This window comes from Narcine bancroftii, chromosome 6 (assembly GCF_036971445.1).
Source record: "Narcine bancroftii isolate sNarBan1 chromosome 6, sNarBan1.hap1, whole genome shotgun sequence".
NCBI lineage: Eukaryota > Metazoa > Chordata > Chondrichthyes > Torpediniformes > Narcinidae > Narcine > Narcine bancroftii.
The window spans coordinates 8639239-8711327 of NC_091474.1; the positions used below are offsets into that span (position 1 = coordinate 8639239).

The 72089-nt window shown below is 38.9% G+C and overlaps 1 long non-coding RNA gene across 1 annotated transcript; it reads right to left on the reverse strand.

The window, feature by feature from the left end:
- Nucleotides 1-9227: 9227 nt before the first annotated feature.
- LOC138737418 (uncharacterized) lies at nucleotides 9228-17976 on the reverse strand. The gene is made up of 3 exons (XR_011340896.1): nucleotides 17891-17976; nucleotides 15787-15879; nucleotides 9228-9652 (listed from the first exon to the last, which is right to left on the reverse strand). It is a non-coding gene; the product is annotated as an uncharacterized lncRNA (long non-coding RNA).
- Nucleotides 17977-72089: the final 54113 nt, after the last annotated feature.

Below are 72089 nucleotides of genomic sequence, written 5' to 3' on the forward strand. Positions count from 1 at the left end.
TCCAAGCTTTTCCACACCTTCCACAGAATTGGCTGAACTTTACAGTGCACTGTATGTGATAATCTCTCATCAGCCGGGCTCTTTCCAATAGTTACTTTGCAGACCCAATAATTTCTGAGATGAACACCACCATGTGAAATGAACCCAAGCCACATTAATACACACTATCATTTTTCTACTGAAATTCAATGATCAACATCAAAATCAGAATTTATTGTCATGAACAGGCCACAAATTTGTTGTTTTGCTGCAAGAATCAAGAGTGCAACCATTGCTATAAAATTCAATTTCAAAAATAAATACATAGTGCAAGAAAATCAGATAAATTGAGGTGCTATGATTCTATAAGGTGAGGGGAAGAAGTTGTCCCTGTGTTGCTGGGTGTTCATCTTCGCGCTTCTTGTACTTTTCTCCTGAAGGTAGCAGTGTGAAGAGGGCATGGCCTGGGTGGTAGGGGTCCTTGAGGATAAAGGTTGCTTTCTTAAGACACCCACTCTTGTAGATTTCCTCAATGGAGTGAAGACTGGTGCCCATGATGTCTCTGGTCAAGTTAACAACTCTCTGCAGCTTTTTCCTGTCCTATTCATTAGCACGTCCAACCAGACAGAATGTTCTCCATGGTACAACTGTAGAAATTTTCAAGAGTCTTTGGTGACATACCAAATCTCCTCAAACTCCTCATGATGTATAGCCGCTGGCGAGCCTTCTTCATGATTGTATCAACGTGGAGGCCCCAGGACAGATCCTTAGAGATGTTGACACCCAGGAATTTGAAGTTCTTGACCATCTCCACTGCTGACCCCTAGACGAGGACTGGGTTCGTGTTCTCCTGATTTCCTCCTGAAGTCCACAATCAACTCTTTTGAATTTGTCAATGTTGAGTGCAAGGATGTTGTTGTGACACCATTCAATGAGCTGAACGATCTCCCTCCTGTACATTTCTTCATTGCCATCTCTGATTCTGCCAACAACCGTGGTCTCATTGGAAAATTTGTAGATAGATTGTGCCAAGCCACACAGTCACGGGTGCATAATGAGTAGAGCAGTGGGCTAAGCATGCATCCTTGAAGTGTGACTGTGTTGATCATCAGTGAGGAGGAGACATTGTTTCCAGTTCATACTGACCTTAGTTTTCCAATGAGCAACTCAAGGATCCATTTGCAGAGGGAGGTGCAGAGGTCCAAGGTTTGGAGCTTGTTGACCAGCATTGAGGTAATGATGAAGTTGGAAGCTGAGCTGTAGTCAATGAAGAGTAGCCAGAAGTATGAGTTGTTGTTGTCTGGGTGATCCAGAGCTGAGTGGAGAGCCAGTGATATTGCATCTGCTGTGGTACATATTAATTCTGGCCATGACCAACCTCTCAAAGCACGTAATCACAGTGGATGTGAGTGCTATTGGGCGATAGTCATTGAGGCAGCTCACTCAGCTCTTCTTGGCCACTGGGATGATTGATACCCATTTGAAGCTGAGGGCAACCTCACCTGCACAGCAATGAGAGATTGAAATGAAAAGCAGATTTTAAAATAAAATTCGAAACTAATCTACAATGTGTGACCTCCTGTCAGGCAGTCAGCTGAAGATCTAATTTCAGTATGGCTGAATGGCTTCCAGTTGTGTAAGTGTTTTTTTTAACAATATGTTTTGTTTTTGACACGGCTGCACAGATGAGGACAAGTTGCCCAGAGTTAACCAAGTCTAAATGCTTCTTAACCAAGCTTACATTTTTTTACTGAAAGTTGGGATCTGCAGAACAGGAATGTATTCCTCCATCTTCATAACAGATTGCAGACTGGGTCAGAACCTTTGGCTTCGTTGTTTGCCATTACTTCCACTCACTGCCATCTTGGTTCCCAACTATAATGCCACCCTCCCCCTTCCCCCAAGACTTTCATGGGAACTGGTCCCAGCCCAGGACCTAAAATATAAAGCAACTTCCTCCACTGGGGGGACCCAGGCAATTTCATCTTCCTGATCTAATTTAACCGAGACACAATACTCAATGGCTACCGTTGCTCTTTCTGGCGCAGAGATCGTTGCCCAGTTCACACCAGTAGGCTGGCACTGCCATTTCACCGCCATTATTACTTATATGGCAGAAAATGCAAGTTCATTTGATCAGAACACAGTTGTATTTTGTGGAAATAACAATGTATTTATAGCAAATGACTGGAGCACACCATATCAATTATCACTATGTCAGTGCCAATGTACAGACAATTAGACTATTTTGTTCCTGTAAAATTATACCTTATTAAGCTTTTTGTGGTGATCAAAAATACACAACAGGATTTTGGTTTTATTTCACATGCTGTTCTCGCAGACGGAAGAGACATCTGTTTTCTAAGAATTAAAATAGTTCAACCATAGCATTATGTTCTCTGTTTAAAAAATCATCAACCTTACATATTTTCCACTTGGTCCTCAATTTTGTGCTAACTCAGACAAAAGTAATAATAAAAAAGAGAAACATCCATTTGTATCGGGCTGCAAAATAGTAAAAGAAGCCGCAGAGATCTTCACAACAGCTTTGTCATACAAAAACTGTCATCCACCAACATGATGAGGTGTCAGAGCTGATGAGCAGAAGCCTTGACCACAAGTTCCAAGGACTATCTTAAAGGAGGAAGACGTGTAGATAACCATAGAGGTTAACAAAGGAATTCCAGAGTTTGAGCCCTGCCAAATGAGGGCACAAAATCAGGAGTGAGGTCATTGAATTGAAGATGGATCCAAAGGAGCGGTGTTGCTGGAACAGCCTGAGCCGCTGTTATGGCATCGACGTCACTGGTGCAGACGCTTGGAGGGCAGGGAGCAAAATCTCAATGCTCCCTGCGTGGTCCAATCGTCCTGTCCGAACTGCCATCAGCTCTGCACAGGCTTTAAGCAGCCGGTTAAAGGAGCTGACAGTAGCTTATTTTAAAATCTCGTAACTGCGAGTTCTGACTCAAAATGGCAGCGCCTGTGTTCAACTCTTTCATTGCCTCCTTTACCGTGTCTTCTGCCTTCACCCTAATCAAGGCCTTCTTTGAGGCTTTTTAAAAAATTATTCCTCCCTGTTTATGACAGGCATTGGCCATTTGTTTCATGGTTTAAGTTGGCTCTCAGAAATCCTATTAGGCCCATGCCTCCACCCATTTCTCTGTAATCCAATTTCTCTCACTTGAACATCACACACTGATTCTCCTGCCAACCAGCTGAACTAGGGGTAGCTTACAGTACTCTATGAACCTACCAACCAGCATATTTTTGTGCTGCGGGAGAAATCAAAGCACCAACAGGATCCCCAATGAGTGGCAGAGAGAAAGTGCAAAGACCACTCAAGGTTAGACACCAAGGTTAGAATCAATCCTGGGCTGCTGACGGAGCAATGGCGTGGTTTTTTGCATTTTGTAACTTCCATCTTGAAAATTTAACTCCTGAGATACTAGATGAGCATTTGCACCATATTATGTGTTACTGATAACTGTCTTTTTCATAAGAATCTTCTGCATTTTTAATACCATGATGAAACCAAATATTTAAAAAAAATTGTCTTTTGTGGTTTGCTATTCCCTTGAGATAAAGACCAACATTCAATTAGCATATTTGATTGTGTTTTTTTCTGTCTTCTGGCATTGAAATATTATGTTCTTTGATTATGCAATCTGAATAGTTTTGACTCTCTCCAAGTTCAGGTCGAACATTTTAAATTACATAGAAGTTCGAGAATCATTTGTCAATGAATAGATTTCTCATTAAGGGTGCTCTATTTCAAGAAGATATTTGATTACATATTAATGTACCCAAGTTATAAGGATTAATGGCACAATTTAATGGGGATGAATATTTTATTTACCGGACAGTAGGTTCATGTAAAAAAAAACTGTGATTGGTGCACTCCTGTTCAAAATATCATGCTATGGTTCTACTTTTTTAATTCGAAGAATTCGGTAGACCAGGGATTCACATAAAACAAATGGATGTTGCTTTTTTTTTTGAATAAAGATTTGCAAATATCCTTCAATTTCTTTCCTCTTTCCACTTGGTCATTTCTTCCTGTTATGGTGCTGGGAATAGAAAGAGGCTAGATTTCAATTCAATTTTCATATTTGCTGATAATTCCAGTGGATCACTTCCACAGGGACGCTTCACATGTTGTTGCCTCAAAACAATTTAATTTTGACTTTGAATAGATTGTATTATATATTCTGAATTGCCATTTTGTGTCACCTGCATGCACTAAATAGGCCACTTAAGGCTTAGTGGAGGATCCAATAACATTCAATAATAACGACAGGAGTAAGAATTATATATATTATTTGGTCCGTGATGGGGTATCGTGCTTTCCTTGCTTCTTAAAGCTTCTCATCTTGGTGACTTTGTGATCAGACTTGCTGATGGTGCAGCTTGTCTCACCGTAGACCCCAGATCATTCTTCTTTCCAGCTGTCATTTTTGAGGTCACCTCTTCCACATCATGGGCAAGGTTGTCAACTCAGAGAAGATTGTTTTCAGTCTGTCTTGCTGCACTCTGGCTATTGGGCATATGTTGATAAATCCCTGTCGGCCATAACATACTTCAGAGGTCCCCTAGAGCAATTGAATTGCTTCCACACTGCATTGCAGTCCTCTCTCACAGTATCCCACTCAATCTGTGCTTTGTTCAGTCTTTTCAGCAACTCTATAGAGAACGAGTCCTGTAGATACTGAGCTCTTCCCTAGAACTCAGTCTCAATTTTTCTGTCTGCATTGCTCAACCCAATCGATTTCTTTTCACTGCAGCTCCTCATGCTGAGCCTGTTGTCCCTCTTTTATGGCCTCCTGTAGGAACACAGCTGTTTTCCTAAAATAGCTATGAATTGACTTTCACTACACTTCCTTTGAATGACTTGATTTTGTGGAATCTGAGTCCTGTTGCGGTGAAACTACCAAGACACTGTCAAATAATACTTTTGAGATAGGCTACTTGTAATGGATGGCCTTGCATCCTTTCCATTGGAATTCTACACCCTGGCCCAGTTCTCTCTCCTGTAGGTTATTTGATTCTGTGGATCTCGTTCTAAACCTTTGACTGCCTTTTCAGGTAATTCTGCAATCAGTATTGTTTATCCTAATATTTTGGTGCTTTCGTGCTTCACTTGTGGCCACAAGCAATGGTTAGTCCATCCTCTGTTCTTGTCAGTTCACATACGATATCATGCTCTCATTCAATGCCTTACTTCCTTTACCAATTTGCTTAATGCCTCTTGCTGTGCTCCAAATGAAAGAATTACTTCTTTCGACTGGTATCGTCTTCTTTGTCTTTCTCCCTTTCTTCATCAGTTGGTCTGCTCTGCAATCCTCTCCACCATTTTCCTCATCATTTTGGGGAAGCTGCCACAAAAGTTCTCACCTCTTGGAGCAACAGGGTTCTGTTTATCCCCAAATCATCAAACACTATCACTTCTTCCTATAAGGTCAGCCACTATGGAGTATCAAAGGTGCTGCAAGATCTAGCAAATCAAACAACCAACACTCCAGAAGTCAATCAACAACAATCAATGATCTCTTTAAATAGGCAGACACAGGTGCATCCACCTGAATTTTCATTCATGGAGCCTTGGGTTCTTCCCTGAAGGCCAATATCTAATCAGTGTTGCACAATAATTCGTATATAGATCTGACCGTACCACATAGCTCCAGACAGCGACAATGCCTCATGTGAGAAGGTTGACTTTGCTCAATACCACCCATGGGGTTTAAACAAATGGCACCATGGAAACAAATGTTGTTATTTTTATCTCTCTTAGTGTATGTTAGTGGTAGGAAGTATCAAGTACAGAAGACAATGACATTGATGGAAATTAGTTTAATTTATAATTGTTCTTGAGACATCCACGGGTGATAATTATATGGATCATCTTAGAGAAAGTGTATTTTTTTATTTTGATAATATTTTTAAAAATTGGTAATCATCAGAACAGGGTTGGCAAAGAAATAATTGTAAATTTAAAATTTACTGTTCAAATTATCTTCACATGAGTAATGCATGAGCAAAGATGAAACTGCCCTCCAAATTATCCTTTACTGAAAGGAATTATGAATATATAAATATAAAATAAACATTGTATTGAACTTTTGCATAAAGAAGCATTTGCCTGAAGAAATCAAATTTGAATATTAGTGTTAGTTTTAACCCTTCTTTTTCCAAATCAATAACATAAAAATGAGTATTCAACCAAAATCTGTAATTAAACATTCTAAATGATCCAAAACCCCAGAAATTAAAATGTAGACTTCTCATAAAGGAAACCAGGCAAAGCGTGCCACACCTCAAAATACATTCACCCAATAGACCGAGAAATAAGAATGGAATTTATTGTCATAAACATAAGTACAAAAGAATCATAAGGACAGCATGGTTGGCATAGCAGTTAGGGCCACGCCTTTACAGCGCCAGTGATCTTTACTGCACTGTCTGTAAGGAGTTTGTACGCTCTTCCCATGTCTGCATGGGTCTTTCACAGGGGGTTCCGGTTTCCTCCCACTGTTCAAAACGTACCAGGGCGGAGGTTAATTGGGTATAAATTGGGTGGCATGGACTTATGGATCAAAATGGCCTGTTACCATGCTGCATGTCTAAATTAAAAACATAATTACAATGTAGAGATTGGCTGAAATTCTTGCTTGCTTCAACTTCACAGGAATGTAAAATACACAAATGCATGAACAAAATATATGATACAGCATCACACTGTCCCTCTAACACATGGTACAGCTATTACAGGAACAAACCCACAAAAATGGATGCAAAACATGCAGCACGAAATCTGGAAAACCACTGCAAAATTCACTTTGGAGTTTTTAAAGCAATGAAGTGTGTGCAAGAAAATTGTAACACTCCATGCCTATTTGGTCAAAATGAAAGATAAGGCTGGAATCTGAACCACAAACAGAAAGGCTGGAAGAAATAAGTCAGCCAACAGCAGCCACTGACTTGCATTTTTTCCAATCTAGTCTATTGCATTTGGCTTTTCCAATGTGATCTCCTCTACAAGGGAGAAACCAAGTTTAATTTGCTTTCTGGATCAGATGCATTCAGTCCAAAAGAGTGCACTGGAGTTTCTGGTTGCCCTACTACTTTAATTTACCATTCCATTCCCCTCTGACTTTTCTGACTGTGGCCTCCTTCACTTTTACAATGAGGTTCAATGTAAGCTCAAGAAAAAAAAACCTATTTATTTCCTCTGCACACATTGTAGCCTGCAAGAATCAATATTGAATGTTCCAACTGCAGATAACTTGCTCCTTATTACTGTGTTTATCAGGACTGGCTCTATGTGCCTGTCATTCCTCTCTCCATCCCTTACCTTCTAAAAAAAATAATTTGTATATTCTCGTCTGCTCAGGCCGTTGTTACCTCAAACAGATCACAATGTGTCTGGCACCTATGAAGGGTTGGTAGATGGTGGCTAAGTGAATTTTCTGGTTGCTTGAGACTGGGTGTTGTGTGATTAGTGAACCAATGGTGAGGCCAACCAATTTCAAACTTCCATATTTTTAAATGTAATTTAGAGATATGGCAACGTAACAGGCCATTTTGTAACGGAAATATTATTCCACTCTTCAGGACTGATGTGGAAGCAAATAATCTTTTAGCCTGACAGTCTGCTAAAGAAAAAGGTTGTCACTTTGCAATAACTGTGAAGTCAGTGGAAAGAAATTTTGAAGCATTTTATGGTATACTAACACAATGATATTGAGTGCTTTGCATCAAAAATTAGGAATGAATTATTCAGTGAGCCTAATTGGAAATATTTCTGTCACCTACGCAAGGACTGGATTCCCCTTGCCTTCACCTATTGCTCCACCAGCCTCCATATCCAACATGCACCTCTGCAGTTTCTGTCACCTGTAACATGATTACATCACAAGGGACACCTTGCCCTTTCCGCCTCCCGTAGTGGACCACTCCCTCCTTGACTCCCTCGTCTACTCATCCCCTTGCACTAATCGCTTCCTTGGCACCTTCCCGTGACTGCAGGATGTGCCGCACTTGCGCCCACACTTCCTCCCTCGCCACCATTTGGAGTCCTAGACAGTCCTTCCAACTGAAGCAACACTTCACTTGTGAATCTGCAATCGTCGTCCACTACTGCATCCGGTGCTCCTGTTGTGCTCGCCTCTACATTGGAGAGACTGGACGCAGACTGGGAGATCGCTTTGCCGAGCACATTTGCACCATTGACAGGGATCTCCCAGTGGCCAATCATTTCAATTCCATGGCTCACTTCCACCCCTACCTGTCTGTATATGGCATCATGTGTTGCAAAACCAAAGTCACTGTAAATTGGAGGAGTAACACCTCGCATTCCGTCTGGGAACTCTACGTCTGGATGGAATTATCATTGAGTTCTCCAGCTTCCAGTAGGGCACTCCCCTGTCTCCCTCATCCCTCTGTCTCCTTTCCTCCAGCTCTTCACCCCCATCCCTCTCCATTCATGTCTAACCTTCATGATCGCATTTTCATAGATGTTTAAACATTTCCCAAAAAAGATCTTATTTTAATGTTTATAGTTTCTTTTTAGCATTTATATTATACTTTTTTTAAAATGGACATGTGGATGTGAATTTCCTTATCTACATTTTGTTTTCTTTGCAGAAAATTATTTTTTCCAACCTCTGACAACGTTTTACAACTATGTAAACAACAAAATTCATAGCTGAGAAAACAATGTTTAACCTTTTCCCAAAAATGCATTTATTTCAATGTTTGCAGCTTCATTTTAGCATTTATTTATCCATGATGAAAATGAAATTTAAATGCAAATTTCCTTAAATACATTTTGTTTTCTGGTTGTAAAGCATCCCCATCAGCTTTTTTCTTGTTCCCCCTCCCACCCATATCCACCAATGACCTCTTGCATGTGACCTAGTGCTCCTCCCCTTGTCCCTCCCACTATTTTATTCAGGAGCCTGTCTGCTTTTTGCTCATACCTTGATGAAGGGCTCAGGACTGAAATGTTGGTGATGAATTTTTATCTTTGCTACAGATAGAACGTTGCATCACTTTGCCGAGTTTCTTCAGCATTTTTTAAGTAAACAGCAATCATAAGTGTCTGTAGGTTTTCTTGTTGAACTGGAAATAGCAGTTAACAAATAAACAAGCCAGAGACCTACCAGATAAAGCAACACACTGAAGCAAATTTCTTTCATTGGATTTACAGTTAAGATTAAATTACATGTCAGTTTAAATTTGTTTATTCATGCTCAGCTTAATACAATTCACAACATACTTTTCTAACTTGTTTGTCACGCAAATTTCCTGGGAAGGAACACCAAGTAAAAACTACAGACTTTCTTGTTTCATCCCACAAATAAAACTTTTTGTTGTTTCAATCCAGTTTGTCCGTACATGTGGACGAGTAAATGTGGGAAAATAAAATTGGTTCCATTAGTTGTTTGGTTCTCCTCCAGTTGCTCGGATCGGTCCTGACAAAGTCTATTTGCACCTTTTGACTGAGCTGACAGGATGTCAATGTGTACTTTTGAAAGCTTGCAATAGAGTTGATTTTTCTAGTGAATCACTGGCAAGTGTGGAGAAGCTGGTCATCTGCTTAAAACACTAATGGTTGGCATTCATGTCTTGTGCACACACTAAAGCAGAAGGCTGGGAGATCTCAGTGGGTTTGCATCTGTGGGGGCAAAAGGTGCGAATTGTCATTTAGGGTCAAGGCCCTGCACCAGAAACTACCTTGTCATTGAAGAGCTCCCATGACCATTGGTCTATTGAGCTCGCTTCTAACAGAGCAAACCCATTCGTTCCTCCCACCCCCCCCCCCCACCTTATTTTGGCATTCACTCCATCTCACATGCTTTTGAAATCCCCTTTAGTTCTTTGGATCCTTTCTGATTTTGGGTCCATTTATGACCAGCAATGAAACTGCCAGCACTCCCTGGAGATGTGGGAGAAAGTCAGAACACCCTGGTGGAAACTTGTGCATGCAAAGAACATGCAAATTCACACAGAGTCATGTGTGCCTCATCGAGCAAGAGTAGAGCCTCAATGATTGTAGGTTCATATGGGACAGGGTGCTGCCATTACTTCACCTGTAATGGGAAACACACCAGGTTGCCAATCAATTTGGGAAATCTTATGTGGTAATTCTTCTGTGTTTAGAGGAGCAACTATAAATTATCTATGTCTCTGACACATGCAAGAAGAAGAGCATCATTTCTGCTAAATCGCTGGTGTTGAGCTCTGGATTCCTGAACACCTATCACATTATTTGGCCAAAGGCTATGCTGGCACGTGAAAACAGAGGCAAATTGCCTCATTAGTATCTAATTTTGCTAATGGGCTAAATTTCAAGATTTTGTAGTGGGTAGCTTGAATGGAAATATGCAGGTTAGTTGAGGACCTTTGTTTTCCAGATGTTTAGTGTGAGGTCATTCCCACTTCAGTCAAAATATCATAAAATCTATGTGATTATTTGTTGTTGAATTGGGAGGTCATTGAAGCTTTTGGTTGCTGCCTAAGGGTTCAGCCCCCAAACATTGGCTACCCTGCTGAGTTTCTCCAGCCTGTTTGTGTTTGAACTTGACCCCAGTATCTACAGACTTTCTTGTTTAAAAAATACAACAGCTACCGTGTTATTCTTTTTATTTTGAATTCTAATTAATTAAAAGGCTTCAGAAACAATTATATTTTGTAATACATTAACTTACAAGCCCCAGGTGTACAGAAGGTAGAAAAGAAGGTTATTGAAATTTAAAGCTTCACTAAAAATGGAACAATCATATCCCAAGTGAATTGGGAAATTAGGACATAACAAACATTTGGTGCCAGATTGTCTCACTAATTGGATTTCTATCAGCTCTGTATATGTTGGCTGATACAGCATTTGCATTGACCAGGCATCATTCTAAAAGCACCCCTTGAAAATCAAACCCATTTTTAGGTCTGTATGGTGGTTGTATCACGTAGGAGATTATTTGTTTTTGATTGAGCTAAAATGAAATTAGTAACTATTATAAGGGGAGTTGTGTAATGACCAGATGGCAATTTGACTAATTGATACACAAAATGTGAACAAGGCTACAGCTTAATACAGCAAACAATCGATTCCTCAGATAAAACAATTCTGCCATCAGTGAAGTTTAAGACAAAGCTTTCAAAACAATAAATACAATTGCTTCTCAAGAAATCACGTGTTAAGCTTTAAAGTTCCACTTTCTTTTGTCTAATCCTAAATAAAGGAATCTTTTCTTGAACTAACCTTTACATATTCCACCCTCAGTTTTAACATCCTTTTATAAATGGACTAAGAATGATCTAAACAAAGCTGAATATATTTCATTGGTAATAACCTGTGCACTACGTTTAGTATATTTCAAGATGCCTGTGATTAGTTTTCAATGTTGTGGAAGGTTTTATTTATCTTTTCAATACAAAAGCCAGTGCTAGAGAATCTGTCAACCTTTCCTTCGACTCCAACAAGGCTTCTTATTCGTTCTTTGGTTTCATCTGCCATCATTTATTTATTATCTTTCTGCCTTGTTGAATATACTAAATAGGAATACACTTCCTATTTCCAAAATTTCTGAAAGGTTCTAAACTATGAAACCTTGGTTTCTATCTTGAAATGTATTATTCTCTCCTTCACTGACGTACGGATCCCATCAAGAACCTTTTTCCATGACATTATAAAACCTGACTGTGTAAGTTACACATGTGAAAACTTGTTCAACTATTTCAGGAATTTTTTCCATGGATTTTAAATGTATACATTATATTTTTTAATTTTATATAACATAATTCAAATTCACAGATAAGCTGCAGGAAGGAAAAAAAAAACAATTCTACCACGCACAAGATCCAAGGTTTTGGGCATGGTGGAAAAAAAAACCTACCTTGTACAAAGTGGGTGGCAGACAGCAGAGGAAACATATTATGGCCTGGAGAAGGGTTGGAGATAGATGATCAGTGGAAAAGAGTGAGTTTGGTAAAGGACTGATGTATAACAAGACAAACTAGGAGAAGGGGGCTGGTGGAGATAATGTGGAGGGTCCGTTTGTTGAGATAATCAAATGGGGAGATTAGGGAGGGCATAAGAGCAGGAGTAGGTCATCCAAACCATCGAGCCTGTTCTGCCATTCTATGTGATCATGGCTGATCTGATGATAGGCTCACCTCCACCTAGGTGCCTTTTCCCCATATCCCTTAATTCCCTTACTATGTAGAAATCTATCCATCCTTGACTTAAATACATTTACGGAGGTCATCTCCATTGCTTCAATGGGCAGAAAATTCCATAGATTCCATAGAAAAGCAGTTCCTCCTCATCTCCATCCTAAATCTACTACCCTGAATCTTAGGAAGTAAAGGTACTGGTGTGCTTTCTTGGACATCATGAAAATATGGCTGGAGCAGGATAGATTCTGGAAATGCTTACACCTTGGAACGTGAAGCTGTCTACTATTTCGAACTCGGCATCACTGATGCAGATGGGACAGTGAGCTCCACCTCTCTTTTTTTAAGTCCATGACAGCGCCTTGGTCTTGGAGAAATTGAGGATGAGCTTGTTATCCTGGTACCACGCCAGTGGTCTGGGATTCAGGAGCTCATCCAGTCTGTCACACAGTGTGGATGAGGAGCAGATCCCTCCATCGTTTGCTGTTCCGAGGACTCTGTGCAGTCCATCTGGTGGATTGAGAAGCTCTCCAGTTGTATGGCACAATCTGGAGTGGAAGGTACGAGTCATGTCTTAGTGAAGCACAGCAAACAATAGTCCTTCAGCTCTCTTTGAAAGGTAAGTTTCAATGGTTTGGACATCTGCCAGCTGGGCAAGGGGGACTTGAAACTGTGCTGTTTCAATTTCCCCTGTAGCTCAACATATCTATCCCATTTTATTGATGGATGGCTGCTTCAGTAACTAGTCAGTTCTTGTTGGTAGGTCAAAATGTCCGTGGGGTTGATGGGTCAGGTCTAAGGGTTGGGTGCTGAGGTGGACACTGCAGTTTGGTCATGGTGTTCATTGCTCTGTGGGATCTAGAAGGTGTGCATCATCGGTGGGCGATCTGTATCTACACCCATGGAAGCTCCGTTGGGAGTCTGGAATGCTGCCAATGGTGGGTGGTTGATCTGCACCAATGGATCCTCTGGTGGGGTCAGAAACATTGGTGTTAGTGGACAATCTGGATCTATGGTCTGCATTTGATCTACTGGGACTTGGTAAGCTGGCATCAGCAGGTGATTGGAGTGTGTGGACCATGAGTTGTACTTGAAAATAGATACAAGGCCTGGGTTAGATTATGAAACCTCAAGAGTCGGGTTCCTGTTCTGATTGAGCCTTGTTGGCAGGCTGCAATACCTTGCACTCCACATGGTCAGCAGTTTTGACTGGTCGGGACTGAGTGTTCAGTCAGGAGTTCGGTTGCTCCCGGAGGGTGTTGGATTCCCAAATGTGGACCATGTTAGAAATCTAGAAAATGTGAAAGTGGAAACAGAAGAGTAGGGTGGTTGAAATGCATGTGGGGGGATCTGCTGGAAGCAGTTCACAGTCTTGCACCATCATGTTGGTCATGTGTCACAAAAACTGCCATCTGTCAGGTTTTTTTTTAACCATACGTCGCATTACTAAGATTTATGTTGTTTTCATTTAATCTACTGTTGGATTATTTGCTTCTCCAGGTTTTGAGCCTCTTGCTCTTGGTGCTCCTGGGAAGTCTTCCCTCCAACGACTGGCCAGGTCCATAACTGGATTCTCACATGGATGAACATAAGAACCGTTGTTCATCTTTCCCTCAATAAGTGCAAATTTTGAATAAATAATAAGAAGCAATCAGAAATGTCAACGATTTAAATGTGGGGCTACATTTCTCATATTTGCCATGTACATCTGACAATATTTTTCATTATATTTCAAACAGTGTATAATTACAAACCAGTGCTGCATGTTTGAAACGTTGGCCCGATATGGGCCACTCCGGAATTCATTATTCCCTCACGCAATCACAATCTTTCACATCTGTTTCTTGAAATTACTCTGTGTGATGTAAGTATATAAAAACGCTTAACGCTTTCATCTAAATTCACCCTCTACAATCTTATGAGTTAACACCGTTGCTGCAATATCAGAGGAAGGATTTTCAGATCAACTCAATAAACATTTATATGTTCGCCCCAGTTTGATTTCAGGATCATTATCCATTAAATGATAATTTGTCAACCTGTCTGAAATGTGTTTTTTCCCAATTTTTTTTGCCCCATCACAAAAAAAGTTGCTTCGTATGGCCATGCATGAAATTTGTCAAATTCAAAATGCAGAGCAGGATTCATTTTAGCCATTAGTACATTGTGGTTGCACTCATTCCAATTAAAGATTTATTTAAGTATGAACTTCCACATCCTTCCTTGATTGGAGCTTATGGCTTAAGCCTTACCCTCAGCAATCGTAGCAGATAAGTCAGTCGTCGTCAATATACATTTACACAGCAGAAAGCAGCATAAGGAACAAATAGAGAAACAGCAGCGGCTATTGTCATCTGGTCTGTAAATGTATTTCAGTAAGTCAGGTGCATCCTAATAATAGGGCCATCGTTTAAAACAAAATTGAAGAGCAAAATCCCCCGTCCATCAATTCAAGAAGGAAATAGAATTCTAATTTTATTTTTTTAACACAGCTACATAGTGTATTTTATCCCTTCACTGCCGTGGTAGAAAGATGTCAGAAATGCAATTGAGTATCTTTTTTTTTCTGTCAGCTGCTCAAAATGGCAGATCACACTCCTACATTTTGGGCATTGCCAAAATGCTGCAGTATTACAAAGCAGAGTCATTTTCCTCAAATTAAAATGAGATGCTGATTAGCTGAAAATTGCTTCAGTAGTTTGCTTTCAAGAAAGCTGCCTTTATAGATCCACAAAGGAAGCAGCATCTCCAGCTCAGCTCACTCGATGTGTCATTAAGCTATCTTTTCCACCCTGTCTACATTTTAATGATTAGTTAGGCTGTTTTTGGCTTTTCCTTTCCCCCCCCTTTTAAAGTGTTACTGATGTAGCCCCTGCACGGCTGTGAGCGTCATGTACTTGTCAGGTCTTGTGATTTTCAAAGCAGATGGCCACTGCTGCAGCAAAGGTCTTTGCCAATGCATATTGGGATATGTACCTCCTCTCACAGAGCAGTGCATGATCTGAATACTAATTAGGCAGCAGAACCGAATCTCATTAGGCACCACTGCCTCAGCGTGAGACTGCGCAGACACATGCAGAACAGAGGGTAGGATCACTGTGAAACACTGTGAAACTCGAGATTATGCTGCAATTTGTCCGCGCTTTGTGTTTCCTGTTCTTATTAACCCTACTGGACTGGTGCGCTGGCACTTTGCAAATGTGGCGCGCCTATGGCAATAGGCGCCATGCAGCATTCGTCATTGGAAATGCTGCAATCATATCACACCCAAAAGTAGAAAGCGAATGCTGCCATAGCAATCATTAGAATTATGTTCAGCGAAGCTGACACTGTCCCAACTGTTGGGAGTGCGCACTGTGCTGTAATGAGCAGCTGATACCAGCAGAAGGCAGCACTACGCAAGCTTCTTCGGCAACATCCAACAAATTTTCTCATCTGAATATCATGTCACCACTAATTTTTTTCTGCTCTCAAGCACCTACCCCATTTTTTTTTGAACAGGTTTCCTTGCTTGTGAATATCATTCATTTTGGATCAGGTCTTGCTGAATACCCTCTGGACCAGGGAGGAATTCCACAGATAGGGTAGCTTCAAATAGGTGTCTAGACCTGAAGCAGGATATGTCTGTGGCCTTACCTTGCTTGCATGCTCCGAAGTTCATTGTGAGCTCATCACTGTCCAATGTTCTGAACTTTTAAAAGTTTCACTGATTGCCAGAGATATATAAAACTGTTAACATACACATAAATAATTTAAAATTAGATATATTATGTTTTCAAAAAGAATGTAAATATCATTAACTTATTAAACCATTATCGTAAAGCAATACAAAATATAAACAATTCAGCCAGCCACAGGCTCTATTGCTGGGCTCATTGTTGAGTCTGGCAGTGGAGTGGATGTAAGCTCCAGGTTGTTTTAAAATCCTACCCTATGGCTAAGCATAAGGGGGACTTCAAAATAAAGCAAACTGCTGGCTGTCAGCCTGCTTAAGTTAGCCCCAAACTCCAGATGATGAGTTGTACTCAAACTGTACAAGTCAAATCTTACAGTAATTACAGGCAATATTTAGCTAAAAAGAACCATAGAACATTACAGCTCAGAAGCAGGCCCCTTTGGTCTGTGCCAAACCATTTTTCTGCCCAGACCCACTGACCTGCACTCAGTCCATGGCCCTCCATACATCTCCCAATCATGTACCTGTCCATGTTCAAATTAAGCTTGCATTCACCACTTCAGCTGGCTGCACATTCCACACTCTAACAACTCTGCGTGAAGAAGTTCCCCCATATTCCTTCTAAACTTTTCCCCTTTCACCCTTAACCTATGTCCTCTGGTTTGTATTTAACCTTCCCTCAGTGGTAAAAGCCTACTTACATTTTCTCTGTCTATCCCCCTCATAATTTTATACACCTCTTATCAGATCTCCTTTCATTTTTCTACGCTCCAGGAAATAAAGACTTAACCTAGTCAACCTCACCCTCTAACTCAGTTCCTGAAGTTCAGGCAACATTCTAGTAAATCATCTCTGCATTCTTTCAATCTTACCGATATCTTTCTTGTAGTCAGTTGACTAAAACCGCATGCAATACTCCAAATTTGGCCTCCGCAAAGTCTTAAGTAACATTCCAACTCCTATACCCAATATTTTGATTTATGAAGGCCAGTATGACAAAAGGTCTCTTTGCAACTCTATCTAATTTGATGCCACTTTCAGGGAATTAGAGATCTATATTCCCTGATCCCTCAGTCTGCCGCACTCCTCGGTGGCCAACAATTTACCGTGTATGCCCTTTCTTGGTTTGTCTTTCCAAAGTGCAACACCTCACACTTGTCTGCATGAAATTCCATCTGCCATTTTTACAGCTGCTCCATCCAGATCCCTCTGCAAACTTTGAAAATCTTCCTCGCTGTCCACAATGCTTCCAAACTTAGTGTCAACTACAAACTTGCTGATCCAATTAACCACGTTATCATTCAGATCTTTGATATAGATGACGAACAACAATGATCCCAGCACCAAGCCCTGAGGCACACCATTAGTCACAGGCCTCCAATCTGAGAAGCAATCCAGTTCATTACTTCACCATGAACACCGAGCGAATGAACGTTCCTGACCAACCGCTCATGCTGGACCTTGTTAAAGGCCTTACAAAAGTCCATGTAGACAACATTCACTGCCTTTCCTTCATCAATTTTCCTGGTAACCTCCTCAAAAATCTCTCTAAATTTTGTTAAACATGGCCTACCACACACAAAGGCATGTTGACTATACCTAATCAGTTTCTGACTATCTAAATACTTATATATCTGATCTCTTAGAACCCCTTCCACTAATTTCCCTACTACAGTTATCAGGCTCACCGGCCTATAATTTTTAGAGTTATTTTTTGAACCTTTTTTAAACAACAGAACATTACAAGCACTTGTCCAATCCTCCAGCACCTCACCACAGGCATTTTAATATTTCTGCCAGAGCCTTGTAACTATCTAGTCAGGTCCTAGGGATTTATCCACCCTTATTTTCTTTAAGGCAGCAAGGACCTGTTCCTCTTTCATCTATATCGGTTCCATAACCTTCCTTTCTTCCTATGACACTCTGCACCAGTTTCCTGAGTGAATACGGATGCAAAAAACCAATTCAAGTTCTCCCCTATCTCTTGGATTCATACATAGCTGACCACTCTGATCTACAAGGTGATCAATTTTGTTCCTTACTATCTTTTTGCTCTTAATATACCTGTAGAAACCCTTAGGATTTTCCTTCACATTGTCTGCCAAACCTCGTGTCTTCTTTTAGTCTTCTTGATTTCTTTCTTGAAGTTTTTCTTGCATTTGTTACACTCCTCAAGTATTTCATTTGCTCCATATTGTCTATACCTGCTGTACACCTCTCTCTTCTTCCAAACCAGATCCACAATATCCCTCAAAAACAAAGGTTCCATATGCCTGTTAATTTTGCCTTTAATCCTGAAGGGAATGTACACATTCTGTTCTCTCCATAGGTGTTCTGTGGTTAGTAAGGGATTATTTAAGGTGGTTTTGTAGTATTATCGATCAACCACATTAGACAGAGTGTTGTGATTAATAGGCGTTAATCGCCTTAAGACATCAACACATCTCACATGTTACTGGCCCAGTTCCAAGGGAGGTACCAAAGGAGGGGTTTGGGAATTTATAGGGATTTCCAGGAGGGAGGAGTCACAGGTTCAGGGGCTGGGCCAGCTCATGCAGTACATACATACAATAGAGAGGTTGCACCACAGGTATGTGAGTGGCAAAAAAGGTTGAGAACAATTGGTTGGTCTGTGGTGATTTTGAAAACAGGAGGAGGAAAGTGGTTTATGTTAACCAAGAAATATATTAGCCTCCATCAACCAAATCTTATGTTGACAGAAAGAATCTAATTATATTGTTATCAACCCAGCACCTCAAAGATGAATCGAGACAGAGTGTAAAAAATGTAGACATAACGGTATCAGAGCATCTGCCACGAAATTGGTGTGAAATCATCCAACACTGGATCACAAGTCTGCAATCTACTTTAACGTTTTCCAGGGGAAGACAAACTACATTCTAACATTAGAATTCCTGCAGATTTATCTGACACTCATACAGAGAGATTGGAAGACAGATTAGTTAAGGACTCTTGTGGCATCATTTGTCTCTTGCCGCCCACTCTTCCATTGTGACACCAGTGAACCACATGGGGGTGACAATGGCTTAATGAGAACAGTCATGAATCTTAGAATATCAGCACACTGCTTCCTTGACCCCACTGTGGTATGAGGCATTCGGCTGGGCCAGGGTGTTCCCACATGAAGTTTGGCCATTCATCTGTCTGGGCATGCTCCAAACGGATGGTATTAACATTGACCTCATATTTCAATTAACCCCCCCCCCCAATTCTTCCCCCTGTCGCTGTTACCCCAGCTCACTCTCTCTCTCTCTTCCCTTTTTCCTTCTGTCTCCTTTCACAGAGCCAAAATCAATTCTCACCTTTCCACTTATCATATCTAATTAATTTTGTTGGTCTGGTCTCCTCCACCTACCGGTCTTCAGGCTTTATCCTGACATTTTCCTGCTCTTTGCATAGACCTTAAAAATAGGCTGAGGCCTGAAATGTCAGTAATATATCTTTTACCTCCAATTAATGCTGCGAGACCGGCTGAGTTCCTCCAGGATTTCTGGGTGTTCTTTTTACATCCTATCACTTCAACACCCAGCAGTTGCCTGTGGCAATTCTCTTAAGCTCCTCCACTTTAGCCAAGCATTGAAAATAAAATCCCTTTCTGACTAAACGTCCACAGATCTCCCTTGTTGGATGTCTACTAACGCAAAATGAAAATATTAATTACCAAAATAATTCTCAACACCTCCACGTTTACTGAAATAATGCAGATCCCAGTATAACCTTCAGGAATCAAAAATTAATGAAAATGGCAGATGCTAGAAATTGGAACTAAAGAACAGAAAATGCTGTAAACACAGATCAGGGATACATGGAAGAGAAGCAGGGATAATGTTTCAGGTCAAAGACAGTGGATCTGAACCTTCAGCCCAGTTTTTCTTCTCATTTTCCAGGTTTTGTATAGGATTCAAGATAGTTACATATTAAAGTTACCTTTGGACCAATTTTTTTTCATCTATGCAAGTATCTCCTTAGTTTGAGTGGTAATTTATTTGATTGATCTTATTGATTTGCAACAATTGATCTGAAAGTGCTTTATAAATGCAAGTCACTAAAGCCTGGTTTTCAAATGTCTAATTCATCAAACAAAAGGAGCCTTTGCTTCTAACTACATGCTACCTTCCTTAGAAAACATCTTTGGAATATATGCTAGAAGATAAATGAGTGACAAATATGCACAGTTCTTGTACATTTTTTAATCAAGGAGCACATTTTATTTGTTTATTACTCTTGAGAAGTAATGAACACCTCACTGACAAAAGACAAAGGAGGAAAAACCCAACACCCAACCCCAACCAACCAATTTTCCCCTGCAACCGTGTCTGCCTGTCCCGCATCGGACTTGTCAGCCACAAATGAGCCTGCAGCTGACGTGGACATTTACCCCCTCCATAAATCTTCGTCCGCGAAGCCAAGCCAAAGAAGAGAAGACTCTTGAGAAGAAATGAACAATTAATATTTTGTAGTAATCCACAATATCTTACCAAAGTTGAAATGACTGTACTCCCTGATTGACTTGACCGCAATAATTTTTAAACCAAATGCAAGAACATTTTAATAGTAGCTTGAATCTGACCAAAATAATGGTCCACACAACAATTTAACCTTACCTCAATCTACTTAATGACAATGGGATATTTTAGGATTAAAGATACTCAATTCTAACTGATGAGCTAAATAATATCTTGTCAATGATGCAACCCTTCTGCACTTTTGAGCATTGAACAACTGTGAAACATTATGAGAGTGAGCACCAGGGTTTTTTCTAAAATATGTACTGTGAGCTCCATGCCGAGCTAACATTGTATTAAACATTTGACCAGGTTCTCACTGGATGGCTCTGCTAAGTGCAGAGATGTTAGAAAGTTGCCAAGAACTGTGGCAGGAGGGGTTTGGTGGCTGGGAGGCTGCACTCACAATTCCATGCCTTCTTTTTGGCAAAGGTTTTGCTGGGTGGAGAAGAAGCCAGCACTTCATTTGCAATTGCTGATCTCAAAACTGTCAAGATTGATCTCCGTTTTATCAGATATTATTCTGAATCATCTTCCTTTTAGTACCAAAATAAAGCTGATTCATCATTGAACTGGCTCCTAACTGCTAATGCACATTAAGTATATTGATTGTAACGGAGCCATTCTTGATGACACAGGGCATTTAAAGAGATGTTATCACCTCAATTAAGAGTTTTGGCTCAGTTCCTAACAAATAGTGGAACAAGAGTTCCCCAATGATGCAGAACTATCCCAGTTTCTTTTTGTCAGCGGCTCAGATATATTTCACAAAACCCTTCGAGCTGCAGATTAACTTTTGCTGAAATGTATTTATTCCTGAATAATATTGATTTGTGATTTGGTTTCAGGAATTACCCCATCCCCCCCAAAAAAAAGATGTATGGAACAGGGCACAATCAGAGAGGATAAATGAGCAAATAAAAACTAATAGTGCAATCACAAATAGAACTAATTGTTTCATGGGACATTGTTGCCTTTTATTATTGCACTCCTGATGATGAAAATTCCAGATGCCAGAAATCCTGACCACCCAAGAATACGGACTCTCAAACTTTTAAAACTTAGCGGGCTTTTGTGCGCGTGCATTCGAAAGCGCCACAGTTGCACAGCGGCAACAAGCAACCACGCTTAATACAGGTAATCTTATCAAAAAGAAATTCCTTTGTATACTGTGTTTTTCTTTTACAATGTTCATTTTAAACACAATTTCAAGCATTAACATGATTGTTTTCTAGTGAAAAAAGTTATGTTTACATTTTTGTCGAATGTTAACTTTAATTTTTCTTTAAAACTGCTTGTTTTGATAAATTAAGAATGCTGTATTTGCTAATGAGGGTTGGTGCGAGAACACAGCCTTGCTTCACGCCATTGTTAATGGAGAAGGGTTCAGAGAGCTCATTGCTGTATCTGACCCGACCTTGTTGGTTTTCGTGCAGTTGGATAATCATGTTGAGGAACTTTGGGGGACATCCGATGCGCTCTAGTATTTGCCAAAGCCCTTTCCTGCTCACGGTATCGAAGGCTTTGGTGAGGTAAACAAAGGTGATGTAGAGTCCTTTGTTTTGTTCTCTGCACTTTTCTTGGAGCTGTCTGAGGGCAAAGACCATGTCAGTGGTTCCTCTGTTTGCGCGAAAGCCGCACTGTGATTCTGGGAGAATATTCTCAGCGACACTAGGTATTATTCTATTTAGTAGAATCCTAGCGAAGATTTTGCCTGCAATGGAGAGCAACGTGATTCCCCTGTAGTTTGAGCAGTCTGATTTCTCGCCTTTGTTTTTGTACAGGGTGATGATTTTCAATCTTCTTCAGCATGATGCTGAACCAAGCCATGAAAGACCCCAACAATGAAGACGCTGTTTACATCCGGTACCGCACGGATGGCAGTCTCTTCAATCTGAGGCGCCTGCAAGCTCACACCAAGACACAAGAGAAACTTGTCCGTGAACTACTCTTTGCAGATGATGCCGCTTTAGTTGCCCATTCAGAGCCAGCTCTTCAGCGCTTGACGTCCTGCTTTGCGGAAACTGCCAAAATGTTTGGCCTGGAAGTCAGCCTGAAGAAAACTGAGATCCTCCATCAGCCAGCGCCCCACCATGACTACCAGCCCCCCCACATCTCCATCGGGCACACAAAACTCAAAACGGTCAACCAGTTTACCTATCTCGGCTGCACCATTTCATCAGATGCAAGGATCGACAATGAGATAGACAACAGACTCGCCAAGGCAAATAGCGCCTTTGGAAGACTACACAAAAGAGTCTGGAAAAACAACCAACTGAAAAACCTCACAAAGATAAGCGTATACAGAGCCGTTGTCATACCCACACTCCTGTTCGGCTCCGAATCATGGGTCCTCTACCGGCACCACCTACGGCTCCTAGAACGCTTCCACCAGCGTTGTCTCCGCTCCATCCTCAACATCCATTGGAGCGCTCACACCCCTAACGTCGAGGTACTCGAGATGGCAGAGGTCGACAGCATCGAGTCCACGCTGCTGAAGATCCAGCTGCGCTGGATGGGTCACGTCTCCAGAATGGAGGACCATCGCCTTCCCAAGATCGTATTATATGGCGAGCTCTCCACTGGCCACCGTGACAGAGGTGCACCAAAGAAAAGGTACAAGGACTGCCTAAAGAAATCTCTTGGTGCCTGCCACATTGACCACCGCCAGTGGGCTGATAACGCCTAAAACCGTGCATCTTGGCGCCTCACAGTTTGGCGGGCAGCAGCCTCCTTTGAAGAAGACCGCAGAGCCCACCTCACTGACAAAAGGCAAAGGAGGAAAAACCCAACACCCAACCCCAACCAACCAATTTTCCCTTGCAACCGCTGCAATTGTGTCTGCCTGTCCCGCATCGGACTGGTCAGCCACAAACGAGCCTGCAGCTGACGTGGACTTTTTTTACCCCCTCCATAAATCTTCGTCCGCGAAGCCAAGCCAAAGAAGAAAGAAGAAGATTTGCTAATGAGTATATTATCAAATTTTATCACTTCTTGGTTCCTCCTTAAATATTGAATTTTTGAAGTACTGCCCGAGAATCTGGAAAATCTGGTCTGACCCCATTCCCAAGCAGTCTGGATTTTAGGATCTCTACTGCGTACTTTTAATTTTGCTCAGTGTAGAGCGCGTCGAAAGAACCAAAGACTTGTTGATCCAAACTAAGGATGTTATTAACTAAAAGACTGGAGCATATCACATGTAGGTCGACCAGTCCAGAATGACCTGGTCTGGCTAGGAGCAATCCTATAAGACCTGCCAGTAGGTGTGGCTACGCTCTCAGCCAATCACAGTCATCCTACACTACCATCTGTCCATATACACATTGGTGATAGAATCTGTACTATCACACTCAGTATCTGATATTTATAATGAAAAAAGTGCAATCTGAATGTTGATCTTTATCTGAAGAGATTTGGAACATTAAGCAATTGAAATTAAAATTATAAAAGTTACTAAAGTTACAATTTGAAGAAACTCAGATTATGTCTCATTTTAAAATTTCAGTCCCTTTCTGAGTACCTAAATCAAGAAGGATATATTAAACCCTGAATGGAATTGAAATTTACCACATAACAGTCTAAGTATAGGCCCAATGCAAGAAAATGGGACGACCTGGTGTTGACAATTTGGTCAGCATGGACGTTAGGCCAAAGGCCCTACTTCTGTGCTGTAAAACTCAATAGGCCTTGATGAAGGGTTCTGACCTGAAGCATCAATCTTGGTTTTCCACCTACTGATGTTGCTTGACCCACTGAGATCCTTCAGCAGATTGCATTCTCTTAAAAATACTTGATGACTCTGTTACCTCGGGTAGAAGCATTAAATGATTAGAAAAATTACATGGACTAGGCTTTGAGTGTCAAAGATCAAAGAGCAATTAAATACATTGAGAGAACAGATAAAAAGTAAGCATTTTCTCTCTGGTTGGGTTGTCCAGGACCAGGAGTCAATATTTTAAATTAAGGATAGGCCATTTTGCCCTAACCTCAAGGAGAAGTTCTTTGTGTAGAGGAAAGTTAGAATTCTCTCCCAAAAAAAGCTATTGATTCTACATAGGTTGACAATCAATCTAAACTCTTTGTTTCGAAAATTGACAGAATAAAAATGGATACATTTGATGTGAGATACGCGCGATCTATTGTTTCACTAAATGGCGGAGTCCAAGGGGTTCAATGGGCTACCCTAGAGCAGTATTCCATCTTCCCTGATTTTTTTTTGGTTGCTGAAATTATTTCAAAATCAAAATAAGGATCATGTTGTCGTTAGTAGTTCAAAATCTCATGAAGATGATCCATCTGGGCACGTTACTATTGTAATTCCATTGGCAAAGAGCCTCTTGTGGAGTTAATGTATTATTTCTGAACTTAATCCATCCATCACTATTGTCGGGGTCCTCCCCTGCAGCTCGAGAATTTCATTCTTGTACCTATCCAGATTTTCCTCCTCTTTTATATTTGGACACTTTTTAAAACATATCTCACGTACAAATTTCTGTGGTTCCGTGACAAGTTTTCTTTGATAGTTTTCCTGAGATGCATTTTGGGATATTTAGTTGCATTGTGAAATTATCCTTTCAGAAAAATATATTTTGCTTAACATTTTGAAGGAGAATAAACATTTAATTGAGCTTGATCCTTGCTAACTGAAGAGTACAACATCTTTTATAGCTGTAAAGATATATTCAAAAACCTCTGATAAAGTACGTTACCATTAACTCCAGAGAATTGCTGGCCCATGACCTCTCTAAGTGAAAATGGCACTTAAAAAAAGCTTCAGTTTACACCACTGGGGGCACACAGATGCCCCTCGAAAGCAATAACAGGAGTGTATCAGGGAAGAGGCTGCTGCTCTCGATATCTTCCCCATCAGTCGCATGTTATCCTCAATCCAAAGAAGATCAATCTATTAAAAAAGGAAACAAAGCTCTGAATATTCTTTATGTGGATTTTCCCAATTTAACTAAAAGCTAACTAGTCATAAATTACATTGGAAAATAATATATTTAATTCTGATGCTTAATGGTATTGCCACATCTGATAATACAATTATTCAGTTTTCCTTCTTTTCAGCTAAATATTTTGTCAATTTCATTTTAATTATGTTAAATTTTCAAAACAAATTTTCTCTGCATATTTAAGATTAATTAAAATATTAATTAAAGCTAGTGGTAAGCCCATTTGCACAGACATCAAGGAATATTCTGTTAAACATTAAGTAAAAACAGACATGGTTGTGATTCAGGAAGGAAGGATTATGCTGGGATAACAGCAAAGATGCTGTTGAAAACTGGCAGAAGATCAAAATGAAGCTAAAAATATTACATTTTAAAAATAAATCAGATTTTGACATGAGAAGCAAATATATCTTAAAGTTTTGAAAAAAAATAACTGCACTGAACTTAATATCAAATATTTTTGGTGCTGAATGTATTGTAACATAGAAAAATAGACGTGTTAATTCCTTCGAACCTTTTTTCAAAGTATATTGTCCATCCAGTTTTGCAGAAGATCCATTTTGAAACAATGCTTAATAGCCACACATGCTTTGAAAGGACTATCTCAGAAATAATTTCTCAACCCAGCAGCAATCATGATGCAAATACTGAATAATAATTTTTAATCACTAGAAGTAAAATATTTATTTTTCTATATCATGTTAGTGCCCTGTGATGTTTATTTTATTGCAATAAAGAAATTTGGGTTCTTTTAAAACAACTATACTTTATTGGCTAAAGAACTCACTCAGGACCATCCATCTTGAATCCAATTGAGCATCCAACAAACTCGTCTCTGACTCCCTCTTGTGGTTGGGAGGATCTCTACAGTGCATGATATGATCTTTTGGAGTAAAGTTGGACTCCTGATAAGGAGCCCCTCTTGGAAGGAAGTCAAGCTACAGATGAAGCTAAAACAATGTTCCATAGTAGAATTTAGAAACCTAAAAGAAATGGTAGATTTAAGAATCAAGTGAACTACTATCTCTAAAGCATCAAGATGAATGTAATTTTAAAGCGGTGGATTTTTAAAAAAAATATCTTTGAATACGAAATTGAAATTAATCATCTGAAATAATTTTAATTTTACACCCTAAAGTACATCAACAAGCAAGAATTTCATTACATCTATATACATTATATTTACAGAATGTATGTGATAATTAACTCTCATTATCTCACATCACATTGCTTCAACAATCTTAAATAACAAAATATTGAATACCTGCTGTACACTAACACAGCAATCAATTTCCACAATTTAGATTCAGAAGCAAACTTCCCCAGGCACAACTGTGGATGTTATTTACAGTTTGCCATTTTGTAAGTACCATAAACAAACCTCTTTTTGATGCAAGATCAGAAGGAAAAAAATTGTGATATCGTCTCTATACATGCATTAAATTGACTCTTCATGCTATTTTATGAAGACTTGAATTATATTACCCATTTAGAAGAACCTCGAACACTTTCCATTTCAAAGGATAGACTAATCCTTGTGCAAACTATGTGGCTTGTTCTTTCAAGGAAAGCAATTAGTAATGTAAATGACAGCATGTTACTTGATAATATTTGGATCACTACTCAATGAATTAGAATCAAAACAAATGGTAACATAAATGGATACAAATCCAATGGTACCTTGATCAATGAGAAGAAGATTGAGCAATGATCAATCTGATTTATCATTTCATTTTTTTTTAATTATTTGAGAACTTTCAATTAGTTGGCATCATGTTATCATCTCAGACCAGAGATCAGATATTCAGCCTCTAATGGCAATGTTACCAGCTGTTAGGGAGTGTCAGATGACAGCCTAGGACACTTACCATTCTATATTGCCTAACAACTGGCATTTTGTTAATGCATCCCTGGATAATCCATAAAGAATAACAGTATCATGCAAATCTTGCTGTTCTATGGTGATTCAGCATAATTGAAAAATTCAGCCATGTATTTCATTTTACCTAAAGTATTTGCAAGAAGTTCAATGTCAAAGTATTAATTTGACTTCTTGCATTTGAATAAACTGGTTTTTGCATTCATCTCGAGCCAATTGAGCAAGTTGTTTACCACTTGTCTATAATCTAAAGCAAAATGTAAAGCACTCTTCAATTCAGAATGTATTGGTTCTGCTTTCTTTACAAAAGTGATCAAATATTTGCCTCTAGAGCTACAATTCCTGCTGAAACCTTATTTGGTAATTCCTGAAACAACATGCGCTTTAAACATTCACCGAAACTGAATATAACACTGTCAGGACGATTTTATTCCCTCAAGGTTGAAGTGGAAAACAAAATGATTGGATCCCATGACTCAACATTTATTCTTTACAGGGAAAATAGATCTTTAAATAGCAATAAATCTGTTATCTGCCTTTAAATAGCCTGGTTTCTAATTTCTCACCCAGTCTCACTTGCTGCTGTGCAGCTGACAATGTCAGATCGATAATGGATGCCTTTGGCTGCCTGGCCAACAAACAGTGGGAAGTCAAGAATATAATACTTCAGATCCCACCTGAACACACTGAATAATAATTAGGGTTTAGAAGCACAAAGATAAATATAAGATACAATTTTAAAGCCTTAAATAGTTATTGATTGCAAAGTAAGCCAAGGCTTAACCATTATTAGAAGCTTTTCACTAAAGAAATTCACTCAATTTTACTTTGAGGCATAAATATATGATCCTTTCCAGTGGAACTGAACTGTTCCTTCTGTGGGTCTATTACTTTAATCAATAAAAAATCCAGGAAACTTGCTGTTGTAAAACTAGATTTTTTTTAACATCGGTATCACCAATGTTATGAACATCAAATCAAAGTTGAACAACACTCTCAACAATGGATAAGATGGATATTTATTCTCTTCCATTGGGCAGAAGAGCTCCACCACCTTACAGCTCTGGTCATTGTCAGCTGTTTAGCCAAGTAAAACATGCATTTATTGTAAATAATACCCAGTGAAAGATGCTGCATCTACATCTCAAAGCAACAATTATGAATTCTTAACTGATGGAGAAACTCCAGTTAACAGGCATGGGGCAGAACTAGAATCGCAGGCACAAAAAAAAAGTAAATAAAAATCTTGGGATGAATTGTCTGAATGCTTTCTTGTTATCAAAAGTAGATTGTTAAAATCTGAAACAAACTTCAAACCATGAAAATGGGGAAAATATGCAGAGGCCAGAAATCGGAAATAAAAGCAGAGAGCACCAGGGAGGATCTGTATTCTAGTGAAGTGTTATTGATCTAAAATATTAACTCTTTTCCCTTTCTCCAAAGATGCTGCCTGGCCTGCTAATTGTTTTCAGTTTTTATCTCAAGATTTCATTTCTACACGGTGACCGGCCCCAAAGCCCTTCACAATTGCACCTTTGCAGAAGATTTCAACAGTAAGTTTGATTTCCTTCTCAGTTTGATTTCCCCCGAGGTGCTTTTCTGGACTTCAGATTTCCATATTCAGTGTTCGCACCATATTTTGTATTGAGGTCTCCGTGCATATCTCCGTTGCTCCTTTCTTGATAAAAGTCCACTACCATAACACTAGTTTGCAATTCCTTGCCATGACTTAACAACATATTTCTTGCAATATAGTCTCAGTTCAGTTCCTCTACTCTTTGAAGCTAACATGGAAATCATATGTAAACTCTTGATGCATTTATCCTCAGGTATATCCAATAGAAAAACCTTGGTTTGAACTACTTCACTGAATGTAATATTCTTTGCAATTTTATGTTGAGCCTCAAACTAATATCTTTCCTTTGGCTGTTGTAAGCTCTGTAGTGTCAGTTCAAACTGTTTTCAAAATACTTATCACATGTGAACTGAGCATCCAATGTATAATATTTCGAAATAAAAAAAATGACCAATGATTCAATAGATAAATCTACACATAAATTACATTATATGCCATAAATTTCCTCAGGAGTTCTGCTCATCAGAGCTTGCTCACTATGTGACCTACAAAGGCTGCATAGCCAAGTACCTGCTGATCTCCTGCGTGAGCAATAAGGAAATCACAATAAAATGCCTCACGGGGAGTGAGGGAGTGGAGATGCAGTGCTCCCACGGGGTTCAGCCGCCCAGTCATCTGCTGTTGGTTCCGCATGGGCTTGGAATGGCCTGTTGAGGGATTTTATTTGAGATCCCGTGACCTCAGGGTCTGCGCCCAAGATGGCGTCGCCTATTAATTGGCAGCAGCCATGAGGGGTTGCAGACTCCAGGGAAGTGGAGGACTGGCGCAAGGCACCATAGGTCAGCACCCCGCCACCCGTTTGAGAAGGAGAAGTGGAAGAGATGACTTAAAGGACTGTGACCACGGAGGAGACCAGTGAGGGAGCTCTGCGGCTGAGGGACCAATGCAAGTGGCGGGCTGCTGGTGACTGGTGTCGGGAGACACGCTGGGCTGCGGACTGCTGGACAGTGGCTCGAACTGGCTGGAGGAGTACCAGGTATCAGAACCAGGATGTGAGTAGGTGTTGAGGGCGCCAAAGGGTCCCTGATTCTGCCAGATGTTCAGATTTGGGTGGTCAATCGTTTGGACTGGACTCTGGGTGACTGCGGAGGTTACAGAAGTGCTGGAGGTGAATCTATGGACACTCAGTGACTCTGGGGGGACTCTTTCTTTTGCTTCTCTTTCTCTGACTGTAAGGGGCGCTGAGACAATTTCTGCCAGTGGTGAATCTGTCTGCCTTGCACCAGGGAAAAAGGAATTTCATGTAATAGGATACTGTTTTATTACTAGGTCAATAAATTGAATCTTGAAGAGTGTATGAATTGATTTATGAAAGTAAAACCAATACTCAAACAACTTGTGGAAAAAGATGTCTTCTGCCCCTCAACATGGTTTTATTTTCCCATGTCACATTTTTGTTGGCTTGGTACTTAAAAGAAACTGATCTCTAATTGTACCAGTTCAAGAAAACATCAACTCGATCCCTTTTGTTCCCCACTCTATTTAAACTCATGAAACAAACCTTAAGCCATCAGACTGGAGTACTGTTCAGTAGAAAAACATTAGCATTGGCTTGGAAAACATCCAAACGTATCGAGAAATTTCCCATCTTCCCAATATCATTTGAATCAGGTTTCAGTAGCACAAGTGATAGGTCTAAAATAAAAACACAACTCAGTAGTGTAGTTTATATGGCAAAGATAAAGATACATAATCAATGTTTTGGGCTTGAGCCCTTCATCAAGGTCTGAGCAAGATGTAGGCAGATGCACGAACAAGAAGGTTGCTTTACAGAGCCAGTAATCTCTGTTGAATTCTAAACCAAGGGTGTTGGGAAGTTTGTGTCCTCTCTGTGACTCCACGTTTTCCTCTGGATGTTCTGCTTCGTTCCCATGTCCCAAAGATATACAGATTGATAGGTTCAGTTGGCCACTGTAAACTATTTCCAATTGTGTGTGAAAAGTTGAGCAATATACCCTACAGCCAGCAGATGGGTGAGGTCATGGGAAGGTGGGAGAGGTACTGAAATATATTTAATTAAAAGTGTTCTTTTATTATTTTAAAAATCAAGGAATTTCAAAATATCTACCTGAGGGCATAACAATTAACAGGTATAACTTTAGTTATACCTTACTAACCAGTAATTATAATTAGAAAATATTAATTTGCCCTCCAAGATTCAGTGGCATAATTTTCAATAACGAGGAACATCTTCGGGATCTTTTACAACAAGATTAGTTGATAAATGGTCTAAATTTCTCACCACTCTCTGATTTCTACTGATTATTTTAAAGAGGAGAACAACAGTGTATAAGGAGAAACTGGGCCTATGGATCCCTGCAATTAACTGGGCAAGTGAACATCAGGGCCTATGGATCCCGGCGATTAACTGGGCAAGTGAACATCAGGGCCTATGGATCCCTGCGATTAACTGGGCAAGTGAACATCAGTTTTTTTCCCCCAATACTCATCTCATGATCCAAAATATATACGTGAGCTAAGGTTTTCCAGATAATGGTTTCCCGTGTTTAATTCCTAGTCTGTGATAAATTGAATAGCATTAATTATAGCACTAGTTGGAGTTACAATTTACTTCACTGTCCTGGATCAGAATCTCCAGATATCTATGGAAATGGTACGTCAGAACAAATTTGGCTCTAGGGAAAGAAGAAACAAAGAAAGAAAAAACAAGAAGAAACAAAAAAGAAAGAAATAGGTAAAATATTGTTTTTGAAAGAAGGGAATTGTCCTGATGGTAACTTGCTTAACATAATGACAATAGCCAGTTAAATCATATGATGTAGACATTGTGGAAATTCATACATATATGCACTCTGTGGAATATTATCAGGTAATCAGTGTAGAGCGCGTCGAAAGAACCAAAGACTTGTTGATCCAAACCAAGGCTTTTATTAATTAAAAGATTGGAGCATATCACAAGTAGGTCGACCAGTCCGGAATGACCCGGTCTAGCTAGGAGCAATCTTTAAGACCTGCCAGTAGGTGTGGCTACGCTCTCAGCCAATCACAGTCATCCTACACTGCCATCTGTACATATACACATCGGTGATAGAATCTGTACTATCACAATCTTGGGCTAATATCCATTCTAATTTCCCATAAAATTTTGTCTCTAACCATTAATCTACTTTGTGAATTGGTAAACATAGAAACGTAAAACATAGAAGATAGGAGCAGGAGTAGATCATTCGACCCTTCGAGCCTGCTCCGCCATTCAACGAGATCATGGCTGATCTTAAAGTTCAGTACCCCGTCCCCGCCTTCTCTCTGTAACCTTTAATACCCTTATACTGAAGAAATAGATCTAATTCCCTCTTAAATATATTTAATGAACCTGCCTCTACTGCCCTCTGTGGCAATGAATTCCACAGATTCTTAAAGCATCTGCTATCTGAATGGCCACTTCATTAAGTACCCTAGGATGTAGATTATCAGGCCCTTGGGATTTATCTGCCTTCAATCCCATCAATTTCCCCAAGACCATGTCCTTAGAGATACTGATTTCTTTCAGTTCCTCCCTTGCATGAGTCGCTATGTTTCCCAACATCCTTGGGAGGTTATTTGTATCCTCTCTTGTAAAAACAGAACTAAAGTAAGAATTTAATTGGTCTGCCATTTCCTTATTCCCCATTATATATTCCCCTGCTTCCGACTGCAAAGGACCTACTCTGGATTTCACCAATCTTTTCCTCTTGACATATTTATAAAAGCTTTTGCAGTCGGTTTTTATATTTGCCGCAAGCTTATTTTCGATATTTTTTTTTGCTCTCTTGATTAATCCCTTTGTCCTCCTTTGGTGCATCTTGAACTGCTCCCAGTCTTTGGTTGTGGTACTTTTTTTGGCCAATTGATATGCTCTCTCTTTGGACCTAATGCTGTCTCTAATTTCCCTTGTTATCCACGGTTGAGTCACCTTTTTTGGTTTAATTTTATGCCAAACCGATATAAACGATTTTTGCAATTTCTCCATTAGATCTGTGAATCCTTTCCATTGTCTATCCACAGTCAACTCCCCCATAAACACCACCCAATCAATCTTACTCAACTCCCGTCTCATACCATCATAATTCCCTTTATTTAAATTCAGGACAATAAAACTCTGAAACTCTTTCACATAATCTTTGGATATGTCACGTTTCTATCTGTACTTATTTGGCCATAAGCAGCGTATTTAGAGATCTTATTTAAAAAGAATTTGTTGAACTATTTATTGAAAAATGCGTGGTTACTATGTAGTATTCCGAATATATAAGGGTTAATTTTGGGAAAGAGAATATAAATCAAGTTCCAGTGAGACTCAGTGGATTTTTTTTTACAGTTTATTTTGAAGAACTCAAGCACAAAATAAAATTTGCTGCTGCAATATTGACCACATTAAAAATATTGCACAAATATTTAAGAAATTGCATTTCCAGCCACCTTTGGCCAATAGGTCATAGATTACAGAAGCATCTTACATCAACAATAAATAGGCATTCTTTGAGTTCAGTTTTTGAAGTGGAGAGGTGATGCAGAATGAGTATAATATTCCCTCAATTAGATGGCATATTTATGTTGAATTAATGCTCTTGCACTGCATTTATGAATTTGAGTAGCAGATATTTGCCCTAGCCCTCATTAGGACGAGGACAGAAGATTGTTAGATGATGTAAATTTCTCCCCCCCACCCCCCCGTTCTCTCAATGCTCATGAAAAATCCTATTTAAAAAAAAATCTCTGGTGGATGGATATTTGTTTTTGATGAACCTTTCTTTAAATTATATATGTATATATTTTTAGCGAAGCTGTAAATGAAATAGCTATTTTTTGAGACTCAAGGAATAATAATAACTCTGAATCAGTAATTTAAACAAATAAAACCCACACAAACTTTTTTTTCAGGTTTAATTTAAATGATTATGGTCTATACAAGTCGGACAGGAAGATACCTAAACAGCAGGCAAACAGACCAAACCTTAAATTGTACTAAAATTAAAAGAGGATATTTATAAATTCATATCCACCTAAACCTGACAAGAATGAACGTTCTGTATTATTTCAGACGTTCCTTTCAGCAATTCCAACCTGTAGATGATGGGCTACTTTTCATGGGCTTTTGAAGCTTCCTTGCCAAATTAGCAGACACAATCTCAATACATGTTATTTTCAACATTAGTTTGGGACACTACAACAGGGTCATCTAATCAGACTTGTGTGTAAATAAAGTGCCCAATAGCAGCAATGACTGACTTTATTTTCAGGTTTCCAATTGTTTTTTTTTGCCAATTTGATTTTGAAGTGTGGACAAATACAAAGATTGACACGAACCCTTTGAAGTAGCTAAATACAGTGTTTTGCAGTTCTGAAATGCATACAATTTTATTGCTATCTCAATTTATGATTAAGTTCATATTTTATGATCATCTGATAACAATGCAATGGTTCCATTAATTAATAGTATTGAAAAATCCAGGAAAAATCTGCAATGGGTAATGACACTTATGTGGATTCAAAGAATCACATTGCAATGGAACTAAGTTCCACCCTCAAAATCTTATTTTTACTAATCCTATGATAATCTATAATCATTGCCATGAAATTTCCACAAAATTTGCTGTTCTGCAATAGCATTACTGGTATAAATATTGCTGTGAATTACATTAAAAAAATGAGTGCAAAAGAAGACCAAGTGAGATAGCATCTGTGGTTCATTGTCCATTCAGAAATCCATTAATTATTCTCCTCATTCCTCTCCACTCACTTACACAGCAGGGTATATTTGGAAGGACCAGTTAGCAAGCAAACCAACATGTCTTTGGGATATGGAAAGAGACCAAGCAAGCATCCGGAGAACGCTCATTTTGTTTGCAGGAACAATATGCAGCGCCGAAGGTTAGGATACAGCATGTCACTGCATCTGGGAGACCATAGCTCTATTAACTGTGCTGACCTTTAGCTGCTGGCTAATCTTATGAATGTTTATCCACAAATGGACTTTCTTTAGCTTTTGACAAAGTTCCTCACAGGAGGTTAGGAAAAAAGGTGGAGGCATTAGGTATAAATAAGAAGGTAGTGAAATGGATTCAGCAATGGTTGGACGGGAGGTGTCAGAGAGTAGTGGTAGAAAATTGTTAGTCCAATTGGAGACCGGTGACTAGTGGAGTTCCTCAGGGATCGGTCCTCGGTCCACTATTGTTTGTTATATATATTAACGATCTGGAAGTAGGGGTGGAGAATTGGATAAGCAAGTTTGCGGATGATACAAAGATTGGTGGTGTTGTGGACAGTGAGAAAGATTACCGTAGATTAAAAGGTGATTTAGGAAGGCTGGAGGTGTGGGCTGAGAAATGGCTGATGGAATTTAATACAGATAAGTGTGATGTGTTACATTTTGGAAAGGCAAATCTAAATAGGTCATATGCATTAAATGGTAGGCTATTGAGATGTGCAGAGCAACAAAGGGATTTAGGAGTGATGGTAAATAGTCCCCTCAAGGCTGATACTCAGGTCGATGGTGTGGTGAAGAAGGCATTTGGAATGTTGGCCTTCATAAATCGGAGTATTGAATTCAAGAGTAGGGAGGTTATGATGAAATTGTACAAGGCATTGGTGAGGCCAAATTTGGAGTACTGTGTACAGTTTTGGTCACCAAATTCTAGGAAAGATATAAACAAAATAGAGAGAGTGCAGAGAAGGTTCACGAGAATGTTGACAGGATTTCAAGGTTTGAATTACAGGGAAAGGTTGGGCAGACTAGGGCTTTTTTCTCTGGAGCGTAGAAGATTGAGGGGGGACTTGATTGAGGTGTTTAAGATTTTAAAAGGGACAGAAAGAATAAACGTGGATAGGCTTTTTCAATTAAGAGTGGGGGAGATTCAAACTAGAGGGCATGGTTTAAGATTGAAGGGGGAAAATTATAAGGGGAACATGAGGGGAAATTTCTTTACGCAAAGGGTGGTAGGGATGTGGGATGAGCTTCCGGCAGACGTGGTCGAGGCGGGATCATTGGTTACATTTAAGGAAAGACTGGATAGTTACATGGAGAGGAGAGGACTGGAGGAGTATGGACCGGGTGCTGGTCAGTGGGACTAGGAGGGTGGGGATTTGCTACGGCATGGACTAGTAGGGCCGAACTGGACTGTTCTGTGCTGTAAGTGGTTATATGGTTATATGGTTTAGGTAGGATTGACTTAGCACCGACAAATCATGTCATCCTTAGTTTAGGGTACATTAATTTCTCAAGTCCAATTTGCTCAATTAAAATCACAAGTTCCCTTGAAATGGCTGGAAATAGTCCAATTGCATACGGCAATTCAAGTAACGACTAAATTGTAAGGGTTAGTCAATTCCATTGTTAATCTTGGTATAACTAAAATCTTCAGTGATATAAATGCCTGGAAACTTTTAAAAAAAAACTTTAACCCAGGGAAGCTGAAGGATACTGACCCAAATAGCAGAGTGACTGTCAACCACTTTGGTGATGGAGGGATACAATAAGCCAAATGGAAGTGATCCACATAAAAGACAAAAATCACTCACATCACAAGAGATAATTCATGAAGCAATCATGGAATACATCAGACTGACTTTACATTGACTGGAAGAAGGGGAGCTGCACGTTTAGTTCATAGCTTAATGCTCAATTGGTACTGTTCTTGCAGAATGTATGTCATAACTTGTTACAGAAATTGCTTACATGAAAATATTGTGAATGATATTTGAAAAATGCTCTAAAGACTTGCCTGTGGAGCAACAGTGCCTGCTTATTTTCTCAAGCTTTTTCCCTGTTGTGTAGATATTAGGGCACTGCAGTTTAAATTCATTAGACTCTCTTCTAGACAAGTCAACTGCTTTCCTTATAAAAATAATTGTTACTCAATTGCTCTGAGCAAGGAAAAGTTCAGATTAAAATTTTCCAACAAAACCTACAGGGAAAATGCAGGCTGTGCACCCAAATATTTGCAATCTTATAACAGAGCCCAATAAACTGCTGGAATTCTAGTCCCTGAGGAATGCTCATTTGATCCAATGGCACCGACAGCAGTCATGGGGGCTCCCTAAATTAATCACGTGTTATTTGATCAATCGAGTAAATGTAAACATAAAATATAATGTTCCATCAACTTTTTTCACTAAATAACAACAATAAATCAAAATTATTCTTTTTCAATCAGTATGCTATTTATTTATCCGTCTTTTGTAATCTAATTGATCAAAATATATTCACCACTTCCATCACTGTGCTTAAGTGTTCAATGGGACTAGATGCATATTATAAAATTCAAGAAAATTAAAGGTTTAATTAAAATTATAGAATGGTGCTTTTGGAGGTGACATAACATTACATCTAAATATATATACACAATTAACAAGAAGAATTTTATTGTCGTATTTTTAACAGAATCTTTACTGGGTGTATTGCAAGGTTCATTTGACAGCACATGATCCAAAGGTTTATGCTAAAAGCTACATTAAAGATCCTACAAGTATTGTTGTCGGAGAAGATCTGCTGTCTTACTCTTACGGATCCTGGAAATCATCAAGAGTCACCATCAAAAATAAATCTATTAACCCGTATAAAAGATGCACAGCTATCGACATAATGAACCAAAGAGCTCTCGGGTGGAGATTTTGCAGTAGTCCACCTTTTTGTCTCCACAGAGGCTGCCTGATCCACTGAATTCCTCCAGCAGTTATTTTTTTACTCCAGGTTCCAGCATTTGCAATTTAAAGCTAAATATGAGTAGTTTCTAGTTCTTTAAGGTTATTGCATGGAGCTGATTTGATTATGCAGGGAAATAAAATCTTTGAAAGTTTGAAAATTAGGTCTGTTTTTGCAATACCTCAACAATATGGAAATTCTGTGAATTTTGCAAAGTGAAAATAGTCAAGGTTATCTCCGAGAGCTCGGTTCAATAAAGCACAGACTGTTCCAAGCTGATTTGTTTCGCTTTGGATATTGCTTTTGGGTTTTAGCTGTAGAAGCAGCACCTCTGTCTTGGGTGAAGTATTGTAAGTATAACTTTCACTTATTCTTAGAATAGAACCATTATATGAACAGAATCTGGCTCTAGCGACCGATTGGAGAAATAGCACAACAGTGCAGTACATGCTTGATTTATTCAGCATTTAATAAAACACCAGTGATACTATTAAAACAATTATTTCTTCTTCCTTTATCATTATTAAAATTTGATTAAATCTCACAATTGCAGCTGCTGTGCACGTCAGTTCTTATTTTTTGTAATAACAATGCGGAGCGAACAACGTGCCCAGCTTTTCTCCAAGTATCGTGCAAACAAAAAACCTGGTGACATCAGTTTTTGTTGTTTATCTAACTTGCAAGCTGTTCAAGCACAGTAATAGATTTAATTACAAGATGATGTCAGCAGCATCTGAAAGACACTTGTCGGTGAAAACAAGAAGTAAGGGATTTTTAAGAAACAGTCTAATTTGGTTCAAAATAAGGTTGCAATCAAGAGTCATTTATTTGGATTTTTTTTTGGATTCACACAGACGGTTTTAACTTTTATTCATGCATTTGAAGTCCCACAATGTAGGATATTTAGCCACGCAAAAAAGAATAACCAGAAAATCTACCTTTAAAATGTCGAGCGGGGCAAATTCCCGAGGGATGACTCTGAAGAAGATCCAGAAGTGATGACGGGAATGAAGGATACACAGTGGTAGATTAATGACCACCCAGGCCCTTAGGCTCCCCCTGACCTCCCCCCCCCCCCCACCCTTCGCTAAATAGAATAAAGTGACATTGTTATGTTAAATAACTTTAAACATTGTACTATGTATGAAGTACTGCATGTATAAGCAAGAAATTTAATTTTAGCAACAACCCTTTCTAGAAGAGGTTTCATGTAATCATGTTCTGACTGGTATTGTCGAGTAATCAAGCATGTTCTTCACTTGAAAACTGTTTGGAATTAAAACAGAATGCCTTTCCTGTGCTTGGAGGATACCACAGCTAACTTCTGATTTTCTCACCATTTGTAAGGGAGCGGTAAAACAAGGACGTACTAAAGTAATGTTTCAGTTTACCGTCATATTTTTTTGATTTCACAATTCTGGCAATTATGTTCCAACAGGCTTCACTCCCTGTCTTTAATCAGTATACATGCATGTTAATGCCAACTCATGTCGTAATAACGTTGTCATGGTAAACACAATCTTGTGGCTGTAGTACAAAGTCCTAAAAGCATTACTTCCAAATGTTTATATGTTTGGAGCCTAATTTACAAAACAGTAATATTTGTAATATTCCAGATATGAAAAAAATATGTGCAAAATCACTGAAAAATCATCCAAAATACTCACCTGTACACTCAATTAAATCTTTTATTTTGCTCTCGGCCCTCCCCCCTCCCTTCCAGGCCCCTCGGCTTAAGCCTACTCAGCCTAATGGTTAATCCACCACTGAGGATGCACCATTTTAAGGTACAATGCAAAATTTGCAATTTCACAATGCCCAAGTCACATTTATTGCACTGCCCTTGTGGGGGGGGGGGGGGGGGGGTGAAACTTTGGTGAAGGATAAATAAAATGTTTGTGTTAAATTTCCCCACATTGTCACTTTAGGGACTAGCCCCTGTCGGCTTTCATTAGGATGTGACAAAGAAAAGGCTCTTGGCAATCTAAAGATGCATCTGACATAAAAAAGACTGGCATGGTCATCTTTTGTTTTATTCTTGTTTTACTCTCGAAACTGGCCAAATACACATACATGTTAAATGTTCTATCCAAAATCTTTAAATAGTCTCTTCAATGCCTACCTTATAGCTCAGGTTATGTTCCAAAAACCTAAATATGCTCCCCTCAAAAATCAATTAAAAAGGCAAATATGTTTATTAGCATAAGGATGAGCTTAATCAAATCAGTGCTCTGTACAAATTAGCCATAGGAAATGTAATGAGTTGGGAATTAATTAGCAGTATAATGATAATAACTCAGTCTGCTGATTATGTTGTGGTCACGGTTGTCCCAGAAGACCTTCTCTAGGCACTGGCAGTCGATCTGCACCACTGAAAGAATCCAAGGATGGATCAGAAGTTTGGAGCAATCGGCTGGGAAAAAGATTGAATTTAGGTCAAATCAAGATAGTTTCATCAATGGAGACATTGCACTTCTGCCCATCCCTCACCATGACTCCTCTTTGCAAGAATGTGGGCTGTTAATTGCTCTGTTCACCACATTTTCCTTTGTGCCTATTGGAACAGCTCAATGCTATAGGTTCAAAGTGGAATGAGAACCACTGCAGATTTTAGTTAATATCCATTCCCTTTTAAGGAATTCTCCCTTGGAATTCAAAGCTTGAAGCCATGTGGGGAGGAGGGCAGGAGTTACTATATATTCAACAGCAAATACGTCATTGCTAATTGAAGGAAATCATTACATTTGCTGCGTAATTTTACAAAAGTTTTTGATGTATTAATGAATCTGTTAATTGAAGAAGATAATGGTCCCATGCTTATTACAAATTAGTGGCCAGGAAACCTGAAAATACCAAAAAAAGAACCTGAAGGTTTGTTCATTTTAATGGATTGATCTCTTTATTTACTGGGTCTGATAATCTAGCTGTTTGGTGCTGGGTGGGTAGACCAGAGGTGTTCAGCTGCAGACTGGGACTGACATGGTTAGGGAGGGCGAGGAGAGGTTTGAAACTTGGAATCTTGGGCTGGGGGAGCGGAGAGGAGATTACAATTGGAGATAGAAAGGGAGAGTATGTGAGAAATTGTTTGGTGGAAAAAGAGAGAGAGAAATCTTAGGAAGAGGAAGACATTGCAGTGAGAGGAACTGAGCTTCAAGACACCGATTTAGCAAAAGCATGTTTTTAAGGGAATCATGCCTGTACTTTCCAGCTCAGATCCAGGGATGGAAACGTTCTCCAGGAACTTGTAGTCTCATCTTATTTAGGTTACCCATTACCCTGGACCTTGAGAAACCTGACCACAAGATGACACATTCAAATGCCTCCCACCTAGAATTTTAAAAAATCCTCATTAAAGAACTATCATTGTTGACATAATCTTCCGAGAAATTGGCACAGAGTTCCCAACCTAGAAGTTGGCATATTTGCAGTGAGTTTGAATCAGATGTCACATGTCAGACATTTCATCTCCTTGCATAACATTTTATTTCCTCAATAAATCTCACAAGAGCAGAGTTTCAATCTGTCCTTCCTGCATGATCAGAGGGGTTAAGTAACATTCTCTTAAAATGCTAATTCAATCATACAAAATAAAGAGGAAATATAATCAAGAGACCTAATGCTTTGGAATAACTCATCGGGTGTCCAGTACTTTGAGTTGAAGATGAAAGATTTTGTAATATAATCTTACAGAACCCATATCCAACTCTGAAAATGGAAAATGGGGAAACTCACCTCTAAACTCCAAATGAGAGTCGACTTCACCTAAACTTCCAAAATTCAAATGCAATCATATTCAGACACACTGTAAAACTATGAAGTCTTTCACATCGTTCTAAAGAATTTGACAGATTTTAGGATGTTGACAGAGCTTTTTTTTTCCTCATAGTCACCTTATGTTCACCTTTCTTGCATTGTTAATCTTTTCTCCTTCCTCTTTTCACTTCCTTGCCTTGGTGTCGTTTTTTTTTGCTGCTGTGCTTTCTTTCCTTTCTCTCTTTCATTGCCCACATCATTCATTAGGATCGTTTTGACAAGTTCTCTACTGGAATAATTTAAAAATGAGTTACTTTTAATACATATTTTAAATGAACCATCTGTAAACAATTACTGGTTTGAATCTATGGGTGACTAGTGAGCTCCCAGGTTGCCTTCACTACCAATGAAACCATCTCCTCAGCTTTAAAACTATTGTTGATTTTGAATGCTTGTGAATATCTCACCAAAGTCAAAACATTCAAGGAGAGGGTACATTTTAAAAATAAAAAAAATACTATTTGAAATTAAAATGAAGATTTTCGGCACCTTGCAACACTACAATTTAATTTTAAACAATTAATTACATTTAAATCAACTCAATTAAATCAACCAGATTGTACTCACCCATCTATCTGTCTCTACCCATTCAAATCAAATGGTGCACTGGGCTCACACTAACTTTACCAGACAGAATTCCCAACCTAAGTGCTGAGAAATCTACAGAGGTTTGCATTACTCTTTTGGTATTCACGACACATCAGGGATCTGCAGTCAGCTGAGAAAGGATCAAGACTTCTTTCATGCAAGAGTTTCAATCTTCCTTCTAGGTAAATGGGTAAAAAGTTATGGCATTTCATCACTGATAATCAGAGCTTGGAATAATCACCGAGTGCATCAAGGAAATGGAATGCTCTCTAGATGGGGGACTTCAATATGCTTTGGCAAGGTTGAGTAGATAACACTATCACTGACCAAACCAGAAGAGTCCCAACAGATATTTCTGCTATAGTGAATAGAGAAAAACAACATGAGATGAAACTGACCTCATCACACAGGGCATCACCAATGCATCTGTCCAGATCTGTGTTGATAGGCACTGTACTTATGTCGACAAAGTCCTGGCTTCATTCTGAGGACACTCTACACCTTGTTTTGTGATACTAATACTACAAAATGATTTATTCGGACCAGATATAGCAGCTCCAAACCAAGTGTCCACAAGACACTATCCCGTGCTGTCTGAAAGGAGTTTGTACGTTCTCCTTGTGTCTCCATGGGTTTTCCTTGGTGGGGGTCTGGTTTCCTTCCAGCATTTGAAATGTACTGGGGGTGTAGGTTAATTGGGTGTAAATTGGGTGGCATGGATTCTTTGGGCAAAATGGCCTGTTACCAAAAAAGGGCATAATTAGCAATTAAAGCAGCTTCTGCGGCAATAGAATTTTATTGCATTATAACTGTAGCCTCAGCATCCTGCTTCCTCCTCATCCTAGTATTCCCACTAATCAATCAATCAATCCTGTGGGGGAAAAAAATAATTCAGAAGATTATGCCAGATGTAGCACCAGATGGACTTAAAAGTAGACCATGAATCTAATCCAGCAACAAGATAAGACTACTTAGGTGCTAAATGCTATGGACAGAGTCAGGCAATGTCACAACTAAGAATCACATTCCGACATGAATGGTAATGGACATTTAGACAGCTAATGGAAGAAAGTTAAAGCTTCATAAGTACCTTCAGTGATAGCAATGTCCTATACTTGAATTCAAAAGACAAACATGAAGTGTTTGCAACTATATCTAGCCACAAGTGCAAAGTAAATGATTCATCTCCATCACCTCTTAACATTACAGAAATCAATTCTAACTATTTGATTAATTCCAAGTCATATAATGAACTTTTATCAATTGCACATGGAGCTGTTTTTGTCATTCATTAATTCCCTATTCTATTAAGCCAAATACATCTTAATTAGTTGGTATTAATTAGTTGGAAAGAAATTGTACAATCCTGAAATTGTGAAGGGTTCTATAGAATTTCATCTGAACTTCTCCTTCCCATTTCTTGAGTTTCAATATATGCATAATGTGCACGTGTATATGTCTGTGGGTTGTGTCTGTGTGAATTATGTGTGTACATGCGTGTGTGTGTCTGCGTGCGCCTGTGTATGTGTGTGTATGTGCCTGCATACACACCGTAGCATCAAGATATATTCCCTCTTGTGCAATAGGTCACATCACGACATCCTTCGAATCAAGGTCTACCTTGTCACCCAACTTTCAGTCTCTGATAATACCAGTGTATCTTTGGAACCAGGGACAACATAATCAAGCATGCATTCTAGTCAAAAGTGAAAAGACCAAACAAGACATAATCTTCCAACCCACTTAGAAAAGTACAATCCATGTGTCTTTAAGATATTTTTAAAAATTGGTCATAAAAATGGCAGCTGAAAGCAAATTATATTTTAAAAGATTGTTATAGAATAGGTTCCATGTCTAAAAAGCTAAGAACATGATGAAATGGAAGTCAGCAGAACCTCTGATTCCTTCACACTGAGCAGCATCCTGATATATAGAGACTGGCATCTCAGTAATGCATGTATTTCAGGCTGTATCAGCCCAAACATCATCTGTACCGAGCGTCTGGTTTATGGTTGAATCCGCAGGAAAAAAAACCTAATGTGGAACAACTCCTTCACCCTTGTTCAGTAACTTGGTTGGACAGCTTTTGCTCGGTTCCAAAAGGGTCAAGTGTAAATCTTGGATGAGTTCAGACAATGGAAGTGAAAATTGTGTAGTTTTACTTCTTCAAACATTTTTAATGAATTCACAAGCATGCAAAAGCTTTCTAAACACAGGGATTTATTCTTTTTCTCTCTCTCTATAGAACACTTGTAAATTCAAGCTGTGGTATGAAAACTTAATTAGCATTTAGCAATTTGGTTCAGCTTACATTATTCAACATCTATTGACATAGGCAAGAGATCAGCATGAGGCCAAAAATCTCATTTTAATGCAAATTTTATAGACCCAAGTTTATAGTTAGAAATATATTTTCATGGGTTAATATATTAACAACATATCATGTAATCCCTAAGACTACTCAGTGCCATTCATTGGATTTGTTTATTTTAGCTTAATTTTTGAACAAATTAATTCTGTGTTAATTGTAGTATAACTTTAGCTATCACTGCAGAAGATGGACAAAAAAAATATCTGTAGCCAAAAGGCATACTATCACGGTGTTTTCTATGAGAGCAAAGATGGCTGGGGATATGGTAGCTTACAACCAGGTTTATACATATTTGCTATTTAAGAGCAAATATTGCCAAAATATTTAAAAAAAAACAGATCTAAAATAATAAAATATTGGAAATATTCTGTATGTCCTGGAAAATTTGTTGAGAGAGTAACTGTCGAAAAGCCAACAACCTGATATATTAGCTTTAGTTTGCTTTACAGATACCCTTTACAATAAATGATGGGAACATAATTTGTATTTAGTATCTTAGATTACATCAGGTAATGTCAAAACAGAATGTCATGTTAATTGCTGAAATACAGATAATATTGTATTAATAAAAATGGCAGCGCTGCCGCTGGTGCGGACCTGTGGAGTACAATGAGAAGAGACACTGCGCTCCTCCATTGGGTTCTATTGCCCAGTCCAACAACTAATGACTCGGTACAGGTAGTTTATTTAAAATCCTGTGACTGCAGGGTCTGGCCCAAGATGGCAGGCCTATGTCTGGCAGCAGCCTTGAGGAGTTGCAGACTTCAGTGAAGCGTAGGAGAAGGAGAAGCAGAGGAGATAACCCACAGGACAGTAACCACGATGGTCAACCAGTGAAGGGTTTTGTGGCTAAAGAACACACAGGTGGCGGAGTGTTTATGACTTGAGACAAGGAACCCATGCAGGCTGCTGGCGACTGTGTGAAAGGACTCACATCAGGCTGCGAGTATTCGTAAAGTGGAGTTGACCTGTATAACTATTGTATCAAATGTAAAATAAGTTGGACATTAGCTAACAATTTGGCCTCGTTTATCCTACTTTTTGCAAAGTTGGAGTGAAAGATAATGTACTGTGTATGTTAGATACTGATAGGCAGTATATACAATAATTTAAGTCAACTATTAGGAAGTGAAGGTACACTTGCGTTCACAGGAAAGTGGAGGCCATCTGAGATTGACTTGTGATGCCAACCCAAAAACAGATTTTGGACAATTCTACGATTTATAACTGAATAACATAATCAGCAAAACAAAAATCCTGATTTATCTACAGGGGGATATACTTATGGTCAGAATACTTGAACAAGACATACTGCTTGTGCATTCTAGTTTAAGCCATTCAGGTGTACATTTAATTTTCTATAATGAAATCAGTAAGCTTTGATATCAGTATTATGTCTACAAACTAACAACCCATCATGTTATTCTAATTGTTATGAATAAAAAATAATCCACTCAACTAAAAAAAAAATCATTCACATTGAAAATATAAGAATTCAATGTCAAAAATATTTTTTTTTAAACATTTTACATTCACAGAATGGATAGGAATGATTGATACTAGCTCCAACTCTCTAATCCTATTAAAATGCTAGTGTAGTGGCATCTTGCTTGATCCTGCTTGTGGAAAGGTGAGCATTATTGATATTCCTCCACAGTGCAGTGTAACAGCGATGTTCTTGTTCACTGGCAATATAATTTGATTGCACAGCAGTTTGCTTGGCTGAAATTGGATCACAAGTAGTAGAACTTCAGAGATGAGACTGAAACACATTCCGTGTGTATGCTCATCACATGTCACAAGGACACAGCTGGGAAAAGCAAAGTAACTTTGCAAGGATTTACAATTTAAAGTGTGGAAATGCTCGAGGGGTTCAATCATATTTGCTGAAACCCAAAGTCTAGTGAAGGGAGACACAGCAAGACAAATTGGAAAAGATTTTGGGAGGACATTGAAAGGTCAAAAGAATGTGCAGAGAGATGAAATGGGCAATTTAATGCAGAGAAATATGAAGGCAATTCATTTTAATAGGAAATACAAAGTATGGCAATGTGTATTCAAGGAAAAATTCAAAAGCAATGAATCTGTGAAGATTTCTCTAGATTCAAATACTTAGATGATTAGAATACAAAATTTAGATGAAGATGTAAAAATCCACTGGAAATCTGACTCTTATAAATGGAAGATAATACACAGTAAACATAAAACAGAACACTACACCGCAATACAGGCCTTTTGGCCCTTGAAGTTGTGCCAACCCATGTAAAACCCTTGATATCCGGAATTCAAGCAACTGGAAAATAATCAAGAAAAATACATTTTAAAATTAAAATAAATAGTAAAATAATAGGTAAAAAAATGCGTAAGTTTAAAATTGTAGAAGTAAATGTTCTCTGAAGTAACACAAATATTTGGTGAAGATGGGAGCAAATATTCAGCCAGCGGTGGGCCTTGGTGGTGTGTTGCTCATAGCAGCTGTTTGGATAAAGTTGTGTGAAACAGCATTGGTGTTGCCCAGGATGAAGAGCTGCCTCATGCCACTCACCGTTGGGGTGACTCTCTTAAAATGTCTCCTTATCCTCGCTTAGTAAGATGCACTCTGGTGAGAGGCTTTATCTGTAAACTTGGGGGGAGGTAATTATCTATAATGTTATTGTTCAATTTTAGGGCAGCTCCGTAGAGGGGGAGGAACTTGCAGTGTTTTCAAAGAATGTGACTGAAAATAAAGTAAAATGCTATAAGGTTTATATATTCATGCAAGTGAAGCTTGTCAGTGTAAGTACAGTGTAGTATTTTTGACTTTTTTATTTTGCCTTTTAAACTTAATGCAGGTGTATTAGGCATTTTAAGAGTAAGTCTCAAGCAACCAGAAAATACACTTATCTGGCATCTATGTATCCCCACAGATATCAGGGGTTTCATGTATAAGAACAACCAAATATATGCAAGCCACCAGACTATATGCATAAACTGTCACTAAAGCTACATAAAGTACTTCCCATTTATCCATAATTTATATCATTTGATACCTGAGAAGATAAATTATTCTTGTGATGGTAAGTTATCAAGATACTTTTGTAAAGTTCTTTCCTGTGTAAACTGGAAGAATCTCTGCCTGGATGGCTGAAACACTAAGGCATTTCCTGATTGACTGGTTGTCCTTTTTCATTCACAGTTTGGGGTGTGTGATTTGTTTACTATTCCAATAGCCATTTTGTTTGGACCCAAGAGTAAAACATGAAGTCTGCAGACACCATGATTGATGTAAAATCACAATGGTGGAGAAAACCAGCAGATCAAACAATGTACTTTATTTGGCAAAGATGAATATACATAACCAACATTTTGGGCCTGAGCCCTTCATCAAAGTATGAGCAAAATATTAGTTGAAAGAATGCTGGAGAAACTCAGCAGGTCAGACCTCCAGTTCACATGAAATGTCCTACAAATGAGGTTTCCCCTCTAACACCATCAACTCAGCCCATATCCTTATGTCCTCCATTTCCCGCTCATCTGTCCTGGCCCCCTCAGCCCTCAAACGTATCAAGCACAGGATTCCCCTTGTCCTTACCTACCACATCACTAGTCGCCGCATCCAACAAATTATCCTCCGTAATTTCCGCCACTTGCCACATGATCCCACCACCAGACACATCTTTTCCTCTCTGCCTTTGGTTGAGCTGCTCTTTCTGAGATTTGCTCATCCACTCATCCCTTTCTACCAATCGCCCCGTGGCACTTTCTGCTGAGGCCATAGGAAGTACCACATGTGCGCCCACACCTCCTTCTTCACCACCATTTGGTGCCCCAAGCAACACTTCACTTGAGTATCCGTGGTAGTCGCCTGCTGCATCTGGTGCTCCCGTTGTGGCCTTCTCTACGTCGGATGCAGATGGGATATTGCTTTGCTGAGCACTTTTGCTCTGTCTGCATAGAGATAGGAGTCACTCAGTGGCTAACTGCTTCAGTTCTGCGCCACTCTCATGCTGACATTTTCATCCATAGCTTCATGCACTGTCCCACAAACACCACCCATAAATTGGACGAGCAGCACTTAATTTTCCATCTGGGTGCTCTCCAACCGAATGGCATTAACATCAACTTCTCTGGTTTCTGCCAACCTACTCTCCATTCTTCTTCCCTTCCCTTCATTCCTCTAGCTCTCCACTCCCTTCCCTCTCCATTCACAGAACCATCCCTCCTCCCCAGCTTGTGGTGTGCCCTCCTCCCTTATCCACCTATTGCCTCCTGCCCGTGGGACTGTGCTCCTTTCCCTGTCCCCCCCTATATTGTTCAGATGCCTGCACATATGATTTCATACCTTGATGAAGGGCTCAAGCCAAAAACATTGGTTATTTATCTTTAACCGCTCTCTAAAGTACACTGCTTGGCCTGCTGAGTTTCTCCAGCACTGTTTTTTTTTCTCTTCAACCACAATGCCTGGCAGACTTTTGTGTTTTACTTCCACGTGGTCGTTGACACGAGTCCTTGAGATGTACAAAGCTCTGCGCCAGGCAAGCTATTTGAAGAATCAAAGGTAAATTATTAGCTAAATCTACTGCATTGCCCAAAGTCATTAAGGACATAGATTGGTTTGAGGAAAGTCTTCTTGTCAGTGATAGGGATCAGTACTTCCAGGAGCTGGTGGAGTTGCCTCATGGTAACCCAGCCAATTACATCAAGGTGAACGCTGGACAACTGCTGGCAATGTGATTCAAGAAATGTTGCTGAAATAAGCTATTAATGAGAACACTCTTTTGAAAAGAAAATCTGGCATCATAGCAGTCGCATTTCATTTTACCTTTGCAGTGTTGCGGTTCCAACTTTAGGATTAGAAGTAGGTCACTCTGCCCCCTTGAGCTTACTCCACCAGTCAGTTACATCATAGATGATCTGTACCTCAGCTTCACTTCGCTGGTGTTGCTCCACATTCCATGAAATACTTTTCTAATAAAAAAATGTTTCACCCCAGCTTAAAAACTCCAACGATCCTACACCGACAGCTCTGCATGAAGGTTATTATGCGAAAGCCTGAATTTGATTCTGAATCGGCGATTTCCAATTTTATTCCATTAGGCCTATGTCTCCTCCAGAATAAAAATATGCTCCATGAAAATTGTTGAACATGTTTCAACATTTTAAGTCCAAAATGCACTTTAATATTTTACAGGGAAAGAAAAGCAACGTGAGTTGATGCAAGATGCCCTCATGTAATAGGAGATCCACTTCTCAATCTTACTATTTTTATTAATTCCTCTTGCTAAGCTCATAAATGATTAGGTTCATCATGTTCAATGGAGACTAGAAACTGGAGTTCACCCATTTTTGATATTCGTACCCTAAATGAGTTTAAGACCATAAGACTTAGCCGCAGAAGTGGACCATTCAGCCCATCAAGTCTGCTCCGTCATTCAAATCAGAATCATAATCTATTGTCATGGACATCTCACAAAAATTTGTTGTTCTGTGGCAATATCATAGTGCAAGTATTGCTGTACAATTGCATTTAAAAATGTATTTAGGGCAAAGATAAGAGAAAGTAAGGTAGCATCTGTGATTCATTGTCCATTCAGAAATCCGATAGTAGAGTGGAAGAAGTTATCCTCGCTTCACTGGGTGTTCATCTTCAGGCTCCTGTATCTCCTTCCTGATGGTGGCAGTGTGAAGAGGCCATGGCCTGGGTGGTGGTGAGGGTCCTTGAGAATAGAGGCTGCCTTCTTAAAATACTGCCTCTTGTCCATGACTGATGCCTGTGATGGCATTTGGTGAGTTCACAACCCTCTGCTGTTTTTTTCTCGTCCTGTACATTGGCACCCATACTAGACAGTGATGCAACCATTCAGAATGCTCTCCACGGAACACCTGTAAAAATTTGCAAGAGTCTTTGGTGATGTCCCAAATCTCCTCAAACTCCTCATAAAGTACAGCTGCCGGTGAGCCTTCTTCACGATTACATCCACATGGAGGCCCCATGATAGATCCTCAGAGATGTTGATAACCTGGAACATGAAGCTCTTAACCTTTTCCACTGGTGACCTCGCGATGAACACTGGCTCATGTTCTCCTGATTTCCCCTTCCTGAAGTCCACAATCAGCTCCTTGGTTTTGCTAATGTTGAGTGCAAAGTTGTTGTTGTGACACCACTCAACTAGCTGATCTATCTCACTCCTGTACACTTCCTTATATTCAGTCGATGACCGTGGTGTCATCAGCAAATTTGTGGATGGCATTCAAATTGTACCTAGCCACACAGTCATGTGTGTGTATTGAGTAGAACAGTGAGTTAAGTACGCATCCTTGAGCTCTGTCTGCATTGATCATCAGTGAGGACGAGATGTTGTCCCAATTCATATTTCCTTTCAACCCCATTCTCTTGCCTTCTCCACATAACCTTGATGCCCTTACTAATCAAGAACTTATCAACTTCTGCTTTTATATACCCAGAGATTTGGCTTCCATGGCCATATGTGCCACAGTGCTAGATAGGACATGTTCAAAACATGTGCAACTATTTTTTTACATGATAGAGGAATTAGGGGATATGGGGAGAAGGCAGGTAGGTGGAGTTAGGTCATAAATTAGATCAGCCATGATCCAATTGAATGGCGGAGCAGGCTCGATGGGCCATTTTTGGCCGACTCCTGTTCCTACTTCCTATGTTCCTATGTTCCTAAACTATTCCTAATAATCTGGAACATGTTTACTTTAAGAAATTGTTCGTATTTTTCCCAGTATAAGTGGTGGAGCATATTCTCAGATCTCAGTGAGAACTGACCACTGTGAGGTGAGGATGAAGGAAGACGAAGAGGAACATGTCATATTACGGGAGGTATGGAGAAGGAAATAGGAGCACAAAAGGAAAGCAAGGAAATTGAAGGACAGAGACAACAGTGCAATCAGTGCAATGATTCTTCACCCCTCCTCCCAGTCTGCTTGGGATCCATGTTCTTAATGCAGCCATCAAAGCTAGTTTGCTCTGGATGCACAGTGCTCAGATGCTGCAGTCTTTCTCAGTTCTGCCACTGAATGTTAATAAGGGGGACTCAATGAAGATAAAATCAATATATTGATGAGGATACTTTTAATCATGCAAGTCTCCCAACCTAATGCAGGATTTGCTCTTTGTTCACTTTAAGTGATTAATGAAGTTCACAGTCTGGACTTTTAACCATATAACCATATAACCATTTACGGACCGGAAACAGGCCATGTTGGCCTTTGAACCAATTTCTGCCAATATGCCAGAAATGTGGGCCATGCAAATGTCACATTATTTATGTGCAGGAACACGGAATGTCCAGCATTTTTTTTTCATTGTTGAGACTTTAACAGGAAATTGATGCCAACTGTTCAAAACATATGCAACTATTTTTCATGCATAATTTATAGATGCAAACTGAAAGAAATTATTTTTCTCAACCAATTTTTGGGCGAGTTTCTCACAATATTCTGTTTCAGTATGCAGGAAGGGAAGGCTAATACTGTAAGTAAATCCGCAGTCCATGAAAACCATTATGAGTTCTTACTGCAGACCTGAAGCACTATGCAAACACCAATGCATTAAAATTATTATGCTCTTGAGGTTTTCCAACAAGCACTCACTCTCTGTGACTTTGGCCCAACATCTGAAGGAAAATCTAGCCAACTAAAGGAAAGTTATGAAATTACTGCAGAAATTTTTAAATTAAGATTTTGTCCTTAATCTACTCTGATTAATAATAAATCTGATATCTGAAGAACAGGAGGACACAAAGTTTTCCATTAAATATTTAGACCAGTCTGCTTACATTTCTTTAGTTGTTGACATGTGTACATTAAGTAAAGTTTTTTTTTGCATGACCAGTAACTGGAAATTCTGCTTCACCCGCAGGGAAAAGAATCTCAGCTTTGTGTGTGATGTCAGGTATGTACTTTGACAATCAATCTGATCTGATGTTAGAAGAGAGACAAACAGTTTTGAAACAATGTTCAAAGTGGAGTTTGATGACGCGTACATTTGTCAAATATAAAACCAGCTTTAGTCAAAGTCCCATATTCTCAGCCATGGCACAGGTATTACGTGAATGGTATTTACTACGCCAATTTTGTAGAATTAAATTCATTTCAGAAATAATTCAGCTTAATAATAATAGTTATTTACAACAGCTAAGGGCAGATCTCTAAGTTTAGTGGCTGGTGAATAATGAGTTTGCTCTGGTCGTTCAGAAAGATTTGTAAAAGTGGAGCTGAAATTAGAAGAAAGTGTGTGCTCATTGATATGTTGTCTAACTGTGTTAGGGGCAGTCTACAAAATGAGAATTGACCTCATTATTCTTTAAAAATCTATCACAAAAATTACCAGAGGTGCATTAACCTTGTGTGGTACATAATTAGAGGTGATAGCTGCCAATGTGGAATATTCTGTTTATATATGTGTATTTTTGGCCGGCTTGAAAGGAAATAAATAGGTCAGTTTATGAGCCCATTCTGCAGCTGAGTAAGCTAAGAACAGGATAATAATCAAAATTTTAGAGGGCCATCTGCTACGATTTTAGTAATGATACCATGTGTCACATTGAGCTGGTTTTTAAATTTTTTTTAAATTTTTCTTGAAGACAACTTCAAGTGATTCAAACGGAAGCTAGTTCCAGACTAAAAAAATGTTAAAAATCCAGGAAACACTGGAAGTGCTCAACAGGTTAGACCACGTTTGTCCTTAAAGTGATGGCACAACATGCAGTGAATCAAAAGCAGTGCTAATATTTCAGAAGTGGAATCACAGATTATGTTCTTCCAACACACTTGGTTTTCATTTTAGATTTCCAGCTTTTGGAGATTGTTCTGTGAACCCAGGATCTAAGGACAGATTCAGTTGGATGGAGTGGAGGTGGCCCACGCAGGATCTGGGACCCCACTGATGTCAAAGAGAGTTAAAGGGCACACATTTTGAAGGCAAATGAGATGGAGACTGTGCTTAATGTAGCTTTTTATATTTAACTATGAGCATTCATAGGATGTTAATTATTTTATTTTGCAATTAATTTTATTTTTAAAATATTGTCAACTTTAACATATTAAAACTGTGAAAACATTGACAGGTGTAAAGCTCCACCTTAGTCTATCCTTCTTTGAGGGGCATTTTGCTGGAAGGTGCTCCAGATTACTCGATCATTGTTTACTTTCCAGACTTCATGGCACAGTGAGCTAGTCCTTTGATTTCCAGCCAAGATAAATGGTAACCTATAGAGTCTGCAGGCTGGAATCTGAGACAAATTACACCAGAACCAAAAACCAGTTAAATGAAAGGAAAACAATGAATATGAGAATCTTCAATAAACAGAGACAACTGTTAGCTTGCAACGGCTAGCAAACAGGTATGAAAATGCCTTTTCACCTGACAGCCTAAGGAAGTAATTCTCCAGTGGTTTTGCACTCTTTCCAGTTTGTCATTTCTTTGTTGTCATAAGTTATTCTGAAATTTGTCAACCAGAATCAGCGCAACTAAAAGACATGTCAAAAAAGCAGCTCCGCCCCATTCAGACCAGCTGAAATCACTGTTCAACTTTTCACTTACTTTTAGATCTCTTGGATAATTTCTTAATCTTCAGAGTGGGCTGCAAGGTGAGTGTGGTCATTAGCACAACGCTATTACAGTGCCAGCAACCTGGTGCTGTCTGTGAGGAACTTGTACGTCTGCACGGGTTTCCAATTTCCTTTAATGTTCCCAAGGCGTACGAGGTCAGTCAGTAAATCGGTCGCATGGGTGAATTTTGTTGGCATGGGATCATGGGCCTGGTACTGAGCATTAACCCTAAATTTAAAAATTGAAGATACAGTGTGTCATTAAAAAAAAACACTTGAAAAGTTCGCAACCATCCGAAGCCACGTTCCTTAAAATGACAGCACAACGTGCAGCTATCAGTGATGAGGAAGATCAAGAAGTAGATCACTACTGTCCCATATAGACTGAACTCCTCATCACCCCATGGAAGTTCTAGATTGTGAGGAAGAAAGTGTGGAAAAATGTGAGGCAAACTTGATTTGAGGTTGGCAGTGGGAGCTGAATGAAGTACTATTTTATGGGACTTTCCAGATAAACCGAAGAGTTTCTTCCTAATTTTAATTTTATTAGTCCAGATTCAGAATCAGAATTTATTGTCATGAGCAGGTCATGAAGTTCGGTGTTTTACAGCAGTGTCATTTTTCCAGGCGTCACCAGATTTGAATATTACACCCCACCCCTCTAAGAGTCAATTTAAATTTAAATTTTAACTTTTGCCTCAATGTAATAGCATGCAATACATATATATTTATGATTTTAATTTAGACATAAATGCACAGTAACAGGTCCATTCGGCCCACAAGCACATGCCGCCCAGTAACACCCAATTGACCTACCACCCTGGTACATTATGAAGCACCTGGAGGAAATCCATGCAGATATTGGGAGAACATACAAACTCCTTACAGACAGTGCCAGATTTGAACTCCAGTCACTGGTGCTTCAAGTGGGATGCACTAATCGTGCCACCCCATTTAACAAATCATCCTTTATATGAGATTGTATCTTAAGGATATCTGTCACTTTAAATTTTTTAGTTAACTGTGAACAATTATATGTCATTTTATTGGCTCATTTTATCATAAAGACATCTTAAGTATGCATGATTATCCTTTTAAATTTTTTTATTGATTTAATTAAGAACATACAAAAAATGTGCAATTCAATAAGATGATATGGAATGTTACACAAACTTAATAAGGCATTCATATGACAAAAAGATACATGAATTGTAAATCATATCTATCATATTCTAAAAGATATACATCTTTTTTATGTGAAAAAAAAATCTAATAACACAAAAAAATAACAGAAATAGGAGAGGAGAAAAACTCAGACCCCTTGCCGAACTGCGTTGCAGATGCTATATATGGTTAGTATTAAAAGAAAACAAAGGTTAAAAAAAAAGAAAGAGAAAATGGAAAAGATAGAAGTCAGACAATTTAATTACATTGAAGTGAAATTAAATGACCCCATAACTTCTGAAATTTTAAATCTGGATTATTAATTGAAAAATGAATCTTTTCCATATTCAAACAAGACATGATGTCACATGTGCCTTGCCAAACGAGAAGCAAAAAAATAGCGTGACTCTGAACCAGACACAAAGAAGAATCATTCCCTGCCATTGTTCCAAAGAGGGCCACCCTAGGGTGCATGATTATCGACCCATGACAGCATCAAACACTGGCAGAATTGTTTATTTTTTTATGGATATGATTGGAAATTTACTCAGCCCCAAACACCTTAACATTTCCTGCCACATATCAGATTCAATTTATAATTCACTTTGTATAAAGGCCAAGAGATGTAAGATCATTTTCAGAAAATGCTTCCCATTGCACAATCCAAGAGTTCGTTCAGGCACCTCTTACAGCTTCCAGGTGGAACTTATACTCTCTAATGTCTTCGTGCGCCAGCTCAAGCAGAGGAAGACATTCTCCGAAAATCAACTTTTTCATGCAATGTTGCTGAGCGTAAAGTGGTGTGCATTGGTAGGAAGAATAATAAGATTTCTGACAGCTTTGATTAACAGATAAGACTATAAAAAATAGAAGCAGGAGTTGGCCATCCAATCCGTCGAGCCTGCTCCGCCATTCAATGAGATCATGGCTGATCTAATGATGGGCTCATCTCCCTACCTGCCTTTTCCCCATATCCCTTAATTCCCCAACTTCATAAATATCTATTCAACCTTATCATAAATATATTTACTGAGGTCACCTCCTCTGCTTCAATGGGCAGTGAATTCCATAGATTCATTACCCTCTGAGTCAAGCATAGCCAAAATAAAAGATAGCAAGCCAAAAAGTGGACTTTTGGAGAAGAGAGACACAAAAAAATTAACTGAAATTAATAAGTCCATTCAAAAATAAACCATGTAAAGGATTTCATTTTATGGTTATCTTGCATTTTTATAGAACCTAGATGAGATCCTATTTAAATTATTTGATACAATTCCATTCTCTGTTCTCTGGAATGGTAATGCAATGTGTGAATGAAAGTGCAAAAATAATTTGCTAGGATTATTTCACAAGTGATTGCTTGTTTATTGATTGCAAGCATGAACAAGTCCGGGTTCTACCCTGGAAAAGACACCACAGTAGATAATCAATTAGAAGGTATAATGCTGATGGGACAGAAGTGAAAAATTGCTTCCACAGTGTTTGGGGATGCCACAAAATTAAAAATATCCACAACTAGGAAAGGTGGTCTGGTCACCACATATCAACTAACAAACCATGGAGAAGATTACTTTATCTGGAGAAAATAACTCCCTAAATAAAAAAAATATAGACTAACAGTTTGGATTCATTAAAGTTAACGATAGATAACCACTCATGGAAAATGGAAAAAGGATATTGGATTGAATTTAAAAGGTTATAAGAGTTGAGAGGGGTATATAAATGATAGGAAAGAATAGTTGTATCAAATGACCTGTTTCTGCTGCATTATTAAAAATATAACTTTTCTATTATATTTGTTTTTCCAAATACATTCCATTACTCATTCTGTATGGCAGCAATGAGCTTTGGACCTTGCTCTCAGTACAAATTTTATTAAACTCTCAAATCAATGATATTCAGACACTGAAGTATATCTGCAAAATTAATCTGTACTCAGATGACATATTGCTTTAGTTAACCAGCCATTCAGGTTTCCCGCCCAGTGAAAAATTCACAATTAATTACCTTTGATTTTCCCAGGCTACAAGGTCAACTGAAGAAGAATCAGAATTAGAATCTCTTGTCATGAACATGTCACCAAATTCGTGGTTTTGCATCGCAGCACAAGTATTGCTACAAAAATTACATTTAAAAATGAACAAAGTAGTGCAAAATAAGAGAAAGTGGTGTCTGTGGTTCAGTGACCATTCAGAAATCGAAGAGTAGAGGGGAAGAAGCTGTCCTTGTGTCCGCCCTGAGGCTTCTGTACCTCCTTCCTGATGGTAGCAGTGTGCTGGGTGCTGAGGATCATTGATGATAGACGCTGATTTCTGAAGATACTACCTCTTGTAAATGTCCTTGATGAAGTGGAGACTGGTGCCTGTGATGACACTGGCCTAATTCACAACTCTGTCGATGCTCTTCTTGACCTAAGAGTTGACACCTCCATGCCAGACAGTGGTGCAGTCAGAATGCTCCCCATGGTTCACCTGTAGAAATTTGCAAGCGTCTTTGGTGGCATTCCAAATCTCTTCTAACTCCTCATGAAGTATAGTCACTGGAAAAGCTTTCTTTGTGATTACATCAATATGGAGGCCCCAGGACAGATCCTCAGAGATGTTGACACCCAGGAACTTGAAGCTCTTAACCCTTTCCACTGTTGAAATCATGTTCTCCTGATTTCTGCTTCAAGAAGACCACAATCAACTCCTTGGTTGAGTGCAAGGTTGTTGTTGTGGTACTACTTAAGTAGATGATTTATCTCCCTCCTGTACACTTCCTCATTGCTGTCTGTGATTCTGCCAACAACTATTGCGGCACTGGAAAATTTGTAGAGGGCTTTTCAATTGTGCCTGGTCACACAGTCATGGCTCTATAGCGAGTAGAACAATGGGTTAAGCATGCATCCTTGGGGTGTGCATGTGGTTCATGTCTTCGGTCTCTTACTGATTTTGTCTTTTCTTTAAAAGTCACAATACTTATTCGTACTTCGATTATGTTGTTAATTTTAAGTTGTTTATTATTAACTTTATGTCAGATGATATTTATTACAATGATCACGAATATATTATTCCCAGGAGAATTTTAACAGGCTGGTAGGCAAAATGTTCACTTCACTGTGGCTGACAATGGAGCTTATATCAGGATTGTTTACACAATGTTAAAGCTTTATATTTTTAAGTCCTTTGAGAAAATAATGAGGGAGTTTGTCTTCTCGCTAAAATCATACTTTAAACTTTCATTCTGTGCTGGATTTCCTACCATCAACTGTTAACTGCTTTCAAAGAGTTATGGGGGAAGCTCAAAGCTAAAACTATTTGACAACACACTATTAAATATATTAAAGTCAGAATTGTTTTCAGTAGGGAAACATATTGAAGCAAAACTCTATCAAAGGCCTACAGCAATTTTGGTGAAAGCTTTAGAACGCTTCAGGAAGGAGGAAGAGCAGTAAAACAGAAGACCACTTAAACACATCTTTCTGCCACCTACTTAGTAAACTCCACTGCACCCCTCTCTGTTACTTAATAAGACATCAAAAAGTTGACTGTCATGCCAAAAGACAAGTCAAATACAAAATGAATAGACCAAGGCTTTAATTTAAATTGAAGACATACTGAATGTCAATAAATCAGCTTTATGCTTCCTTTTAGTGACCACCTTCCACATTTACTTACTTTCCTGAATGGTTCTAATTTTACTAGCCTTCTGGTGGAATGCTCCTGAGAGACAGAAGATGACTCTTTTAGCTCTGGGTTCTGAAGATCTAGTTTTGGACTGCATCATCTCATCCTGAGTGAAGAGTGTGGTGGGGTGGCTAACAGCAGAGAGACTGTGGTGCAATCATCAATGCTTTAGTCTTGAAAAAAGACAGCAGATTCATGTGCCACAGTTTCTCCTGCTACTTCTTCCACCCCATCCTCAGACTATTTAAAGAACTATCCTGCAATGCCGACACACTGGCTGTTGCTTGACTGATTTCTATTATTGCATCGGTGATTTCAAACTATTAATAATTGCTGATATTCTTCTCATAATTTGCTCCTCAGTGACTTAAATTCTGACCTTGGATGCTGTCTGGGTGGAGTTTGTATATTAGTGTAGGTTAACGGGAAGAAAAATCAGAATCAAAGTGAGGTCAATTAGGCCGTGTGAGAGGGGAGAATGGTGCAAATGGGATTTCTCCTCTGAAAGCTGGTGTGACAGAGTATTTAGAGGTGGTTTGGGATGATTGGTAGAGCAGGTTGTACAGAAACATTTTAAAACAGAGAATTTTTGCAGGACTTTTGCAGAGTGCTATTTTGCAAAAGGCAACAAAGTAACAACATACAGCAGCATCTGGTCTGGAAGAACATGTGATCTTTGCAGGCAGAGGCAAAACAGCTTTGCTCTCAGAGAGGGAGGGAGTGAGAGAGAGGGGAGATAGAAACTTCTGTTCCAGAGGGACAAGCTGGCAAGCTTTGGAAGACTGCCTGGTCAAAGGAGAAGACTGGCTGTCTGAAAGGAACTCTGTGGTGACCTGAAAGAATGAAGATCATCTGGAGAACCCTGAAGGGGGAAAGTTTCATCAGCAAGACTGATTAAAAAGGAATCAGATGCGGATATCCTGGAACAAAAGTATACTGGCATGATCTTAGAGCATCTGGTGATCACCTTAAAAATACTTCTTGTCCTTAATCAAACAATTAGTAACCTTCACCCAGAATACTGTCATGAACCTCAGAGCATCTGGTGATCACCTTAAAAATACTTCTTGTCCTTAATCAAACAATTAGTAACCTTCACCCGAATACTGTCATGAACCTCAGATCATCTGGTGATCACCTTAAAAATACTTCTTGTCCTTAATCAAACAATTAGTAACCTTCACCCAGAATACTGTCATGAACCTCAGAGCATCTCTGATCACTATAAAAATACTTTTTGTCCTTAATCAAACAATGAATAACTTTCTGGGGACTTTATGCATGCACTTGACACTCTCCCTGCAACCACTTGGGTTTACCATTGGTGTTATGGAGTCAAAGTGTGAGAAAAATCTCTTCAACCTATTGAGTCCACATCAACCACCGATCATCTATTTTTACACTAATTCTACCTGCACTCATTTTATTCTCCTCACGTTCCTATCAACTCTTTCCACATTTTACCACTCACCTAAACACGAGGGACAGTTCTCAGAGACCCAATTCACTACATGTGTAGGAGGAAATTTGAGCAGCTGAAGGAAATCCAGTGAGTCACAGAAAGAACTTGCAAACACGACAAGGACAGCAGCAGAGTTCAGGACTGAAGCCAGATTGCTGGAACCATGAGGCAGCAGCTTTACTAGTTGAGCCATTGTGCCACCACTGAGTCTCTAGTTTTCTCCCATATGTCAAAGGTGTAATTGCTGAAAGTTTAGCTTGCCTCTGTAAATGATTAGCAGAGTAGGTGAATGGCTGCAAAATAAGAAGGCAATATGAGCCAAAATAAGTTACAGAGTAAAACTGGAGGAACTCAATGGGTCAGACATCATCCAGTCTATCTTTCAGGTCGGGACCTTTTATCAAGGCTAAGGTAAAAAAAAAGTGATGTATCAAATATGAAAGGGGAAAGAAGCCGAGGAAGAGGGCACAACAGAAGGTGAGAGGGGTAGAGGGAGAGACCACTGGGAAGGAGTGGGGGAGGGGTGAAGAAATCAAAATTTAGAAAGAGCAAAAATATAAGTGCAGGAATAGTTAAAGAAGTAAAAACAGCAAAACCAGATAAGGTTTGGGTTACCCAAAAGATTTTTAAATTAAATTTAGACATACAGCATGGTAACAGGCCATTTCGGCCCTCGAGCCCGTGCCGCCCAATTACACCCAATTAACCTACACCCCCGGTACATTTCAAACGGTGGGAGGAAACCGGTGCCCCTGGGGAAAGCCCATACAGACAAGAAGAGTACATACAAACTCAGTTCAGACAGCATGGGATTTAACTCCGGTTCCAATCACTGGCACTGTAAAGGTGTTGTGCTAACAGCTACGCCACCCGTGCCACCCCAAAAGTTCAATTTTAATGCCGTAAGGAGGAATACGATGTGTTTACGTTTGACCTCACTCTGACAATGGATGAGAACATATGTTGTTGACCAGCTATTAGTTCTGCCTGGTGGTGGCCATATGGGTTCTTCCACTGGCCACTATATTATAGTATTGATAGCCAGCTCACTTTTAGTAATCACTGAGCTTTATTAATGAGTAGCTTCTAATGGCTAGTTACTGGTTATGGATCGGTATTATCTATAGTGTTGTGAAAAGTAGCTTTTTATAGAAGTTACTAATTATTGTCAAGTTGCTTCCACTGCGTCGTCACTGGCAATTCAGAAATCTAGTTGCCAGCAGTCCATGGCTTCCTGTGTTCTCTGCAAATTATTGGTGGTTATTTTCTGGCGCTACTTACTTGTAATAGGTACCCATTTTGTAGATCTATGTATATATGGGTAAACAGTATCTACTTAAGTGCCTACTTTCTGGTTAGTGCCTTTTTTAATATTAGTGCACAGGTAACGCTGCGGGACCGTTGTCTGAATTTAGAGACAAAACACAGTTTTCAGGACCAATGTGAAACTGATTTTTGGAGAATCTTTCCTCTACTATCAGGATGAAAGTCAACTCCCAATCCTTGTTTATAAAATGAAAAAACACTATGTATTTAGAAAACAAAACATGCAGTATATTGAAATCAAAACATGATCTTGTTTCCAATCGACATAACACATGGTTATGTTTCACTGCCATTTGCAAGCCTTTCTTTGACCTCTCTCATATTCCCTCCAGTCATTCACTGCTTTGGTAATGAAGTCATCACAACCAGATATTCATACTGTACTTATCACATAATATTGAAGTGGAATAAATGCCATGACTGCACCACCCACTTGAATAATCAATAAACACATCATAGAAAAATGTCTCAAACTGTGTTTCCATTTTTGATATTTTTTTAAAATTTCCAGATCATCTGTTCTTGAAAGCCTTCACCTGTTGGAAAAAATAGAGCAAGAAACCCCATTGTTCCCCTGCAATTGCTTCTCCAACTGTTACATTTAATCAGGTTGACCCAATGTGAATCGTTGAAAAGTCAGACTGTGAATTTACATGATCTCTGAATGTCAAGATAACATTAATTCAATTCTCAATGGACCTGATTTCTGTTCAGTCTTGTCTACAATTAACGACTTGGAATCTCCAATTAAAAATAATTTAAACACTTTACCACTTTTGTGTGAATATTCACAAGGAATTATCTGGATAGTGTCCATATTTCCATTTTTCACACGTGGTTGCTTTACAGTCTCTGTGTTCCCAGCAAGGAGTCACTGGTTGTGTCTACCAGAAATCTGCAAGTACACTGCCTGTAGCTTTCGAATATTTATGGTTATTGGTAAGGCCCTCTTTCAACGGCTTATATTGAGAGGATCAATTCTCTGGAGCAAAGATTATTTGCAGCTTTGCCTATTTAGTTCCACATTGTGGAATAAAAAAAAACTAAAGTTACAAGAATCTGTATTGTTCCTATCATCTGCAGCAGTACTGTTCATGCTGTGATATCTCAGCTACTTCACAAGGTTAATTTTGCAAATCTGTATTCCCAGCATGCAGCCTCACTTGACCCAATGGAATAGCATTACCTTTTCACTTAACCACAGTCCTAACTGTGTAGTTTCCATACTGGAATAAAATCTTTAGGAAAAATTGCTTTTGTTTTCATGACTGATGCTTGAATAAATGTAATTTAAAATAAGGGATTAAATAATAATAAACAAATGTAAAGCATAAAATATAGCTTAACATCAAAGTTCAGAGATCAATAAGCAGGGAAGCTTTGGTCTTGCAATCAATGATCCCATCAGCACCATTTGATTGAATATGTGCTTGTCAACACGCCATGAATGCCATAAATGTTATACTGCAACCATCTTTGGGAAGTAAAATTTCACTTACTCCAATATTTTATTTGTAGATCGACTACATTTGTATCACAGCAGGAGGCCTGTTTATACATTTATAAAGTATTAAATTTTGCAGTGAATTTAGTGATTAAGAATGGAAAGTGTTAAATAATACAAGCATGTCTTTAAATCTACTGTTTGGAAAAAATATATATAGAATTACAATTGTTATGTCGTCTTCTGTTAAGTACAATATCACATCTGGTGTTGCTGTCACTGGTAGGTAGGAAGGAGAAAAAAAACAGGGGAAAACTAAAAACTACCTGCAGTCTTTGTTTTAATCTCATGTAATGTCCTGTGGGAATAATTCAATTTGCAATTAGTTAAATTAGAATGAAATACAATTATTTCACAATGTAACAATGCTTGGCTAGATTGGAATGCAATATTAATGATATAATTTGTTAATATAACATATATTTATCAATGTACCATTTCACCCTTTAGAATGAAGAAAAAACGTTTGGATCTATACTTAGTTTATACAGTAAAATACCCACTATCTGGTACCTATGGGGATTACGGATGCTGGATATGTGTTTTTTCCATTTGCTTGAGATTCAATCTTACAATGCCTAATTAAAACACCTGCATTTAGAATAAACTGTTTAAAAGACAAAATGTAAAGTAATTTGAAAAATATCAGTATTGTAATCTGTGATGCTTCTTTTTATTGTAATAAGAAAATCAGGTTCTTTTAAAACAAGTATACTTTATTACTGTAGGCTAAAGACCATGTGGAGGCATCCATCTTAAATCCAACCGATGCTGCAACAAACTAGTCTCAGCCTCCATAGCACTCTATCATTACATCCCCTTTCCTTGAGATGTTTCAGCTAAAAACATGGCACACTAATGGAGTATTCATTTCAATTTAAAGTTCAACACAAACATAAGCATCAGCAGAACAAACTATTTAAGTGTGCAGTTCTTTTTCTTTTAGAGGTTCAGTCTGTCTGGTGCTTTGATAACATGTGTGGATCTTTATAACATAGATGCTCATGTTGCCTCCGCTGGTCCACTACTGTCTAGCACTGGTGATGTTTCCTCTGTTGCTGTACAGGTTGGACCTGCATTTGTCTGCTCCAGCGGTGTCTCATGTGTTTTCAGCAGGCTCTTTTGATTCCTTCTCAGTATTTAACTATCCTCTGCTCTGACAGTGTAGGATCTTGGATTTACTTCCTGCAGAACAGTAGCCTTTTTTGTCCCAGGCGCTGAAATCTCTCACTGGGTCATGTGGTGCCAGTGGCCCTAAGCATTTCGCATTTTAACAGTTTGCATTTTGTCTCCATTCCACTCAAACATTTTGTTTCTCTTTGGTGAACAGTGTTCATCAAACATCTCAATAACCTTGTCAAATTTGCCTTGGTCTTCTGCCTTGGCAAAAGCAAATGTATTGAAAACCTCTCATGTTTGAGGTCCCACCATGGTAAGCAGCAGTGCAATCTTCCATGCATCATATTTGCTATTGAGTCCAATGGCTTGCAGGTGCAGCATAAATCTTTGTTTGAACAACCTCCATACATGGTCAACATTTTCAGTTCAATTTACAGCATCAGGGCCTTCACAGTTTCCATTTCTCTGCAGATAATGATTGATTCTCACTCTGCACACTTGTGGTGTTACTTCCACTCCTTTTAATATAATAAAAAAACTTTGGTTCTTTTAAAACAACTGTATTTTATTAGTTCAAGACAGTGTGGAGGCATCCATCTTGAATCTAACTAAAGCTACAACAAATTAGTCTTTGAATCCAACTCATTGTCAGGAGGATCACTCATTATCTATCATAATTAATTATTTAAAGTTCACTTTAATCAGGCCATTCCTGTAACTTACAACATTTAAATTTAAATTTGAACCCTGGTCGCTGACACTGTAATGGCATTGCACTAATCACTACGCTAACCATAATTAACATCATAATTAGCATTCTCTGCCCCCCAACCAAGTTTACAGACAAGCCCTTACTATTGTATTTTATATTATACTAATAAAGATAAAGACTTTTACTAGGCAAGGATGGATACTTTGGGAGAGGTGAATGGCCTCAGCCGGCTCTTTATCCTGGGCAACACTATTTTATCAAAACAAAACTTTAATGAGACTCTATTCAAAACCTGGTGAGGCCAGGGGCATGACCAGGGCGCTCCACTGGTTGAATGTTTGTCCCGATCTTCACCATGGGGTTGTGTTGCTTCGGAGACCATTTACTTTTATAATTTTAAACTTCTATTTATACTTATTTATTTAATTCCCCCCCCCCATGAGTTTTTATTTAAAGTAATTGAGACAGAAGATAAAAACCACTCCTGCATATTTTTTTCAATTGATTCTTCCCTGTATTTCCATTTATCCTTGCTTGACAACTTGGTGAGATTTATCCTTGCGTCCCAGGATCTTCTTTCAATCCTTAGCCAGCTTGAGCCTGGTCATCTCGACCTTGCTGGGATGAATGACAACATGAACTGTGGTACCATTGGCTTTACACGCTCAATATAGATGACATATTCTTCCTGTGTACTTGGACAACTCAGCCAGTCTGCTGGCCTTGTAATGACCTCTGACAACCTTAACCGCATCATCCTTGTGTATGGACATTGAATGAACATTGTATTTTTGCCTCAACTCCTAGACAGCAGTGAGGACATGTTTTTCCTGCAGTTCTTCCTCCGGGAAGACATTATAAATGGGTTGAACTTCATGGCGGTGGGGAATAATGATTCCATTGGTCATCAAAGGAAAAGCTATTTATTTTTAAAAATGTATTTATTTGTGTAATTTTTTTGCCTGTTTCTTGGGGTTGCCGGTTGCTTGAATTCTGGATACCAGGGATTTAACTGTAGTTGGAATGGTTGCACATCTGGATTGAGTCAGTAATGATGGAAACAAAATACAATGCATAAGATAAGGCACTAAGGATTAAATCTAGGCAAGGGCTCTAGTAACCTCCGAATACATGTGGTGCCAATGGTTGATGAACAGCTCCACTGCTCTAACCTTTATGTACTTGTTTCTTTTTCTGGACATTCTGATTGTCAGTCATCAAAAGGATCATGAGGTGTAAGAAAATACAAGCTGAGGAAACACTAGAAAAGGACATCTTCTGTCCAAGGAAGAGGAACAGATTATATAAAATTATTAATTGTACTTTACAACTGAAGCTCATTTATCCTTGAATAAAATCATAATTATTAATGGGATTATTGAACAGTTGTAAATGATTTTAATTTTTAAAATCCATATTTTCATGGGCTATGGATATCTCACTTTATCTCAACAATTATTGTCAATCAATTGTAAAGGGAGGGAAGGGTGTGTGTGTGTGTGTGTGTGTGTGTGTGTGTGTGTGTATTCTTTGGCTTGGCTTCGCGGATGAAGATTAATGGAGGGGTAATGTCCACGTCAGCTGCAGGCTCGTTTGTGGCTGACAAGCCCGATGCGGGACAGGCATGGTGTGTATTACCATATATATATATATATATATAGGTTTGGAATCGCATAATGGGCACCCAGGTCAGAGATGGAAAATTAATTCCCTTAATGGCAATGGTAAAACAGATTTTTTTTAATATGATCTAACAGTTCCATGGCTATTGTTGATGTGATTTATTTTTTAATTTCACTATTTGAATTTAATTTCACTAGTTGCAAAGGAGGGCTTCAAACTGTTATTCCATGATCTGGAACTACAGTAATAGCCCAATATTATCTGGAATGTGAATTACATGTGAATTGTTTGCTTACAAATTTAGAACTGTGGAGCATAGGGGCAAATAAAGGGAGAAAAAAAGTGTATTTGTCCCAAACATTATGTAGCTATCTACAAATTCCCACCAAGATGTTCCTTCTTCAGTTGAATATCAGACACACACACTCTCTTGACTTCAAAACATGTTGTCATTCCTTCACCATTCCTAAACTTATAGAACCATAGAAAATTATATCACAGAAACAGACCCATCAGCCCTTCTAGTCTGTGATTAACTATTATTCTGTATAGTTCCACTGACCTACACACAGACCATAGCCCTCCATACCTCTCCCATCCATGTACCTGTCTAAATTCTTCTAAAAAGTTAAAATTGAGCCAGAATTCACTAATTCAGATTTGGCCTCACCAATGTCCTATATAACTTTACCATAACATCACAACTCCTGTACTCAGTACTGTTAAGTAATTATGTATGTGTATTCCAAGATCCCACTGTTCTATCGCACTCCTCAGTGCCCTACCATTTACCATGCGTGTCCTTTCTTGGTTTGTCCTTCCAAAATGTAAGCTCTCTTTAGTTGTATTGACCTTTCCCATCAGTCATTCCAAAATTGAATACAGCATTTATAATTAGTCTAATCATTCCTTTGCTTAAATTAATCATTATGTCTTTAAATATTTGCTCAATGGCCCTAAAATACGACTGGCCTTTTATAATTGCTTTATTCGCTTGCAATTGCCCTCTTAGGGACCGCTATATTAGACTCTCTTTTCATCTAAGTTCTCACATCTTTTGCTTTTTTCTTAAAAGTATATCACCCCACATTCACCTGCCATCTGTCTGTCAAGTCCACTAAACTCATCGTGCCAGTAATAAAAAGGCTGAAATTAAAATCTTCCCAAATTAGTCTAGCATAAAATACATTATGCCAGTGCTGAGGGAATGACGTTGGGCTTATGTTTAACTGTCAGAAAAAAAAAAATCAGGTTTACCGAAGTCAAATGGTTTGATTCACTTGCAGTGATATGATAATCTTTGAAAATATCTCCCTATTTCTGGTCTAACCTGTGGTTGGAAATGTGTTAAGTCGTCTTTATGTTTGATTTATGGATGTAGAAATGTCTTATCCACATGGGCAGAGAAGTTTCTCATTCAGATTTTGTAATTTATATTTTCAAATTAAATTTTGATTTTTCTTTCCTCTATATGTGTTCAATTGTACACTATTATAACTCCTGCCACCCCTCCCCCTCCATCTGAGAGTGACTTCAAACCTCTCTATAATTGAAGTCAAAGCCAATAGAAAGGTACAATAGTTCATTGAGGTTAGCTTCACATTAGGTTTTCTTGTTGTCTTCCTATACTTTTGCAAACACATGCTGTCCATTGACAACAGCTAAATCAAGCAGTAATGTGGAGCATCATGTCTCATGTCCTTCATCTTTTGGTTTATAATGTAAGATTCAATAAACTGCTCTATTTGCCATTGTCACATATCTATTCGAGCTTCTACCATTCTGAGCAAAAGAATATTTCTTTGCAGTCAACATTAAGCAAGTGTTGCAAGCATTTTTTAAATGATTTAAATTTTATTGAATTTTTCTTTTTAATTCCCCAGACCCTCGAGTCAGTGTAAAAGTTGTGTAAATCATAAGTTACAAAACATAAACTTATCCATAAAATAGAAACAAATGTAATCAATACAATAACCATATGTGCCCATTTAGACCTCTAATAACACAAAGAATTGCCATTCATTAAAATGTTTCACCAGAAAATCCACCACTGTTTCATCCTCCTACCCCAGGAAACCTAGATATCTTCCCATTTTTGTGTAGAGATGTCCAATTTATCCAACTGTTTGTAAGACATTCGTTCAAGCACTGCCTCCTTGGCCATTTCTGAGGCCCACTCCTGAAATGATGGTCCCCCAAATTCTTCCAACCTCTGAGTGCAATTTGTCTTCCTACCATTATACATGTCTGAGTCCGATTTTAAGAGTATTTATTCCCAAATGTGTCTCCCAAGATAGAGTCTGGGGAAAAAGGGATTTGAATACCTGAAACTGCACCAATATACTTACGTATCATAACCCAAAATTCTTGAATTCTGGGACAAGACCGAAGTGCATGTACTAAGTCTCTTTTATCTACCTCACAGCACCAGCATTCAGGGGTATCTTTCAACCCTTATCTATATAACCTTGCTGGAGTCTAATAAAAACAATGCAGAATCATCAACTGTGTTGCAAACATTTTAAAAGGAAGATTAAAGTGAACATTGCCCTGAAAACAAAATGTTTTTGCATTGAAACTATGGACACTTTTGGCTTCTCTTTCTCGTTACTGGAGGCACCAGGCTAGTCGTGCTTCTTTGTCTGGTTTTGCATTAGACAAAGGTTTTGTATATAATCCAACAAAGTGATCTCCACAGCTGCCCATGGCAGCAAATCCCAGAGATTCACCACTTCAATCCTGATTATGTGTTCCCTTATCCTTGATTCACCTACTCTGTCCAGGCCTTTCAACATTCAAAATGCTTCTATGAGGTCCCCCTTCATTCTTCTGAATTTCAAGGAGCTGTCAAATGTTCCTCATAACTCAATCCCTTCATTCCAGGAATCATTCTTGCAAATCTTCTCTGAACTCTTTCCAATGCCAACACATCCCAAAACTGTACCCCATACTCCAAGTGACGGTTCACCAGTGCCTTATAAAGCCTCAATATCACATCCCTGCTCTTACATTCTGTTCCTCTGGATATGAATATCTCCTCAGGCCACTAGACCCTGCAGAGGATAGTGAAATCTGGAAAAGACTTCCTACCATGAAGAACATTTACAACACTCAGTGCTGGTGAAAGTCAATAAACATTGTGAAGGACTCCACACACTCCTCTCGTAAAATGTTTACCTTTCTGCCATCTGGTAGGAAGTACTGCAGCACTCAGGCCCTTACATCCAGATTGGACAACAGCTTTTACCCCCAAGCCATCAGACTCCTGAGCTCCCAGAACATTTGTGGATAGGATACCGAAGATTGTTACTGCATACGTCTTAAGATTTTAATATTTTAATGTGTTTAACTTCTATTCTAAGATTTATGTAGGCAAATTATGCTCCGTGGTCCTGGAGAAACACTATCTTGTCTTTACCGTGCGAGCATGGTATGGACAATAAATCAAAGTGACTTGACTTGACATACCATTTGCCTTCTTCACCACCTGGAGGTTAACATTTCAGGCAATCCATGTTCGCTGCTTCACAATTAAACTTAACCATGAATGACTTTTAACCCAAGTACGTTGACAATCAAGCATGGGGAAAAAAAATGGTCTGCTGATCGAGGTGCATCTTTTTGGCAGACATCAGTTAAGTCGAGGTGGGCAGCCCCTTCCCTCACTTCTATCAGAGAGCTATCTTTCTCAGCCCTCTGCTTTCTCCTCTTTATCACTTTTCAGCTTCTTTTTTCCTTCTTCCCCCTTACATCTGTATCCACCTATCACTTATTAGCCTGTTCTCCCCTCACCTTTTTTTTAATTCCAGTTTCTGCCTGATTTTCAGCACCTGCTGAAAGCCTCAGGCCTGAAATGTCCACTGCCATGTGCTTTCCATGGAAGTAGCATTATATTTTGAGTTTCTACTGTACTTCTGCTCACTGCAGTAGAACTCAGATATCTTGGTTACTGAGAAATATCTGGAAGAAATCATTTATTTTTTATAATAACAGTCATTATGGAAGATAAATAAAATTTACAATCAATCCTTTCTATAAATAATAATATATATCCATGATTAATGAAAAGGCAAAAGTCGAAACAAGTTGTTCAAAAGAAATTATAAATATTGAGAAAACTATATGGTTGGTTTAAAATCAATAATTTAAAGCCTTCCCTGAAATTTCTCTGTAGAAGTGATTTGTTAAACAGAAATAAGTTCAAGTAGACATAACCCCTTCCCCCTGCCAAAAAAAAGTCCAACTAAATCCAGCTGCAGCTGAAGATATTGTTTTGGAGGTAAGGGAGAGGAGTTGGTGATTTGGCATGGTTGTGGGGGTGTGTTGGACAGAGAAGGGTTTTGTGAAGTTTCCATGCCAAATTGAGTGAAGACATTAGAGAGGAATGCTCAGGGCCATTCTTCCTACTTTATTAAAAATTATTGCAGTTGCTTTATGGAAACTTTACCTTGTTCGGAAATGGTTAAAATTCCATCGAATCCAGGGGGCTGCATGATGGATTCAATAGTGAGGACTCTTTCAGGAATCTTATCCATTGCCAAAGTCAATTGAGTTAAAATTACAGATGTGTGATTTTAACAGGAGATAAAATTGCCACATTTTAACTGCTGCTTAGTATTTGCAATTGATGAGGAAAATTTAGGAACCACATGCTGCCCCAATTATGGGGCAGAGGTGGAGAGGGTTAGTACCTTCAAGTTGTAAGGAGTCCACATATCAGAAACCTCTCATAGAGTTGAGGTAAATATGATTAAGGCACTCCTATGCCACTAGTTTCCAAGTATGAGGATATTTGGCATCTCGTCGAATACTCTAACAAATTTTTTTTACAGGTATATCACAGCCTGGTTTGGTCATTTGAGTGCCCAGAAATACAGAGGCTGCAGAAGATATCAAACATAGCCAAGTCCAACACAGGCCAACACCTCCAATCCATTGAAGACATGTAAGTGAGGCGCTTCCTCAAGAAGGTAGCTAACATCATAAAGGATCCTCAGCATCCTTGTCAGAACCTATTCTCACTGCTACCTTTTGTACTCACTGTTAAAAATCAGCATCTCTAAATTCAAGTTAAGCTCTTCAACCTACATTTACTACACAAATCATAAATCATCCTGATACCAGGAAGAGAAGTGTGAGCTGGTCAATGACTACCACCTAGTAGTACTAATTTCTACTGTGATGAAATGCTTTGAGAGGTTGGTCATGGCCAGAATTAACATACCTAAGCCAAGATCTGGACCCACTGTAATTTGCCTATCATCACAATTGGTCCACAGCAGATGCAATATCGTTAGTTCTCACTCAGCTCCGGATCATCTCAAAAACAGCAAGTCATAAATACAGCTGTTCTTTCATCGACTACAGCTCAGCCTTCAACACCATTATTCCCTCACTGCTGTACAAGAAGCTAAAAACTCTAAGCCTCTGTACCCCATTCTGCAACTGGATCCTTGACTTTCTCATTAGGGGACCACAGTCAGTACAAATTGGAAATAACATCTCCTCCTCACTGATTATCAACACAGGGCCACTTGTGGATGCATGCTTAGCCCACTGCTCTACTCATTATACACCCTTGACTGTGTGGCCAGGCACAATTCCAATGCCATCTACAGGTTTGCCGATGACACCACAATTGTCAGCAGAATTACAAATGGCAATGAGGAAACTTACAGGAGGGAGATAGATCAGCTCGTTAAATGGTGTCATGGC